Here is a 65,108-nt window from a genome sequence, read left to right as displayed (position 1 = left end):
CTATCTAGTAGCCCCATGAATTTGCATGAATTTCCCAGATGCAAACCCAAACCCAATCCCACACAGACATATGTTTCCATGACAATTAATGACTAGTAAGCACCACATGTCCCCAATCCCAGTATACCAGATTGTAATATGATTAATAATAACACCAAGTGACTACAGCTACAGCCCTGTATTCACAGTCACTGATACTGTATGTCTGTGCATGTTCACGTTTTTTTCGATTGAGGCTGCCTGAGACGGTCTGAATCAGTAATATTGTCTAATAAAAAATGTCAAGCGCCTTAGGGGGCTCGGGTGAGGCACAGACAGGTGACATATAGACTAATGAAGGAAGACAAACCGCCTACCCGTAGGCTACACATTGTGTTTATGGTGTTCTGTGTGACTCATTGAGAGTGTTGTTTGTGTTTATCAGTGCAGATGAGATGATAACCCCTGTGGTGATGCTGCTATGGGCTGTGGATCAAATACAGGTCCCTCAGATGGGATTTAGGGACTCACACCGCACAGTGCTGGCATCATATGGTGCTTTCAAGGCAACTGGGAACTTGGGGGGGGGGAAATGAGGTCAAATCATACGTCAGTGATCTTTAGGTCGTAAAGATGGAGATCTAGAAAGATGCCAGAGTTACATATTGGATTTCTCTTGAAATTCTCCATCAAAGGATGTCTGGCCAAGTGAAATTACTCATTTTTTGGTGGTTGTCGAACCAGAGCTGTTGAGGTCAGTGGTACAATGGGTGTGTGGGCGAGGAGCAATCAAGGCAATACAGTCCGAGATTGGCACAAGGATAGGGCACAGACTGGCACACAGAGACAATGCCATCACTGACAGTTTCATGAACAGGCCTGTCTGCTATGGCTCTCACAGTGAGACTGCTGTATTGACGGCTCAGAGTTGAGTCAGTTTGTTGAATGGGGTTAAGTAGGGTTATGCTTCCACTTGCCACTGCCATTTCTGCTTGAACATGTTTTCTTATGTAGGCTACACATAACCAACCATTTAAGTGCTATTTTTCTTTAGTGGCTGGCAGGTGGAAATATTACCAACCCTGTTATGTTCCAGCTGCACAGCTTGCAGAGGTGTTGGCTAGTATCCATTGCAACAATAAGCATGTAAAAAAGTTTGAGTGACACAAACAAACAAAAATCCACACATTTGTTTTCCCTTTTCACTAGTTTTTGTTTAGCACTTGATCATTTGCATAATTTTATTCACTTAAATTTCATTCTGTGACTAAAGGTGACACAGTCAGGAAGTCATAGGATTTAATTTGATAAATGTAATAATTTAATATATAATAAATAATAATACATGTCAAAAGCATTGTTCCGTAACTTGGAGTACATTACCCTTTTATAAGTAGCCAACGTCCTCTGTCCTAATATGTCAATCGCTTTTTCAAGATCTAGTTTGTGGATGAGCTGGAGGAGCATGGCGTCTTCAGTGTAAAGACGAGCAGTTGGAAAGGGAGTAAGTCCCGATGATAGTGAGGATAACAGCTCGGATGAGGGATCGGAAGACGATGGTGATTCAGGAGAGGAGGACAGTGGATCAGAAGAGGAGAGCAATGAAGAGGTCAAGGCCCAGGATAGAATAGATGCCGGAAGGGAAAAGAGGGGGAAAATTGAGTCCTTAAAGAAGGCAAGAAACAGATATAGGTTTGGAGAAATGCAGTATTATCATAAGGAGACGTATACTTGGATGAATGAGGAGGAATGGAGGGAAAAAGAGAGGCAGAGGAGGTCTAAGAGAGAGATGGAGGAAGATTGTGAGTTTGTCAGTTAAAAATGGCGGGAAAAGGGAGAAGGTTTGTTAAAGAAGAGTGGTAGGAAATGTAAGCAAAGTGAGCTGAAGGCAGTAGTAGAAATGGAAGTGAATGAGGGTGATGTATCGGAGGCGGAAGGTGTGGTGAAGAACTCGGAGCCCGAGGATTGCACAGCGGGTCAGGATAAAGATGAGTCTGTGACAGAAGGAGTGAAGTTTGTGGAAAAAATGTATCCTTGCCTTTTGGCTGATCCAATTGTGGTTTCAAGATGGGTGAAAAGAGCGTTGGGTAAAGTGGAATCGGTGAGGGTAACCAGAAGTGATCTAGTGATAATTGTTTGTGTTTCTGTTGGGCAGAGGGAGAAGGCGCTCAGCGTTAAACAAATGGGGGAAAGAACTGTGAATTGTTTCGCTCTTAAGAAAAGGGCGCCATTGAGAGAAGTGATTACTGGAGTAGCAGTGAATGTAAAAGTTGACCAACTGAAGGAGATGATTCCTGGTGTGTGTGATGCTCGTCGTTTGGTGCGACGTAAACAGGGTGGCGAGAGAGGGGAAACAGAAGAGTCATTGTCTGTTCTTGTCACGAGTTACAAAGCCAGAACCCAGAAGCAGACCAGGACAAGGTAAGTTGAAACGAAGGTGAGTGTTTATTTACAAATTCACGAGTGATACTGAATAATCCAGGGAACAGAGCGGGCGGCGTGGATGAGTTGTTGAGGGTGCAGTTGTTGGTCCAATGATGGCTCGGCAGCCGCCGACCATCAGGCAGAGGTAGGGTGAAGGTTCCGGACGAGTGACTGCAGATGGAACAAAACGGAGGTAAGTGAACAACAAACCAACAAGGTGCAAAACAACAAAACTAACGCTAGAAGCTCTAAGACTGATACTCTGATAAACCTACTGTTCATGGCTAACGATCCGGCAGGGAATGGATGTTAGGCCAGAGCCTAAGAAGGGTGATGATCAGGACCAGGTGTGCAGATTGCTGATGGGATGCAGGTGCGGAAATCAAGAGAGCTCCCCGGAGCGTTCCAGAACCCTCGGGAAACTGGAGATCCCGAGCAGAAAAACTAGTCCACAGACAGGACCCGACTCAGACTGCCGGGATCGTTACAGTTCTTTTGAGTTTTGAAGTTGAGTCTTTGCCTGAGAAAGTGAGGTTAGGATATACAGTGAGGGAAAAAAGTATTTGATCCCCTGCTGATTTTGTACTTTTGCCCACTGACAAAGACATGATCAGTCTATAATTTTAATGGTAGGTTTATTTGAACAGTGAGAGACAGAATAACAACCACAAAATCCAGAAAAACACATGTCAAAAATGTTATAAATTGATTTGCATTTTAATGAGGGAAATAAGTATTTGACCCCTCTGCAAAACATGACTTAGTACTTGGTGGCATAACCCTTGTTGGCAATCACAGAGGTCAGACGTTTCTTGTAGTTGGCCACCAGGTTTGCACACATCTCAGGAGGGATCTGGTTCCACTCCTCTTTGCAGATCTTCTCCAAGTCATTAAGGTTTCGAGGCTGACGTTTGGCAACTCGAACCTTCAGCTCCCTCCACAGATTTTCTATGGGATTAAGGTCTGGAGACTGGCTAGGCCACTCCAGGACCTTAATGTGCTTCTTCTTGAGCCACTCCTTTGTTGCCTTGGCCGTGTGTTTTGGGTCATTGTCATGCTGGAATACCCATCCACAACCCATTTTCAATGCCTTGGCTGAGGAAAGGAGGTTCTCACCAAAGATTTGACGGTACATGGCCCTGTCCATCGTCCCTTTGATGCGGTGAAGTTGTCCTGTCCCCTTAGCAGGGGACACCCCCAAAGCATAATGTTTCCACCTCCATGTTTGACGGTGGGGATGGTGTTCTTGGGGTCATAGGCAGCATTCCTCCTCCTCCAAACACGCAAGTTGAGTTGATGCCAAAGAGCTCCATTTTGGTCTCATCTGACCACAACACTTTCACCCAGTTCTCCTCTGAATCCTTCAGATGTTCATTGGCAAACTTCAGACGGCCCTATATATGTGCTTTCTTGAGCAGGGGGACCTTGCGGGCGCTGCAGGATTTCAGTCCTTCGCGGCGTAGTGTGTTACCAATTGTTTTCTTGGTGACTATGGTCCCAGCTGCCTTGAGATCATTGACAAGATCCTCCCGTGTAGTTCTGGGCTGATTCCTCACCGTTCTCATGATCATTGCAACTCCACGAGGTGAGATCTTATATGGAGCCCCAGGCAGAGGGAGATTGACAGTTCTTTTGTGTTTCTTCCATTTGCGAATAATCGCACCAACTGTTGTCACCTTCTCACCAAGCTGCTTGGCGATGGTCTTGTAGCCCATTCCAGCCTTGTGTAGGTCTACAATCTTGTCCCTGACATCCTTGGAGAGCTCTTTGGTCTTGACCATGGTGGAGAGTTTGGAATCTGATTGATTGATTGCTTCTGTGGACAGGTGTCTTTTATACAGGTAACAAGCTGAGATTAGGAGCACTCCCTTTAAGAGTGTGCTCCTAATCTCAGATCGTTACCTGTATAAAAGACACCTGGGAGCCAGAAATCTTTCTGATTGAGAGGGGGTCAAATACTTATTTCCCTCATTAAAATGCAAATCAATTTATAACATTTTTGACATGCGTTTTTCTGGATTTTTGTTGTTGTTATTCTGTCTCTCACTGTTCAAATAAACCTACCATTAAAATTATAGACTGATCATTTCTTTGTCAGTGGGCAAACGTACAAAATCAGCAGGGGATCAAATACTTTTTTCCCTCACTGTATAAGTTATCCAGTGCGAGCATATGTGCTGAATACCTTAAGATGTTACAGGTGTCAAACTTATGGGCATGTGGCAGCAGTGTGTAGGAGGGAGATTCCAAGGTGTGAGAAGTGTGCAGAAGGGCATGAAACAAAGGAGTATGAAGCAGTGGGGAAAGTGGTGGTGTGTGCTAATTGTAGGGGTGGCCATGGGGCTGGGGATCAGACATGTCCAGTGCGAGAGAAGCAGGTTGAGGTATCCAGGGTTAGAGTAGAGAAGAAGTTGTCATATGCGGAGGCAGTGAAGAAAGTAGAGGAAGATGGGTCAAGGGGGAGGGATCCTGAGAGAAATGGTGTGAGTAGTAGAGCTGTACCAGTACAGAGGGATAAACCAAAAAGTGATATATGGTTCAGCAAGATTGGATTTTTAGCGTTTATAGCAATGGTTATTAATTGTACTGCAGGGATGGAACGCAAATTGAAGAAAATTGAGGTGGTGGTGGCAGCTGCAGAGAGATATTTGGGTGTGCAAGACTTGACAGCAGAAGAGTTACAGGGAGTGTTAAGTGGTGATGTCCCATCAATTCAAGTTGAGGGCATGAGGTAGGAGTGAGTGTATTTAAACAGTGGAGAAGGGTGGGGTTAATTATTAGTTGTAGTGTTGAAGGTGTGAGTGTAGTGTTAGATGGTAGGATATTTCTTAGCTTTGGTTTATTTAATTTTTCAAGGAAAGATAAGGGAGTTGAACTCCAGTTTAGTAGGTGGCGGTAATGCAACAAATTGGATGCCAACCGCCGTTAAACCTCATTGAAGAAGAAGATCTAGTTTGAGCCTTTTGCCATTCCGTCGTCATGTAAACACGTGGGCCAAAAAAGCCATATATAGAGGTAAAAGACGCCATTGTTCGAAACAGTCCACCACTGGTAGCATTATATAAAGAAGTATCTAACATGGCGTCTACGAGCCGGTTTGTATATAATCTATTCCAAACTGTGTTCTTTGTGTTTTGCATTATTATGTTTTCATGTAGGGTACAGTTATTGAACAAAGGGTGGGGGGTGGCGATCAACACCTAGAGACGTTTGTTTCTAACGCGACTCTCCGGTGGTTTTCATCATAGCCGCCGGAATGTCCATACTAGTTCACCTTAACTAACGTTAGCCTACCAGAAAATACTATCAAATCACAGTTTGACACATTGTATAGATCGTATATCATGTTAACTTGATCGTGTTGCTCGTGTGCATCCGAGGTCGAGGACGATGTAGAACAACATGAATGATGTATATATCTTCCAAATCATGACGCACATGCGACTGTGAATGACCGATGTAACGTTTTTAAAAGGGATGGGTGATGTCGCACGGTGATGTTATCGGGCGATCTCAGCTGGCTAACTCCAATTACACTAGCTAACGTTAGTTAATATATTTTTACAGTAGCCGAGTGTCAACGCATGACACATTGACAGTGATCTAATCATTACAAGTTATTAATCCATTGATAATAGTTATAAGGACACGGCAAGTTGATTTGGTTATTTTACCAACTAACTAACTTAAAATAAATAGCTTGTTTTCGCTTGCCTAAACGAAGAGAAACCGAATGTTAACGTACCCGTGTCAAAGGAAACAGACAGGGGATTGGAAGAATACTTTTAGTGGCAGAATTTCGGCTAGTTAGCTATATGGGGTATGTGTCGGTTTTGGTATTAACGTTATAGAATCGAATTGGTGTCGAAGATAATTTCCAAAACGCAGGATGCCCATTTTATGGGTCCCGTGGTCCCACGAAGGACCGTTTCGATGCGCTTTTTGGCCACATCAGCATAATTTCGGTTGGAAATTCGTCTGGGTACAAGTAAACACACAATCTTTGTGGTGGCTTCTGCACCACTAGCTAGGTTTGCAGTACTTCCCAGTCCAGTTATATTATATTATATTATATTATATTATATTATATATATATATATATATATATATATAATGGCGGTGATTGCTTGTGAAAAGTTAAACCATTGTAACTTGTAATTTTCAGAAGTGCCTTTTTGTTTTAATAATCTTAAAGGTAGCTAACTATGTTCCTAATATTTCTCTGATCAAGGGGAAGACTGACATGTTTCATAATTTGTGCAAAATTTGAACAAAGGCCTGTAAGATTTCCCTGTCATTATCATCATTTGCCAATTCAAATCTCACAGTAAACAATCGGCTTTAACCGAAGTTCACTGAAGTGTGTAGAGTAAGTGAACTAATACCACAAACTTGACAGTAAACCAGCTTTATGGAGATAAGTACAGTCACATTCAATTCTGGGGTAACTCTCACTAGGCAGGGTCAGAGCTTAGAGGTCACTGTCGGCTGACCTCTGGGATTTCTTCTTTACTTGCAGTGGAGACGTCCTTGCCCTTCCCAAGGTGCAGTGCCCCAACCACCCAGACGCCATGCTGGTGGAAGACTACAGAGCAGGGGACATGATCTGCCCCGAGTGTGGCCTTGTAGTGGGTGAGGGATAGAGCACGCACAGCTTTGTATTACTATACTTGAGGACTTTTTACCCTAAACCGAACCCTAATTCTAACCCAACCTTAAACCTAACCCCTAAGCCTAAAATAGCCTTTTTTAGAAGTTAGGACCGGCCAAATCTTCTCACTACTCTGAATTGGCTTTGGTTTACCATTGTTGTAAACCAAGGCCAATTGTCAACAGACTGACACAAAGCCTTATCTGTAGGGAGGAGAAGTCTTTGCAGTAGGTAAATAGCGTAACATAACATAAACCGACATAGGCCTGCTGGCCCTACACTTCTATAGACACGTACTCAAAATACTAACCTCTAGTTCAGAGGGAGTGATGTGACAGTGTTTGTGCTGGTATTATGTGACTCGAGCAGTGATGTCATGTCAGACATGCCACATAGTTAGAGTGCATAATAATATGTAACAGGATACCATGAAATTCTAGAAATGACAACATCCTCTCAAAGATGCAATAGAATCAAATCTGTCCACACCTTCCTTAGACTTCCTTGGAAAGCCACGGTAGTTAGAGCAACGGATTGCATTACAAGGCTGTATCTGAACGTAACATAGCAGGTCTCCCATAATGAGTCCCATAGGAAACACTTAGCTAATCATATATAGTGGGTAAGTGGGCCGATTCAGTAATGCTAGATTGTATCCCATAGCTTTGCCATAAACAGATTAACGTCATATTAGTGCTCGATATTAGCGTGATTTATGTATGGAAAGGGTTTATGGGATTAAGGCGAAGAATCTAATCCCTGACCCTGCTAGTTTCCAGGAAGAGACGATAAACGAGAAAAAATATTGGACAAAGGAAAGTCTCACTCAGGAACTGGACAATGACGCCATCTTGTGGCCTGGTCTGGGAAGTGCAGGGTGTAATCAAATCTGTGACCGGAACAATGGGGAGATTAGCCACGTTTGGTTGAGTCCTGGTTGTATCATTAGACCAAGTGGTGGCCAGGGTCCCACTGACACGCAATACTGCTTCCTTCCCTAATATCGTATTTCCTCATCTCCTTTTGTCCACGCTCTGTCATAGCCGGCCGCGACCGGGAGACCCATGGGGCGGCGCACAATTGGCCCAGCGTCGTCCAGGGTAGGGGAGGGAATGGCCGGCAGGGATGTAGCTCAGTTGGTAGAGCATGGCGTTTGCAACGCCAGGGTTGTGGGTTCGTTTCCCACGGGGGACAAGTATGAAATAAATAAAAATATAATGTATGCACTCACTAACTGTAAGTCGCTCTGGATAAGAGCGTCTGCTAAATGACTAAAATGTAAATGTCACAAAAGGAAGGACTCACTTGGTGTAAGCATTATACTATGATGGTGAAATCAATACAGTGGGTGCTTGATGTTAATCACATTCATGTCAGTGCGCACTGCTCAAGGAGACGAAGTAGAGTAAATTACACAAGGAAAGGAAGAGGTTTGAACGTATTGTAGCGTGGCCCCATGCGGTAATGTGACTGGTTCCTCCTCAGGTGACAGGGTGATTGATGTGGGTTCAGAGTGGAGGACCTTCACCAACGAGAAAGACACCAAAGACCCGTCCAGAGTGGGCGACGCCCAGAATCCACTCCTCAACGGGGGAGACTTGACCACCATGATCAGCAAGGTAAGTACACAAAGTTATCACTTACAGGGAAAGCTGCTCTAAAACTATTTTAATGTTTGTGATCTGTGGCTAGATGTTGATGCATGACAAGAGAAGGACCACATCTAAATGTGGCCCAGGGAGCCAGACAAAGAAATGCAATGACAAGAAAATGTCTGCTCCCCTTTGTGTGTGACATGGTCATCATCAGGTACCACAAGTTCCTCTGGTCTCCATAAAATAGACTTCATTGTCATAAGATGTGTTGGTAGTAAATGGGTTATGCTAATAAAAGGATCAGACATTGCATATGTGTTAAAAAAAAAAAATTATAATAGCATTTTTGTATGGTTGTATTTCTCATGATAGTGTCTTGTTGTATTTGTATCATTCATTCCTTGTTATGTAGCTTGTATTTTCTGCTACATCTTTTGTGTGAAGCAGGGCTCCTTGAAAATGGGACTTCCCTGTGAAAAACAAAGGTTAAATAAAAAGTATTTATTACCACTATTGGTTCCAACCATTCTGTTGTCACCATAGGGAACAGGCGCGGCGAGTTTTGACGAGTTCGGCAACTCCAAATACCAGAACCGGCGGACCATGAGCAGTTCAGACCGCGCCATGCTAAACGCCTTCAAAGAGATTACCACCATGGCCGACCGGATCAACCTACCAAGGAACATCATAGTGAGTTCTGTTCTCTCTTCCATTTGTTTAGCTTTGTGGAACCTAGTAGCTAGCTAGCTAACTGCTCATTTCTACCTACAGTGCCTTGCAAAAGTATTCATCCCCCATGCCGTTTTTACTATTTTGTTGCATTACAACCTGTAATTTTTAATTGATTTTTATTTGGATTTAATGTAATGGACATACACAAAATAGTCCAAATTGGTGAAGTGAAATTACAAAAATTACTTTTTTCAAAAGATTCTAAAAAATTAATAACGCAAAAGTGGTGCGTGCATATGTATTCACCCCCTTTGCTATGAAGCCCCTAAATAAGATCTGGTGCAACCAATTACCTTCAATAATTAGTTAAATAAAGTCCACCTGTGTGCAATCTAAGTGTCACATGATCTGTCACATGATCTCAGTAAATATACACCTGTTCTGAAAGGCCCCAGAGTCTGCAACACCACTAAGCAAGGGGCACCACCAAGCAAGCGGCACCATGAAGACCAAGGAGTTCTCCAAACAGGTCAGGGCCAAAGTTGTGGAGAAGTACAGATCAGGGTTAGGTTATAAAAAAATATCAGAAACTTTGAACATCCCACGGAGCACCATTAAATCCATTATTAAAAAATTGAAAGAATATGGCACCACAACAAACCTGCCAAGAGAGGGCCTCCCACCAAAACTCACGGACCAGGCAAGGAGGGCATTAATCAGAGCAAACAAAGAGACCAAAGATAACCCTGAAGGAGCTGCAAAGCTCCACAGCAGAGATTGGAGTATTTGTCCATAGGACCACTTTAAGCCGTACACTCCACAGAGCTGGGCTTTACGGAAGAGTGGCCAGAAAAAAGCCATTGCTTAAAGAAACAAATAAGCAAACACATTTGGTGTTCGCCAAAAGGCATGTGGGAGACTCCCCAAACATATGGAAGAAGGTACTCTGGTCAGATGAGACTAAAATTGAGCTTTTTTGTCATCAAGGAAAACGCTATGTCTGGCGCAAACCCAACACCTCTCTTCACCCCGAGAACACCATGCATGGTGGTGGCAGCATCATGCTGTGGGGATGTTTTTCATCGGCAGGGACTGGGAAACTGGTCAGAATTGAAGGAATGATGGATGGCGCTAAATACAGGGAAATTCTTGAGGGAAACCTGTGTCTTCCAGAGATATGAGAATGGGACGGAGGTTCACCTTCCAGCAGGACAACGACCCTAAGCATACTGCTAAAGCAACACTCGAGTGGTTTAAGGGGAAAAATTTAAATGTCTTGGAATGGCCTAGTCAAAGCCCAGATCTCAATCCAATTGAGAATCTGTGGTATGACTTAAAGATTGCTGTACACCAGCAGAACCCATCCAACTTGAAGGAGCTGGAGCAGTTTTGCCTTGATGAATGGGCAAAAATCCCAGTGGCTAGATGTGCCAAGCTTATAGAGACATACCCCAAGAGACTTGCAGCTGCAATTGCTGCAAAAGGTGGCTCTACAAAGTATTGACTTTGGGGGGGGGGGGGATAGTTATGCACGCTCAATTTTTTTTTTTTTGTCTAGCTTCACACACAAAAATATTTTGCATCTTCAAAGTGGTAGGCATGTTGTGTAAATCAAATGATACAAACCCCCAAAAAATCCATTTTAATTCCAGGTTGTAAGGCAACAAAATAGGAAAAATGCCAAGGGGGGTGAATATAAGCCACTGTACATGGATTCATATATTTCCAAAACTCAAGTTATTTAGCAGGTTACTCTAAATATGGGGTTTTCTCTTAAAGGTGCAATACGCAGAAATCGCTCTGCCATTTCCTGGTTGCTAAAATTCGAATAGTTCGCCTAATTTCAGTTTATCTGACAAATCAAGCAATGCATAGTTTAGAGAACAAAAAACGAGACTTGAGAACAAGAAGCATAGACACAGAACAGATCTACTACTGTTCTTAGACTTGCTTTGAATGAGAATGACAGATCTATAACTCACATTTCTAAGTGAATTTGGTTGGGTTGACCAAAAAGGTACATATTGCAGCTTTAACCAAATTATAGTAATGTCTGCAGCATTTTAAGAGATTTTGCGCTGAGCTGAATGTTGTCCTGAATGTTGTCCTGCAGGACCGAACAAATAACTTATTTAAGCAAGTGTACGAACAGAAGAGCCTGAAGGGGCGGGCCAACGATGCCATCGCATCAGCCTGCCTGTACATCGCCTGCAGACAAGAGGGTGTGCCTCGGACATTTAAAGGTGAGCTCCTATAAATACGATGTTTAGAGCTCATATTAGGATGAAACAATGTTTCACACAACACCTTGGAATGAGTGTCTGTTGCTACAAATTTAAAACCAAGACTTCATGGTTATAATATATTCCTTGGTTGCGTTCATTAGGCACCAAACGGAAGAAAATTGTCAAACAAGGAGGGCTACTACCTGGACAGGTCCAATTAGAAACCCTTATTTTCATCTTGCGTTTAAAAAAATGTTCTCTGTTGCATGCCTTATTAAAATGATCCTGATGGTGTATCACTAATGACTCCCTTGTCATCCATCCCCCGCAGAGATCTGCGCCGTGTCCCGCATCTCCAAGAAGGAGATTGGCCGCTGCTTCAAGCTGATCCTCAAGGCCCTGGAGACCAGCGTGGACCTCATCACCACCGGAGACTTCATGTCCCGCTTCTGCTCCAACCTGGGCCTGCCCAAGCAGGTGCAGATGGCGGCCACCTACATCGCCCGGAAGGCAGTGGAGCTGGACCTGGTGCCTGGCAGGAGCCCCATCTCCGTGGCCGCCGCCGCCATCTACATGGCCTCCCAGGCCTCTGCCGAGAAGAAGACCCAGAAAGGTGAGGTGGGGGATTGTGGGAGATACAGTGGGGGGAAAAAAGTATTTGATCCCCTGCTGATTTTGTACGTTTGCCCACTGACAAAGACATGATCAGTCTATCATTTTAATGGTAGGTTTATTTGAACAGTGAGAGACAGAATAACAACAAAATAATCCAGAAAAACGCATGTAAAAAATGTTATAAATTGATTTGCATTTTAATGAGGGAAATAAGTATTTGACCCCTCTGCAAAACATGACTTAGTACTTGGTGGCAAAACCCTTGTTTGCTATCACAGAGGTCAGATGTTTCTTGTAGTTGGCCACCAGGTTTGCACACATCTCAGGAGGGATTTTGTTCCACTCCTTTTTGCAGATCTTCTCCAAGTCATTAAGGTTTTGAGGCTGACGTTTGGCAACTCGAACATTCAGCTCCCTCCACAGATTTTCTATGGGATTAAGGTCTGGAGACTGGCTAGGCCACTCCAGGACCTTAATGTGCTTCTTCTTGAGCCACTCCTTTGTTGCCTTGGCCGTGTGTTTTGGGTCATTGTCATGCTGGAATACCCATCTACCACCCATTTTCAATGCCCTGGCTGAGGGAAGGAGGTTCTCACCCAAGATTTGACGGTACATGGCCCAGTCCATCGTCCCTTTGATGCGGTGAAGTTGTCCTGTCCCCTTAGCAGAAAAACACCCCCAAAGCATGATGTTTCCACCTCCATATTTGACGGTGGGGATGGTGTTCTTGGGGTCATAGGCAGCATTCCTCCTCCTCCAAACACGGCGTGTTGAGTTGATGCCAAAGAGCTCGATTTTGGTCTCATCTGACCACAACACTTTCACCCAGTTCTCCTCTGAATCATTCAGATGTTCATTGGCAAACTTCAGACAGCCCTGTATATGTGCTTTCTTGAGCAGGGGGACCTTGCGGGCGCTGCAGGATTTCAGTCCTTCACGGTGTAGGTTGTTACCAATTGTTTTCTTGGTGACTATGGTCCCAGCTGCCTTGAGATCATTGACAAGATTATCCCGTGTAGTTCTGGGCTGATTCCTCACCGTTCTCATGATCATTGCAACTCCATGAGGTGAGATCTTGCATGGAGCCCCAGACCGAGGGAGATTGACAGTTCTTTTGTGTTTCTTCCATTTGCGAATAATCGTACCAACTGTTCACCTTCTCACCAAGCTGCTTGGCGATGGTCTTGTAGCCTATTCCAGCCTTGTGTAGGTCTACAGTCTTGTCCCTGACATCCTTGGAGAGCTCTTTGGTCTTGGCCATGGTGAAGAGTTTGGAATCTGATTGATTGATTGCTTCTGTGGACAGGTGTCTTTTATACAGGTAACAAACTGAGATTAGGAGCACTCCCTTTAAGAGTGTGCTCCTATTCTCAGCTCGTTGCCTGTATAAAAGACACCTGGGAGCCAGAAATCTTTCTGATTGAGAAGGGGTCAAATACTTATTTCCCTCATTAAAATGCAAATCAATTTATAACATTCTTTACATTCGTCTTTCTGGATTTCTTTGTTGTTATTGTCTCTCACTGTTCAAATAAACCTACCATTAAAATTATAGACTGATCATTTATTTGTCAGTGGGCAAACGTACAAAATCAGCAGGGGATCAAATACTTTTTTCCCTCACTGTAGTGGTGGTTGATTGTCTTTTTGAGGTGGTCATCACTTAAAGTTCTTTATTGGCTGAATCTGAACTACACTACATGACCAGAAGTATGTGGACACCTGCTCGTCGAACATCTCATTCCAAAATCATGGGCATTAATATGCAGTTGGTCCCACCTTTGCTGATATCAAAGCCTCCACTCTTCAGGGAAGGCTTTCCACTAGATGTTGGGACATTGCTGCGGGGACTTGCTTCTATTCAGCCACAAGAGCATTAGTGATATCGGGCATTGATGTTGGGCGATTAGGCCTGGCTCACAGTCGGCGTTCCAATTCATCCCAAAGGTGTTCGATGGGGTTGAGGTCAGGGCTCTGTGCAGGCCAGTCAAGTTCTTACACACTGATCTCAACAAACCATTTCTGTATGGACCTTGCTTTGTGCACAGGGGCATTGTCATGCTGAAACAGGAAAGGGCCTTCCCCAAACTGTTGCCACAAAGTTGGAAGCACAGAATCGTCTAGAATGTAATTGTATGCTGTAGCGTTAAGATTTCCCTTCACTGGAACTAAGGGGCCTAGCCCGAACCATGAAAAACAGCCCCAGACCGTTATTCCTCCTCCACCAAACTTTACAGTTGGCAGTATGCTTTCGGGCAGGTAGCGTTCTCCTGGCATCCGCCAAACCCAGATTCGTCCATCGGACTGCCAGTTGGTGAAGCGTTATTCATCACTCCAGAGAACTCGTTTCCACTGCTCCAGAGTCCAATGGCGGCAAGCTTTACACCACTCCAGCTGATGCTTAGCATTGCGCACAGTGATCTTAGGCTTGTTTGCAGCTGCTTGGCCATGGAAACCCATTTCATGAAGCTCCCAATGAACAGTTCTTGTGCTGGCTTTGCTTCCGGAGGCAGTTTGGAACTCGGTAGTGAGTATTGCAACCGAGGACAGACCATTTTTACGCGCTTCAGCACTCAGTGGTCCAGTTCTGTGAACTTGTGTGGCCTACCACTTCGCGGCTGAGCCATTGTTGCTCCTAGACGTTTCCACTTCAAAATAACAGCACTTCCAGTTGACCGGGGCAGCTCTAGCAGGGCAGAAATTTGAGGAACTGACTTGTTGGAAAGGTGGAATCCTATGACAGTGCCGTGTTGAAAGTCACTGAGCTCTTCAGTAAGGCCATTCTACTGCCAATGTTTGTCTATGGAGATTGCAATGGCTGTGTGCTCGATTCTATACACCTGTCAGCAACGGGTGTGGCTGAAATAGCCAAATCCACTAGTATGAAGGGGTGTCCACATACATTTTCACAGCACTCTATATCCAAAGTATTTGCCCCCTTTCAAATTGTATCTACTTTTGCATATTTTTGATACTGAATGTTATCAGATCTTCAACCAAAACCTAAAATTAGATAAAGGGAACCTGAGTGAACAAATAACACAACAATTACGTAATTTATTTAACAAAGTTATGCAACACCCAATGCCCCTGTGTGAAATAGTAATTGCCCCCTTACACTCAATAACTGGTTGTGCCACATTTAGCTGCAATGACTCCAACCAAACACTTCCTGTAGTTGTTGATCAGACTCTCGCCTTGCTGTGGAGGAATTTTGGCCCACTCTTCCATACAGAACTGCGACATTTGTGGGTTTTCAAGCATGAACTGCTCGTTTCAAGTCCTGCCACAACATCTCAATTGGGATTAGGTCTGGACTTTGGCTAGCCCATTCCAAAATTTATAATTTGTTGCTTTTTAGCCATTTTCATGTAGACTTGATTGTGTGTTTTGGATCATTGTCTTGCTGCATGACCCAGCTGCGCTTCAGCTTCAGCTCACAGACGGATGGCCTGATATTCTCCTGTAGAATTCTCTGATACAGAGCAGAATTCATGGTTCCTTCTATTAAGGCAAGTTGTCCAGGTCCTGAGGCAGCAAAGCATCCCCAAACCATCACACCACCACCACCATGCTTGACCTTTGGTATGATGTTCTTACTGTGGAATGCAGTGTTTGGTTTTCACCAGGCATAATGGGACCCATGTCATCTAAAAAGTTATACTTTTGAATCATCTGTCCATAGAAAATTTTTCCAAGAGTCTTGATGATCATCCAGGTGCTTCCAGGTACTTTTTGGCAAACTTGAGTCAACTTTTTGAGATGTGGCAGGACTTGAAACAAGCAGTTCATGCTTGAAAAGCAACAAATGTCGCTGAGTTAAAGCAGTTCTGCATGCAAGAGTTGGCCAACATTCCTCCACAGTGACATGAGAGACTGATCAACAACTACAGGAAGCATTTGGTTGCAGTCATTGCAGCTCAAGGTGGCACAACCAGTTATTGAGTGTAAGGGGGTCATTACTATTTCACACAGGGGCATTGGGTGTTGCATAACTTAAATAAATAAAACATTTTGTATTTGTAAACTCAGGTTCCCTTTATCTAATATTAGGTTTTGGTTGAAGATATGATAACATTCAGTATCAAAAAATTGAGAAAATATGAAAGGGGGCAAATACTTTTTCATGGCACTGTGTAGTATATTTGTGTTTGTTTAAGCTTTATAACCTGCTTCAGTAAATTTCAGGCATGAATAACAGTATAACAGTGTGATGCTCATGTGGTATTTCTGATTTGAGAGCTCACACAAACAGTTTCTGAAGGTTCGGGGACTCGTATTTCTGATAGTTCTGAGAACACAGGTGCAGCACCAATGGTCTCTGAATATTCTTAAAGCACCAGTAGTAATTTCTGCAAATCTATGCTTTTGGACAGAGATTGGAGACATCGCCGGTGTGGCGGATGTCACGATCAGACAGTCGTACAGACTCATCTACCCCCGCGCTGCCGACCTCTTTCCCCCTGACTTCAAATTCGACACCCCCGTGGACAAACTGCCCCAGCTGTGATGACCCGCTTGCCCCAACAACACTTTCTGCTGTACTGGGTTCTTTTTTTTATTGAATTGGATTTCTACGATTCTTTCCCCTTCTTTTCCCTTGTTAATTAAGCCTTCGGGCCTTTGTGAAAGCACTTTTTGCAGGAATACAGACAAGTACAGGACACACATTCCAATGCTTTTAGAATTAATTGCAAACTGTACATACAGTATTTCATTTGAGTGTGTGTGTATATATATACTGTATTTATGTCCAAGTGAGAAAATGTAATTGGTGCTTGCAATATTAGGCTGGTTTTATACTGTATACACCTACTTTTGTAGGAAATGAGCAGGTTACATTTTGTTAGCTTGTTTGCATTGTATTAAATTAAATGCTTTTCTGAAAAGCATGTTGAACATCTCATGCATTGAATAACATTAAACTTTGTACGGAATGTGTTTGCTGAGTGTATTGACTCTAATACTGCTTTTTATTTTATCATTTGAAATATTAAACTTTTGTTCTATTACTAGACATATGTTCCACTTGGGAGTACATTGATCAGTACATCTCTGCCCTTCAGACAGCCAGACAAGTTGATCAAGTTCCAGCTTGTATCGTCCCTCCTGTCAGGTGTACAGTTGTGGGCCTAGGATAGCAATTGAAGCAAGAGTTCAACACACCTTTGCATCTTTTCAAAACCAAAGTAATTTCTAAGGGTCAAAGGTCATCTGGCTGTCATTACATCAAGTATTTGGAAAGTTGAACATGACAAAGTTATACTTTAGCTGTGCCACTCGGTCTAAGGCACTGCATCTCAGTGCTTGAGGCGTCACTACAGACCCCCTGGTTCAACTGGCCGTGATTGGGAGTCCCATAGGGCCCAGCGTCGTCAAGTTTGGCCGGTGTAGGCCGTCATTGTAAATAAGATCTTGTTCTTAACTGACTTGCCTAGTTAAATAAATAAAATAAGGGTTACTTGCTCTCGATGCTTTACCTGGATTGATTAAAGGTAAATGAGTCTCTTTACTCTTCTGCCAGAGGTTTCGATCCTTCTAAGAGACGTTTTAGTTATCCACTTACCTCGACTCCAAATCCAGGTCACTCCCTGCTATTTCTCCAGAGCGCTTCAGTAAGATACACTCTGGGTCACGGCTGAACAGTGGACTGCCGTAGTACGTTAATGGACAGTTCTATTGGGCATGTTGCTCTTCACACCATTGAAGAGATTCTCAAAGCAAAGAGACCAAGACATAGCATGGCCTTGAAAGTGATGCGCTCACACCAATAGAATACAATATGCAAAGGTAGCACCACTCTATTAAAAACGTTTAATTTGTGCATTCATGATAGACGACTGCTTCTTTACACCAGGGCCAACAGTCTTGTAACTTCAATGTGGTGTACCATTCAAAAAAGCTTCTGTTTTTGCAACACGCTCAAGCAGCCATTTAAGCACGGAGAAATAACTTTGTACAATCTATTTTCATAATTACACTAAACATAGATACAAAAATAACTATTGATAAAATGAGTGCTATCAGCTTAATTGTGTGTACATACATATATAATATACCCTGCCCTCACCTGTAGTGATTCATTTACATATTGTCTGCACAAACTGCCACTGAGCCAAGTTGAAGCTCCAGGGTGAAGTTTCCCTTAGGTAAAGATCTAGGGTCAGCTTCCCTTAGGTAAAGATCTAGGGTCAGCTTCCCCTTCCCCAATCCTAACCTAGAGGCAACTTCACCCTACACATAGGTTTATTAAGTCAGTTCCATCATACATCCATAGTCCCACTGTCAGGACTGAATGGATGAGTTTTGGTAATCAGCTGTACTGTATCAGTCACTTCAGATCCACCATTTGACTAAGTCCAATCATTGCAGGCTGTGACGTCTTCTGGTTCTTGTATCTTCAGTTAAAAAGAATAATTGAGGTATCGAGGTTGGAATCAATTCCATTTCAAATCAGTCAATTCAGGTAGGGAATGGAAATTCAACAGAAATCCTAAATTCATTAATTCGCTGCATCGATTGAATTATAATGGAACGGACCCAAACTCTGTTCGAAATGCTAGAGTAATTGATTCTATCCACAAGAGCACAACATTGCTAGCTGAATGCATTGTTATCCCCCAAGAACAAAATCTGGGTCTGTATAGCTCAGGGGTCTCAGAGTAGGAGTGCTGATCTAGGATCAGGTACCCCTGTTCATGTAATCCTTTTCATTGCAAAACTGATCCTAAATCAGCACTTCTACTCTGAGACGCTTGATTCATATGGCCCCTGCTTAATGGTGCTAGGAATCCACCAGAGGGAGCCATGTCCGATATGTCTCCATATTGTGTGCTCCTTACAAATGACTTTAAAGCAGCACAGTCGCCTTTGATGTGTCTAGAACTCTTTGTTCTACCGCTTAAAACATGGTCCTTTATGCTAGTAAATGAGGGATAGTTGCAATACCATGAGGACTAACACTGGATCCACCGCTTTGCCTAATGATCATCTGTTTAAAATTAAACATTTTCTGCACTCTATTCTTTGAGTCAGCCAGCTCTTAGCTTTGCTAGCAGAAACAGGAAGGCATTCTTTAAAAACTGTGGGAGGGTTCTCCCTGCATTGTTGGGAAGGGCCCGTAACTAAGCATTTCACTGTTAGTCCACACCTGTTGTTTACGAAGCATGTGACGAATAAGTGTGTGGGTGGGGGATGAGAATGACTAGGATCAGCTATAAAGGAGCCCTTACTTTGGGTTTCAAGTCAAAAGGCAGTAGTAGTCAAAATGTGTTTTCTTTAACCTCACGTGACGGTTCAGTGATAAATGCTCAAAATACTCATACAAGGCAGACATGTCAAAACCTTACAGAGAGAAGTCATTTAGTTATGGCTTGAGAAATGACTCGTTAATACAGATGAATAATATTCTGTACATAATATTTAAAAAAAAGACTGACAATGAATAACATGTTGCCGGCGTGTCCTTTGACAGAGTTCATATGAAAACATTCTCAGTGGTCAGACAAAAGAAAACATGCGCTGGAGGCCTCCTTCCCCCTCTTCTCTCTGAATTCTCAGAAGAGAAGCAAAATAGAATCTCTTTATGTTAAAAAAGTTATTCATTTTGTTAAAAAATAAACAAGGGTGTTCAGTTGTGGAGTCGGGGGGCGTCTTTCAATGGCACAGAGTGTGCCCAAAGGCTGGAAGAGCGATGTTTTCCCCTCCCTCTCAACGTTTGTTTGGAAAAGAGGCGGATTTTAAAATGTGAGCTACAGTCAGTCAGCGCTGTGTTGTTTGGTTCACAGTGTGTGTTTGTTCAACGTGTTAGGAGGAGGGAGGGGGGCTAACACCAGTCTGCGATGTAGTCAAAGTCTGAGAACATGTCCTGCTCATTCCTGCTGAGCGCCCTGGGTTCTCTGGGCGGGGTCAGGATGGGCGCTTCTGAGGTAAATTCGTTGTCGAAGTTGCTGACGTCATTGGAGTCCTGGATGGTCGGCACGAACGGAGGCTTCACCTTCTTGGCCAGTAGTCCGTTCCAATCCATATTCTGTGGGGACAAAGGAAGGAGAAAATGGATGAAATAGTGAATTTATGTCAACTATCAAATCAAATCAAATTTTATTTGCCACATGCGCCGAATACAAAAGGTGTAGACATTACCATGAAATGCTTACTTACAGCCCTTAAGCAACAATGCATTTATTTTTAAATAAAAATGTAAAATAAAACAAAAAAGTGTTGAGAAAAAAAGAGCAGAAGTAAAATAAAATAACAGTAGGGAGGCTATATATACAGGGGGGTACCGGTGCAGAGTCAATGTGCGGGGGCACCGGCTAGTTGAGGTAATATGTACATGTGGGTAGAGTTAAAGTGACTATGCATAAATAATTAACAGAGTAGCAGCAGCGTAAAAAGATGGGGTGGGGGTGGGGGGGGGCAGTGCAAATAGTCCAGGTAGCCATGATTAGCTGTTCAGGAGTCTTATGGCTTGGGGGTAGAAGCTGTTGAGAAGCCTTTTGGACCTAGACTTGGCGCTCCGGTACCGCTTGCCGTGCGGTAGCAGAGAGAACAGTCTATGACTAGGGTGGCTGGAGTCTTTGACAATTTTGAGGGCCTTCCTCTGACACCGCCTGGTATAGAGGTCCAGGATGGCAGGAAGCTTGGCCCCAGTGATGTACTGGGCCGTACGCACTACCCTCTGTAGTGCCTTGCGGTCAGAGGCCGAGCAGTTGCCATACCAGGCGGTGATGCAACCAGTCAGGATGCTCTCGATGGTGCAGCTGTAGAACCTTTTGAGGATCTGAGGACCCATGACAAATCTTTTCAGTCTCCTGAGGGGGAATAGGCTTTGTCATGCCATCTTCACGACTGTCTTGGTGTGTTTGGACCATGATAGTTCGTTGGTGATGTGGACACCAAGGAACTTGAAGCTCTCAACCTGTTCCACTACAGCCCCGTCGATGAGAATGGGGGCGTGCTCAGTCCTCTTTTTTTTCCTGTAGTCCACAATCATCTCCTTTGTCTTGGTCACGTTGAGGGGAGGTTGTTATCCTGGCACCACACGGCCAGGTCTTTGACCTCCTCCCTATAGGCTGTCTCATCGTTGTCGGTGATCAGGCCTACCACTATTGTGTCGTCGGCAAACTATCAGGACAGACGTATTGAATCGTCTACCTTGTGAGAAAAAAAGTTAATGACAACCAAGATAATAAAGGAGACAAGTCGAATGAATATTATAAACTGGGTGGTTCGAGCTCTGAATGCTGATTGGCTGACAGCTGTGGTATATCAGACTGTATACCATGGGTATGACAAAACACTTATTTTATATTGGCCATATACCACACCTCCTCAGGCCTTATTGCTTAAGTAGCCTACATATGTAATGATGTGTCCACATTGCCTGTAATCCAGGCTGTTTTGGATAACAATATCAAAACAGATCAAATATATAAAATAAAATAAAAAATACTTTCAACTTACTCTGAAGAACAGATGTTTCTTTACTTCTTCTGCGTCTCGTTCTCCTGCCCCCAGACGTCTTTCTGGACTCCTCCTCAAAAGCTACAAACATAAAGAGCATAACAAAGCAGAATAAACATTAAAGCTGTATTTCAATAACGCCATTGTCTTTTGTTTCTTCTCAGTTCACACTTGCTGACAGCAGTCGTTTGAGGTGTTGTGTTTCAGTAGAGGTCAATCTGAAGTTACCGTAGTAGAACTTCACCAGAACCCACCCTTCTCATGATGGAGATGGCCTCTGTTGAGAGGAACCTTGGGTAGCGGACTTCATCGTTGACGATGCTGTCAAACACCTCCTCCTCATCGTCCCCAGGGAATGGAGACTGTCGGACGGGCAAAAACACAGATTTTTGCACATACAGTCAATTATTTAGATTTTTATATGGACAAGTACTGACCAGGTCAGCTATATAAACTCAGCAAAAAAAGAAACGTCCTCTCACTGTCAACTGCGTTTATTTTCCAGCAAACTTAACATGTGTAAATATTTGTATGAACATAACAAGATTCAACAACTGAGACATAAACTGAACAAGTTCCACAGACATGTGACTAACATAAATGGAATAATGTGTCCCTGAACAAAGAGGGGGTCAAAATCAAAAGTAACAGTCACTATCTTGGCCACCAGCTGCATTAAAAGTACTGCACTGCATCTCCTCCTCATGGACTGCACCAGATTTGCCAGTTCTTGCTGTGAGATGTTACCCCACTCTTCCACCAAGGCACCTGCAAGTTCCTGGACATTTCTGGGTGGAATGGCCCTAGCCCTCACCAGAGCATATGAGCGGAGTGGAGCGGTGAGAATCTCAGCTCCTCGCTCACGGAGCTGTTCACTCCTCCGCTCCCCCCGCCCAAAGCCACATCAGGCCAGTCCGCTCATTATCGCTCAGTGCTAAACGCAGTTTGCATCGCGCTCCACTCAAATGGCCCCCCCGCTCGCTCCAAAAAAATGAAAAAAATCTGCATTTATTTCACTTTTAGCTTAAACCACAGCCTTACCTTATCTCCCCGAGTTTGTTGCATACAGACTCATCTCGGATTATCCATTCTGTCTTGAAACGGGGATCTAACACTGATGGTAAAATGAGATGTTTATCAGTATAGTATATTCCATAGCGAATTGACACGTTGTTTGCCAATGTTTCTGCAAAAGCAGCGATGCCCATTGGAAGTGCAGCGTGAGTGTCATCGGTGAGCAGGGAGGATCATCCCCAGGTTCCCCAGCTCCTTCTCCATTTTGTCTGTGAGGTCTGCCCACTGACAAGGTGCGTCAGCTGCCGTACTTGATTCAGGGTGATGTTAGCAACATTAGACTTGAGTTTGTTTTGCCATATTTTTGGAACAACCGGATGAACGACTGAATCATCCGCAGCTGGCTGCTCCATCGAGTGGCGCAGGCATTTGTGGGGCGGACACCTAATTGGTCGGTTTCCTCTGTGTTCAGGGTGCTCTTGCGTACACTTTTCACCAGGTGCCCGACTTTCACCAACAGCCTATTAATGTTGTCGTGCTCGTTAACGGCGTCTTTGATCGCCAGCTGAAGCATGTGAATGGGGCATTTCAGATGTAAATTTGACACAGTAAAGTACTGATTTATCATCGTTTCTACATTAGAGTTTATCACTTCCACAAGGACTTGCGAGGGCGCAGGTGGTCCCTCATCCTCCTCTTCATGTTCTGCGCTGCTGCTGGCATCCGCGGTCACTTCACCCTCCGCCTCCTCTTCAGTGCCAGGGAGGAGGTTAAACGCCTTGATCATGTTGCTGGCACTGTCAGTGACGACCCGAATCACACGTCGTTGCACGTTCCAATATTTCAGTACAGTTCATACTTTTGGTAAATACGATCTGCGGTATGGTGCCCCTGTATGTGCTCACAGCCCAACAAAACCGTGTGCCCCCGGAACGTCCCATCAATGAAACTGGCCACGATGCCAAGGAAGCTGTGCCCTCTTCTACTGGTCCAAATGTCCGCTGACAGAACGAGCCCATCACCATTTTGCAGTAGGTCTTGCAGTTTGGCTTCCATCTCTTCCAGGGCATGTGGCATGAGAGTGTCCCGTACGGTGTTGTAGCATGGGGGGGGGGGGGGTGTAGCCCGGTTGAGCTGCGCTGGCGAAGTGTTGCATCCCTTCGCGTTCTCCTTTACTCAGCGGTTCATAGTCCATAGAAATCATTTTTAAAAATGCTACATCCAGCTCTCTTTTTCTCTCCCTTGTTATGGTTGGGCCTTTGCGTGCAGTGAAGAAACGTTTGAATTCCTCAACCCTTTTCTCTTGTTGCTGCTGCTGCTCCTCTCGCTCTATAAAATACAAATTCATGGACAACACAAATTAAATGAAACAGATGGATTCTGGGTAAGGCTTGAGCATGCTTCAGACTCGGTGTGAGCGAGCGAAATTGGAGCGGGACATAGGGCGACGCTCCGTCCTTTTAAAAATGCCGCTCTGCGCTCTGTCCAAAATCCGCCCGCTCGCGCTCCACGCTCGCTCCCGCTCCACTCCACTCACATGCTCCTCACCCTTCGATCCAACAGGTCCCAGACGTGCTCAATGGGATTGAGATCCGGGCTCTTCGCTGGCCATAGCAGAACACTGACATTCCTGTCTTGCAGAAAATCACACACAGAACGATCAGTATGGCTGGTGGCATTGTCATGCTGGAGGGTCATGTCAGGATGAGCCTGCAGGAAGGGTACCACATGAGGGAGGAGGATGTCTTCCCTGTAACGCACAGCGTTGAGATTGCCTGCAATGACAACAAGCTCAGTCCGATGATGCTGTGACACACCGCCCCAGAGTACAGGCCTCGGTGTAACACTCATTTTTTCGACGATAAACGCAAATCCGACCATCACCCCTGGTGAGACAAAACCGCGACTCATCAGTGAAGAGCACTTTTTGCCAGTCCTGACTGGTCCAGCGACGGTGGGTTTGTGCCCATAGGCGACGCTGTTGCCGGTGATGTCTGGTGAGGACCTGCCTTACAACAGGCCTACAAGCCCTCAGTCCAGCCTCTCTTAGCCTATTGCGGACAGTCTGAGCACTGATGGAGGGATTGTGCGTTCCTGGTGTAACTCGGGCAGTTGTTGTTGCCATCCTGTACCTGTCCCGCAGGTGTGATGTTCGGATGTGCCGATCCTGTGCAGGTGTTGTTACACGTGGTCTGCCACTGCGAGGACGATCAGCTGTCCGTCCTGTCTCCCTGTAGCGCTGTCTTAGGCGTCTCACAGTACGGACATTGCAATTGATTGCCCTGGCCACATCTGCAGTCCTCATGCCTCCTTGCAGCATGCCTAAGGCAGTAGAAAGGCCTCTTTAGTGTACTAAGTTTTCATAACTTTGACCTTAATTGCCTACCGTCTGTAAGCTGTTAGTATCTTAACGACCATTCCACAGGTGCATGTTCATTAATTGTTTATGGTTCATTGAACAAGCATGGGAAACAGTGTTTAAACCCTTTACAATGAAGATCTGTGAAGTTATTTTGATTTTTACCAATTATCTTTGAAAGACAAGGTCCTGAAAAAGGGACGTTTCTTTTTTTGCTGAGTTAATATATATATATATATATATATATATATATATCAAAATATATATTTTTAGAGTTGATAAAATATTGGCCAGCTTCACGAGTCATAGTATTGAGTAGGTATGCATCCATATGACAGGTGAGAACCACTAACCTCTCCAACCAGCATCTCAAAGATGAGGACCCCCAGACCCCACCAGTCCACAGCACGCGTGTAGGACGTCTCCGTCAGAACCTCTGGGGCCAGGAACTCAGGAGTACCACAGAATGTACTGGTGCGGTCCCTGAACCCCATTCCTGCCAGAATACACATAACCAAGACATGTTTAGTACAGAAACTTTACTGTCCACACAGACATGGAAATCTGACATGCACATAAGTTTCAGATCAGCATACTGTAGACCTTACAGTGCATTCGGAAATTATTCAGACCCCTTGACCCCACTTTGTTACATTACAGCCTTATTGTAAAATTCATTAAAATTGTTCCCCCCCCATCAATCTACACACAATAACCCATAATGACAAAGCAAAAACAGGTTGAGAAAATAAAAAACGGAAATATTACATTTACATAATTATTCAGACCCTTTACTCAGCGATTACAGCCTCGAGTCTTCTTGGGTATGACACTACAAGCTTGGCACACCTGTATTTGGGAAGTTTCTCCCATTCTTCTCTGCAGATCCTCTCAAGCTCTGTCAGGTTGGATGGGGAGCGTCGCTGCACAGCTATTTTCAGGTCTCTCCAGTGATGTTCAATCAGGTTCAAGTCCGGGATCTGGCTGGGCCACTCAAGGACATTCAGAGACTTGTCCCGAAGCCACTCCTCTGTTGTCTTGGCTGTGTGCTTAGGGTCGTTGTCCTGTTGGAAGGTGAACCATTGCCCAGTCTGAGGTCCTGAGCAGGTTTTCATCAAGGATCTCTCTGACAGGCCTCCCGAGTGGCGCAGAGGTCTAAGGCACTGCATTGCAGTACTAGAGGCATCACTACAGATCCGGGTTCGATCCCGGGCTGTGTCGCAGCCAGCTGCGACCGGGAGACCCATGAAGCGGCGCACAATTGGCCCAGCGTCGTCCGGGTTAGGGGAGGGTTTGGCCGGCTGGGATGTCCTTGTCCCATCGCGCTCTAGCGACTCCTTGTGGCGGCCGGGCGCATGCACGCTGACTTCGGTCGCCAGCTGTACGGTGTTTCCTCCGACACATTGGTGCGGCTGGCTTCCGGGTTAAGCGAGTAGTGTGTCAAGAAGCAGTGCGGCTTGGCGGGGTCGTGTTTCGGAGGACGCATGGCTCTCGACCTTCGCCTCTCCCAAGTCTGTACGTGAGTTGCAGTGATGGAACAAGACTGTAAAAAATAATAGAAGTATCTCTCTGTACTTTGCTCCATTCATCTTTGCCTCGATACTGACTAGTCTCCCAGTCCCTTCCCCTGAAAAACATCCCCACAGCATGATGCTTCCACCACCATGCTTCACCGTACGAATGGTGCCAGGTTTCCTCCAGATGTGACGCTTGGCATTCAGGCCAAAGAGTTCAATCTTGGTTTCATCAATCCAGAGAATCTTGTTTCTCATGGTCAGAGTATTTAGATGCCTTTTGGCAAACTCCAATCGGGCTGTCATGTCCTTTTACTGAAGAGTGGCTTCCATCTGGCCACTCTACCATAAAGGCCTGATTGGTGGAGTGCTGCAGAGATGGTTGTCCTTCTGGAAGGTTCTCCCATCTCTACAGAGAAACTCTAGAGCTCTGTCAGAGTGACCATAGGGTTCTTGGTCACCTCCCTGACCAAGGCCCTTCTCCCCCGATTGCTCAGTTTGGCCGGGCGGCCAGCTCTAGGAAGAGTCTTGGTGGTTCCAAACTTCTTCTATTTAAGAATGATGGAGGCCACTGTGTTCTTGGGGACCTTCATGGCTGCATACATTTTTTTGTACCCTTCCCCAGATCTGTGCCTCTAATCCCTATGGACAATTCCTTCGACCTCATGGCTTGGTTTTTGCTCTGACATGCACTGTCAACTGTGGGACCTTATTTAGACAGGTGTGTGCCTTTCCATATCATGTCCAATCAATTGAATTTACCACAGGTGGACGCCAATCAAGTTGTAGCAACATCTCAAGGATGATCAACGGAAACAGGATGCACCTGAGCTCAATTTCGAGTCTCATTGCAAAGGGTCTGAATACTTATGTAAGTAAGGAATGTTATTTTATTTTTATACATTTGCAAAATGATCTAAAAACCTGTTTTCGCTTTGTCATTATGAGGTATTGTGTGTAGATTGCTGAAAAAAATATGTATATTTAATCAATTTTAGAATAAGGCTGTAACGTAACAAAATGTGGAAAGAGTCAAGGGGTCTGAATACTTTCCGAATTAGACTTTTGACTAAGTCAGGGTAAGGTTATTATACATTTATTTTACATTCAATGGTGTTGGAACAGTGAGAGATGACATTAAGTTGAGGTTGTGTTGTTTTTGTCCCATTTACCCTCTTTGCACAGGCCAAAGTCAGCTATTTTTACATAGCCCTCAGTGTCCAAGAGCAGATTGTCAAGCTTCAGATCTCTGAAAGTAAAACAAAAAGAAATAAATCATGAGAATCAGCATCAATATATTATAACAGGGCATATATTCACCCAGTGAATGGAATTATGGAATCATTACCTGTACACAATCTTATGTTCATGTAAAAACTGTAATCCCAATACGACACAAGCTGCATAAAATCTACAAAAGAGAGAGAGAAAAAAAAGATTTGGTGGATTAGTTGGGAGCGGATTTCAGCAAGGAATCAGAGAAAATGAGAAGAGAATCCACTTTATGATTTAGGGTACCGCTGATTCAGGGTACCACTGATTTAGGGTACCGCTGATTCAGGGTACCACTGATTCAGGGTACCACTGAAAACAAGACACTGGATATGGAGGTGAGCACTTAAGACACTATTTCAAAGCCGGTTAACCCAGAAGATAATCTTGGTGCTCATAAAGCAAGTGAACCTTCATATTACTACTAGACAAAAATACCTTAAAGATTAAATTCACAGTAGGGGAAACAGCGCCACTATCTGCCCCATTGCCGTTTTGTTGACAAGCAGAGCTGGGGAGCATCGTGGTAAAAAGTACATATGCTGCTGTTCTGTCACAAGTGCAATGATGTCAGAGAAGGAAAAAAAAAAACTGTTGTTTGCAGTAACTTCTGTTGTAATATCACAAATGGACGTGGCAGTTTCACCATGAAGGATTCTAGCTTTAAAAAAGGGGCAATCTGCAGTTGCTACATCCATTTTTGGACTTATAAATTAATAATATGTGTCCATTGATTCTGGAAGAATATAACTTATAAATGCCTCATGAACTTAGTTCAACTGTCGTACCTCATCAGAGCCCAAAATATAAGCTTGTTTTACTCAAATGTTTGTAAACAACGTAAATGTAAACAAACACTATACAGCCTCAAAACATGGTTAAAACTATAATTTAGATATAATGGATGGTCAGTCCTTACATCCATAGCTCTGTCTATAAATTTGAGAGTGATTTCATTTCTCCAGCCCCATCCCTTAGCTTTTTAGTGAAACAGGGGCAGGAGAGGCTTTGTTATTTTTTCAACAGCTGAGTTCTGCTTTAAAGCATATAACATATTTTTGTAATTGTGTCACTCACATGGCCCTGGGCTCTGAGAAGACGTCAGAGTGGATGTGCATCATCAGGTCTCCCCCGGCAGCATACTCCATGACGAAGCACACGTGCTCCTGCGTTTGGAAGCAGGCAAAGAGGTTGACCAGGAACGGGTGGCGCACACTGTTCACCGTCTCAAAGATACGCTTCTCACACATCAGACTGGGGGGGAAGACCGAGAGACAACTACGTAAGCCACTGATACCTGATACCTGGGCAAGGCTTTTCTTAGATTACAAGAAAATAAATGTAATGCTACTTAAATCCATGTATAAATAAATTCCTGAAATTAGTGAAATTAAACAAAATCAGCCCAAACTTGTGGTTAGAAAGCTGAGCTAATATCTTAATATCTTTCCCCAGATGGAAAACAGCATCAACTGTTAAAGGAGCAATATGTAGAAATCCCTCTACCAGCGCCTGGTTTCTAAAAATCTAAAATACTCAACTAATTTCAGTTTATTTGACAAAACAACCAATGTATAGTGTAGAGCAGGGCTCTCCAACCCTGTTCCTGGAGAGCTACCGTCCTGTAGGTTTTCACTCCAACCCTAATCTAGTGCAGCTGACTCTAATAGTTAGCTGGTTGATAGTTTTAATTGGGGTTGGGTTGAACTTACGGGGGTAGCTCTCTGGGTACAGGGTTGGAGAGCCCTGTTTTAGAGAATCCTTGTACCATCTAAACACCTGTGAAATGTCTTCAATAACCAAAAATATGGTATTTTCAGCTGTTTTGAGCTGGTGTACAAAACCAAAAGTAAAAAGACGCACAAAAAAAGGACATAAAAACAGACCTACCGCTTATCAGGACTCGCTTTCTATGTGAATGACACATCTATAGCTCACCTTTCTATGTGAATGACACATCTATAGCTCACCTTTCTATGTGAATGACACATCTATAGCTCACCTTTCTATGTGAATGACACATCTATAGCTCACCTTTCTATGTGAATGACACATCTATAGCTCACCTTTCTATGTGAAAGACACATCTATAGCTCACCTTTCTATGTGAATGACACATCTATAGCTCACCTTTCTATGTGAAAGACACATCTATAGCTCACCTTTCTATGTGAAAGACACATCTATAGCTCACCTTTCTATGTGAAAGACACATCTATAGCTCACCTTTCTATGTGAATGACACATCTATAGCTCACCTTTCTATGTGAATGACACATCTATAGCTCACCTTTCTATGTGAATGACACATCTATAGCTCACCTTTCTATGTGAATGACACATCTATAGCTCACCTTTCTATGTGAATGACACATCTATAGCTCACCTTTCTATGTGAATGACACATCTATAGCTCACCTTTCTATGTGAATGACACATCTATAGCTCACCTTTCTATGTGAATGACACATCTATAGCTCACCTTTCTATGTGAATGACACATCTATAGCTCACCTTTCTATGTGAAAGACACATCTATAGCTCACCTTTCTATGTGAAAGACACATCTATAGCTCACCTTTCTATGTGAATGACACATCTATAGCTCACCTTTCTATGTGAAAGACACATCTATAGCTCACCTTTCTATGTGAATGACACATCTATAGCTCACCTTTCTATGTGAATGACACATCTATAGCTCACCTTTCTATGTGAATGACACATCTATAGCTCACCTTTCTATGTGAATTTGGTCCGTTTGCGCACAAAGCTACATATTGCGCCCATATCAATGGACTTTCTTTTTGCGCGTAGTCAACTATGAACTGAATAACACGGTTGAACAAAGGTAAACTGTTCTGCTCAGCAAACAAATTGTTAAAAAGACATCAGTATCTGGCCTACTTGGTTGAAGTGCACAGGTTGAGCCCCTTACCTGTCCACCTCATCACGAGCCACAATGTCTCCTTTCTTCAGGGCTTTGATGGCAAACATCTCTCCCATGCTTTTATACTCGGCTAACAATACCTGTATGGAGTGAGGGAAGAGAGGAGACATTTTAGGAAGGCTGGGTTGAGTTTTTCAGTAAGATCACATTTCTCTAGAGCAGGGTTTCCCAAACTCGGTCCTGGGCAGGCGCCACCGTTCTCCAGGAACAGGGTTGGAGCAAAAACCTACAGGAGGGTAGCTCTCCGGGAACAGAGTTGGAGATAAAACCTACAGGAGGGTAGCTCTCCAGGAACAAGCTTCGAGTGAACACCTACAGGAGGGTAGCTCTCCAGGAACAGGGTTAGAGTGAAAACCTACAGGAGGGTAGCTCTCCATGAACAGGGTTGGAGCAAAAACCTACAGGAGGGTAGCTCTCCAGGAACAGGGTTGGAGTGAAAACCTACATGAGGGTAGCGCTCCAGGAACAGGGTTGGAAAAGTAAACCTACAGGAGGGTAGCTCTCCAGGAACAGGGTTTGAGTGAAAACCTACAGGAGGGTAGCTCTCCAGGAACAGGGTTGGAAAAGTAAACCTACAGGAGGGTAGCTCTCCAGGAACAGGGTTGGAAAGTAAACCTACAGAAGGGTAACTCTCCAGGAACAGGGTTGGAGAGCCCTGGCATCGAGAAATGGGTTTTGGTGTGTGCCACGTACCTTTCCAAAATGACCACGGCCAAGGACTGCAACACATTTGAAGTCTCTGAGACTAAACTGAAATTGTTCTTCTTCCCTGGAAATGGAGGTAGATGTACATTAGATATCATATATTCAATGGAAAAATACAAAGACAAACTACTGGGGTCCAGTGTGGCTCAGTTGGTAGAGCATGGTGGTTGCAACACCAGGATTCTGGGTTCGATTCCCACGGAGGATCATAACGGGGGAAAAAAAAAAAACTCTGAAAATGTATCACTACTGTAAGTCGCTCTGGATAAGAGCGTCTGCTAAATGACTAAAATGTAAAAAAATAAGTATTACTTTCAATAAGATAATAACCAATCAATTAAGAGGTAAAAACATGCACTTTCTCATGGAAGTTGGGAACAATACACTGCCCCCAATAAACTAATTATAACCAATCAATCAAAAACAAACATCTGTTAAAAGTGTGTCATGAATGCATCATTTTCTCCAGAAAATGTCCTCAAACAGTTAAAACAATATTTGAGTCGCTTCAGCCTATTTGAGAGGCACAGAATTGCTGATCTTGAGCTCATAAAGAGTAATTATTTGTAAATCAGTGATTCTGCGCAGTCCAACTGCAATCATGTCCTTTATCAGTGAGCCCTACCGTATCTCCTTCTGTATGGCTGTGAGCTCCAGGTCTGGAGGCTGGATCTCCTGCTCTACTACCTTGTCTAGTCGGTCTAGGTCCGACGACTTCACCGCTATGCTGTTCCTCTTGTTCAGGAAGTCAAACGATGCCAGGGCGTCCTGCAACGGCAGAACACACTTTTTAGGAGGATGGGGCAGTGTGGGTGTGTTCAGTATGGCACAATGTAGCAAAATGTTTTGCAACGGAAAAAGTTGAGTTGGGATTCAGGCAGTACATCCCCGTTTCAAAACGTTTTCATTGAACATGACCCAGGTTTCCATTGACCGTTTTTGTATGTTTTAATTTGCTTGAACTGGGATGACCATTCCCACTATCATAACCATTATCATAACCATTATCGTATATGACTACATGTGCACTACTTCCTCTATCAGGCATCTCCATGGTAACCCAATGTCTGTACCTGTACTTCCTCCTTGTCGGGCAGTTTGTTGTCCTGTGCCAGTGGTTCTCTGATGCCAGCGGGTACAGGGTAGTGCTTGGGTCCCGGGGTGGGCTCTTTGTCAAAGTCCAGCTTGGTCACCAATGGTTCACTAATGGCACTGGAAAGAAAGGTGCCACATCTTAATGAGAGAGTCTACAGACTGTGTATGTGTGAAGATGTTAGGAAGGTCTCTGGCATTTGTGACAGTGTGTGTGTGTGTGTGTGTGTGTGTATACAAGTAACAGTGTGAATTCATGCCTGTTTTATATATACCTGGTGGGTGTTGGAGATCCCGGCAGACTGCTGGGCCCGGTCTCAGGCACCTGTGGGCTGCTACCGGTTGGTATGGCCCTCCTGACCAGGCGGCCCCAGGTGGCGATGTTGATGTTCATTTGAGGAGCACGCAGGAACGTCTTCCCTGAGGAGGGACACAGGATATAGGTCAGTGACACACTAACCTCCTTAACACCGGTCACAAAGCCAGACGGGGAACACTAATCCTCACAACACCCCTACAGACCTTATGACCGGGGGTGATCATGGAGATAATATGGGTCATGGAGACCACTATTTGACTACCCTTTATTTAGTGGAAGAGACATAATTAAACCGTCCAAAGAGGACAATAAATAATGTCCTGAAAACCAAAGCAGATACGTGATATCTCAGACTAATTTACATTTCATTTGGAATTAATGAATATGTTCCATAAAAAACATGTCAAGTTTTTCTCCTGTTGAGTATGAAGTAAATTGTATTCTGCTTTGGCCTCTATTTTTGTGTTTTCTCAGAAAATGACGAGTTACCTTGCTGCTTTGAGAATATCTTTTTTTGTCTCTGCAGTTTGGGTCGCCGCTCAATGACAGGGGTGAAAAATGTGACCTGAATAAAAATCCATAGTTTGGAGGAGACATACAGGACAACAAAGCAAACAGACTTCATCATTAGGGCAAGCAAGGAAAACATTTAAAACCGCTAGCACCGAAAACTAAAATGAGCATCTCTTATTGGACTTGTCCAGATAGTCCCCTTCAGTTCATGAACACAACCCTGGTGTAGTATCAAAGTGGGATACCTCTGCGAACAGGGTTCCCTGGGGCTCCAGGTAGAGACACATGCCATGACGCTGGTTGTCCAGGAAGTCCTCCAGTCGCAGGAACTTGACGGCACACAGCGAGCGCCAGTCTCTCCAGTACACCGAGATCTCCAGCTCACGAGACTGCAGGTCAAACAATGCACACAAGGTCAAGCGCACAAGGTCAAGCGCACACACACACACACAAGCAAAGTCAAGTATTCATAGAGCAACATTTTCGTGGTGCATTGTGATTTAATTTGGAGGCGATTATTTAACTAGAGTCTGGTGAACTGAGGAATGCATAATAGTCTTCTCCTTATAACACATATTGTTGTAGAAAACACCTACATTAAACTGGCTGCCAGATAATGAGGTTTGTGTGTGTGTGTGTGGTACCCTGTCCAGCTCCAGTGTAAACTTCTGATCCCAGGACTGGTTACTAACAGGTCTCCAGTTGGTTTGTCCCACCACTGTATTGTCCAGCTTCAGCACAGCACTGATTTCATCTGGAGAGCAACGCAAATTGAATACAATTTCCTGCCCAAAATGTACATATTACAGTTCATACATGACATTACATTTAAATGAACATGGTGTTCTCCCTTTAGGATACACTACATATAGAGTGCAGTGGTTTCTGTATATTTATAGCTCTGCTACAACCCATGCTCTCAAGCAGAAGGGATGATGGCAGGGGTAATCAGTCACTGGACAGGTTTCAGGTTTCTCCAATGTGCTTTTGTCAAGTGTGTATATGGCTGCGTCTGAAAATGGGCCCTGGTCAGAAATAGTGCAATTTCAGACAACTATGTATAAATATTTTACATCGTAAATCCTTGGATTTCTGACTGTGACAAAAAAAGTTATCAATGGATTAAGTTATTGATCGAGGGCTGATAGTAGGAGAGAATGCTGGTGTTAGGAGACTCACTGGAGAGGTCTTCACTCTTGGAGAGGTTCCGTGCGCTGGCACCTCGGTTGCGGTTTCCCCGGCTCATGAAGGAGGAGCGGGTCTCGCTGGGGCTCCAGCAAGGCAGCGGCACGGAACCGGCTTTGGAACGACCCGGAACGTTCTCCAGCAGGTCCTGGCAGCCCATGAGCCTGACGTCTAACGTGCCTGTGGGAGACGAGAGATTTTTATCATAAAGTGATAGATTTGATAAGGCCAGGCAAAGCACAGTACTACAGCAATACTGTCTTGATATATTGGTAACTGCATACTTTTTTAAAGACTGAAATCCCAAAATGCCAGTACATAAAAGGCTAGAACTTGAGATCTTTGTAAGTCAAGTTTTCGCACAAATCTTCCATTGACATGATTAACAGGTGCATATCTCAAGTTAAGATTCAGCCCTACATTCAGAGGTTTTTACAGTAGGCAACTGGTGACCACTGCTGTGGGATATGGGCGCTTTTACCTGTGAGTGCGGCGGGCTTGGCCACGGTGCTGTACTGGTTCTGGGTGGAGATGATGCTGGAGCGCGGGCTGAGGGCGGGCGAGGCCATGAGGGACAGCTCCTGCACGATGCTGCTGCTGCGAGGGTGGTTCTTGGGCAGCTCACTCAGCCTCTGCTCCAGGGAATACTTGAGCAGGTCCAGCTTCTGACTGGACTCGTTAAAGCGGGCCTGGGCCTGGGGAGAACAGCAAGGTCAAGGGTCAAAACAGGGGCATCTTCACGAAATGGGTGAAAACTCAGAAGGTACTCATTTTATTGTTTTCGACTTGTAAATATGTTTGCTCTCATACTGATCCAGGAAAAAACAAGTTTACAGACAGAAAGGGGATTTTGTATACTTTAGTTTGTCCAACAGGCACGCCCAGACATTTTGAAAGCGTTTGCTCCCATTTTGGGCATAAGTTTGTTGAGCAGTGAGTTGACTAAGGGTTTAGGAATAGCTTTCGAAAAATATTTTTTGTCTAGTTGTTTATGGGGCCAGGGTAGGAGTGTTGATCTAGGATCAGTTTAGCCTTTTAGATCCTAATTATATAGACGGGGGGACCTGAGCCTAGATCAGCACTCCTACTCAACTAGGGTTGTGGTCTGTACCTCTGAGTGTGCCCTCTTCTCCGTGACCTTGCCAGAGCCCAGGAGCTTCATGACGTTCTTGGCGCCCTCGGCCACGGCTGACTCTATCCTGGCGTGGTGACACAGCTCCTCCACCCGTAGGTCCAACGGGCTGATGATGGGCTTGGCTGGAGGAAGAGGACCTTGTTAGAGAGACTATCAGGGTGTTTGAGGAGAGGAGGTGCAAAATCCCTCATCTGGATCACACAGTGAGTAGTTATTTAGGATGGAAGGTAATTTGTGAATCCACGTGTGTGTGTGTGTGTGTGTGTGTGTGTGTGTGTGTGTGTGTGTCTCTCCATATGTGTCAAAGGGGATAACACAGGACAGGACGCCACGGCCAGAATGAGTCACAGGCAGGTGTGTGTGTGTCTCACCCATGACGTCATTGTTATCGAAGCTCAACTCGCTGGCCTGGCTGCCTTTGAGGATCTGCATCCTGATGAACTCAATCTTCGTCTTGCTGTCCTGCAGCATCTGTTGAGCAGTCGCTAGCAATTTCCGGTCCTGAGCAGAAAGTAAAGACCAAAAAAAAAACAAATCATCACCAACAGGTATATATAGGCGTCTATAATTAAGGTAACTAACTGGACGTTCTGACATTGATCAACATCTGATCTAAACAGCATTTCTTCCTGAAAATTCATGAGTATAAGAACACAAAACACCTGACCCAAATTCCGCATCATACTTCAGACAGAATGTGTGTGTCTGTGTGTGTGTGTGGGTTACCCAATCCGAACAAGGTCTCGTCAAATCATGACCTTAAGTGGAGCAAAAGTTTTCAATGAACTCATGGAAAAAGTTATTCACCTCAGGCAAAAGTAGAATGTCATTGTGTTATCGGTGACCCTCGAGTTGATGCACGCACACACATGGCCCGTGGAGTAAACTAGTCGACTCCACCCAGAATTCCTCTGGTGGCGGAGCGCGCTATGCTATGCCGTGCCGGCGTAGCGGGCAGGAAAGGCTTCCGTCTGACAGGCATTTCCTGGCTGACATCATCAGGCCATGCTATTTCCCACAGGATGGTGCCACTTTCTCCAGGCGCTCCAGCATGGGAGCGCTGACCGGGGGTTGCCAACATTCCATACCTTGATATTATACAGTGCTCACAGAGTCAGCTATGGCTGATTTTAGCAATGGGCACCTTAGCGAATAGAACTCAGCTAATACGCCATAGCTAGTAGGTAGCACTGAGGTTGCTAACATTCCATACCTTAGCGCTAACATCCCTACTGTATTAGTGCTGTATGATATTAGCTGAATTCATCCGCATTCTACACCTTAGCAACCAGTGCAGAGCTAAATAAGGCCTGCTAATACTCTGCTAATATTTGTACTGCTAATTATTGTTTATGCTGGTCAAGAGGTCAGTGGGCGTACCTTGGAAGAGCCATTGGAGTACATCTGGATCATATTCTCCGCCCCTTGTTTGACCTTCAGCTCAATGTCGTTCTGCTTCTTCAGGGCGGCCAGGCGGCTGCTGCTGGTGCACATCCTTGCTTCGCTAGCTGGGGTGTCCGGGGTCAAAGGGCACTCTAGAAACAAAGGTAGAAGATCGGAAGGGAAGATATGAAGCTTGGATATTAAAACCATTAAAGCTCTTACAATACAACAATAAAGTTTGCATGTTCATTAGCTACAACATTCAAAGACTTGTATGAAGGGAGGTCTTCGAGTTGGCCATAATGCATTTCTCATCTTGTTCAATGCAGCCATATTGATCTGGGTGTCGTTTACCATCTACAACAAAGCAATTAGTGTAAAAACAGAAGGCCTGTTGGCAGGGATGGAATTTAAGGATTTTGGACACTGGCCAGCAGACTGAAATCTTTACTAGCCCAGGTCGAAAATCTGTGCCATGGGATATTTGAAAATACTAAAATTTCACTATCCCACGGGCTAGTTGGGCACATTTTCTACCAGCCCAGTCTGAAAAGTAATTTACATCCCTGTCTGTTGGTATGAAAACTATTGAAGACGGGGAATTCTTGTTTGTACACTAGATGCTTTACTAAAATGCCCTGAAAAGTTGGGATTTCTGTTCCAAACAGCACAGAAGTTAGGGGAACCCTGTAGCAGTCTCTGGAGAAAAACAAGCATGAACTTGCTAAACACTGGATGTGACGTTCCTGTACATGCAAATATGACATGCACATTTATGGTATGACTGACAGGCCCTTGTTGCTTTAAGCCGGGGTCGTGTTCATTAGGCACAAAACAGAAGAAAATGGACGAACACGTCAAACACACCTGAAGGTGTCCAATAAGAAACGCTCAAGTTCATTTTCCATTGCAAAGCGTTTTGCTACGGTTTTGCCACCCAGGAACTCCATGCGCTTGTCCTGCCCCAGGGGCTATTGTGTCTGGTGCAGCATGCACAGCCCCCTCCTTCCCTCCAAAAACAAACGTGCTGAGCTCACTGCTTTTCGTGCCTGGGTTGAACCCCTCCTCACCACTACACCCCGAGACGAGTACTGAGCAAACGCTTGCTTCTTCACACACAGCTGGGAAAAACTCTGCCTGACTGACTTCTACTGTCTCTTACCGTCATCTTGGTGACAGTTTGAGGTAAACTGTGCTCTTACTTTGAGGGCTAGATTTAATTTCAATTTACAGTTAAATTAGAACTGAGAAATAAAAAGGTCTAATCAAAATGTGAAAATGTGAAATTGACTTGATTCCACAGCGTCACATCCCACCTGCAATGCTACACCAAAATGCAGTGGAGGCTGCTGAGGGGAGGACGGGCTCGTGGTAATGGCTGGAACGTAGCAAATGGAATGGCATCAAACACATAGAAACCATGTTTGATGTATTTGATAGCATTCCACATATTCCGCTCCAGCCATTACCACGAGCCCGTCCTCCCCAATTAAGGTGTCACCATCCTCCTGTGCTGAAATGGCACCACAGCTGACCAACATATGCCACCGCTAACTAGCTCTAGGCCTTTACCCAGTCAACAGCGCTAACCACAGTTAGCATTCAAGTATCACACACCACTTTAGCGTGAGAAGCACATCCTGTTAAACATCGGTGTCTCTGGAGACGCCTCAGAAGGTCGCCGATTCATTCAAACATAGTCTAATTATTAATTTAATCAGCCATTAACCGGGGCAGTGCATCTCTGTGGTTGATCTAAATGGGGGATATGAAGGAGAGTACGTCAGGTTGCTCTAGGCAGCACCAGTCATAAAGTCGTCTGCTAAATTAGCGTTATTGAGAGAGATTATGGGTCCGCAAGATTCCTCCGACAATATGATTGAACTGTGTTCAAGCTCAGATAGACAGAGGGTCAGCAGATGCAAATATAAACGGTGGATACTCAGCTATGTTGTGTGTGTCTGTGTGTGTGTGTGTAATGTATTGTAGTCCTAACTAACTTTCAATTATTTGTGTGTGTGTGTGTGTGTGTGTGTGTATGTATGTGTATATCCATGTGTATCCGTGTGTTTGTATGAGTGTGTGTGTGCCTGTGAGCCAGGGCTTCCCTCCAGAAGAGAGGGGTTTTGGTCGGGGTCAGGACGAGCCAAGCAGTCAAGGGCCTTCTCCTCCACACAGCCCCCGCTGGACCAGCAGACAGCTGAGCCATTGAATATGGTCCCATGTGGCTCAGTTGGTAGAGCATGGCGCTTGCAACGCCAGGGTTGTGAGTTCGTTTCCCACGGGGATCCAGCACAAAAAGTATGAACATGTATGCACTCACTACTGTAACTCGCTCTGGATAAGAGCGTCTGCTAAATGTAAAAAACTAAAATGAATATCAAGCAGGGTGATGTCACTCCTGGAGCGCTGACAGGGGAACCCTCCCCTGGCCCAACGTCTGATCCCAGGTCAGCCACACATAGGGGAGAATGCGACACATACAGTGACATCCTTATTTAACAACTGACCTAAGACTTGTTTCGTTAAGGCTGGGAGTGAAGAAAGGGGGAGGTGATCTGACATCAGTTGTGGAGGGCAGAAGTTAAGTAGACCCCCCCCGTTGCTCTAGAACTTGGCTTGAGGTCAGTTCCCAGATCCGCAACATTCCACTGGCCATGCGTCATTGAACAAAACACCTTCCTCATCAGATAAGGGTTCAATGTGTCAGGCTAAATTTGTTCCCACTTAAAGATGCATTATAAAGGTTTTGTATCATTTCAGCCAGAAGTTTTGAATGTAGCGCTCACGAGACAAAATGGGTCCCCAGAAATTGTGCAAAATTATGAACAACGTCATCCATTTTGTATGATATGTTACGTCCTAGCAAGTTTTTTAAAATAAAAAATATGTTATGAATTCCAATTTGTACAATATGTTACGAATTTATAAGTGCTTAAGATCCCGTTCAATATCTTTAAGACTACCATTACAGTGAGGGAAAAAAGTATTTGATCCCCTGCTGATTTTGTACGTTTGCCCACTGACAAAGAAATGATCAGTCTATAATTTGAATGGTAGGTTTATTTGAACAGTGAGAGACAGATTAACAACAAAAATATTCAGAAAAATGCATGTCAAAAATGTTATAAATTGATTTGCATTTTAATGAGAGAAATAAGTATTTGACCCCCTCTCAATCAGAAAGATTTCTGGCTCCCAGGTGTCTTTCATACAGGTAACGAGCTGAGATTAGGAGCTAATCTCAGCTTGTTACCTGTATAAAAGACACCTGTCCACAGAAGCAATCAATCAATCAGATTCCAAACTCTCCACCATGGCCAAGGATGTCAGGGACAAGATTGTAGACCTACACAAGGCTGGAATGGGCTATAAGACCATTGCCAAGCAGCTTGGTGAGAAGGTGACAACAGTTGGTGCGATTATTCGTAAATGGAAGAAACACAAAAGAACTGTCAATCTCCCTCAGCCTGGGGCTCCATGCAAGATCTCACCTCGTGGAGTTGCAATGATCATGAGAACGGTGAGGAATCAGCCCAGAACTACACGGGATGATCTTGTCAATGATCTCAAGGCAGCTGGGACCATAGTCACCAAGAAAACAATTGGTAACACACTACGCCGTGAAGGACTGAAATCCTGCAGCGCCCGCAAGGTCCCCCTGCTCAAGAAAGCACATATACAGGGCCGTCTGAAGTATGCCAATGAACATCTGAATGATTCAGAGGAGAACTGGGTGAAAGTGTTGTGGTCAGATGAGACCAAAATCGAGCTCTTTGGCATCAACTCAACTCGCCGTGTTTGAAGGAGGAGGAATGCTGCCTATGACCCCAAGAACACCATCCCCACCGTCAAACATGGAGGTGGAAACATTATGCTTTGGGGGGTGTTTTTCTGCTAAGGGGACAGGACAACTTCACCGCATCAAAGGGACGATGGACGGGGCCATGTACCGTCAGATCTTGGGTGAGAACCTCCTTCCCTCAGCCAGGGCATTGAAAATGGGTCGTAGATGGGTATTCCAGCATGACAATGACCCAACACACATTTTTGACATGTGTTTTTCTGGATTTTTTTGTTGTTATTCTGTCTCTCACTGTTATAGACTGATCATGTCTTTGTCAGTGGGCAAACATACAAAATCAGCAGGGGATCAAATACTTTTTTCCCCTCACTGTACATATAGAACCCCCCCATTTCCAATGTCTAGCACAGACAGACAAACCCATTCCATCTCACAATAAGGAATATGGAACGTATCAGTGTCAGCTCATAGAAGATGAGTCACCACAATAGAGCACATTCATTGTGTGTGGGTCCTATTTGTGTATTCTGTGCATTTGTCATGCATTGTGTGGACTTGTGTTGCTGCTGTCAAATGTGTAATTATGTGCTGTATCATGTATTGAGTGTCCTTGTACCAAGAAATACCACACCTGAAGTGAACTTGGGTACTGTATTCCACTTAATTCACTTTAGACTATGTGAAACAGGACAGACGAGGGGGGAAAGCGTTCAGTACATACACCTCATATCAAAAGAACAGTTTCACATAGGCTACATCCCCTAAAGTTCCCAGTTTTTTCACAAAATCCCTGTTGAAGGATTCCCGAAATCCGGAGGGAATAAGCAGCGAGTGAATCCTCCAACTGGGGATCCTCCAACCAGGGATTTCTGAAAAACCTGGGAAAGTTTCAAGAGTTTGGCAACCCTAGTTACTCCCACGCACCATGAAAAATAGCCATACCTAGCAGGTCGTCGGGGTCCTTGACCACGATGTGGGCGTTGAGCTCCTGGAGCTCCTGGTGGAGCTCCTCCACCTTCTTGTTGGACTTCTTCAGCATATTGTCCACGTAGGCCAGGCTCTTCTTGTCCGTGGTGACCTTCCGCAAGTTCTCCGCACCCTCCTTGATCTTCAGCTCTTTGCGGATCTCGCGGCGGATCTGCTCCTTGATCTCGTCCAGCTTCTGCTGCACCATGGTGTCCGACAGGTCCAGATTGTGGCCCAGGCCCAGCCGCTCCGACACCAGCTGGCCCCTGGCGTCGCCCTGGAGGACAACGGAGAAAAGAGGTGGGGGTTAGGATTCATAAGGAAATGTAGGGCTGTCCCCGACTAAAAAAAAATCTTAGTCGACCAAGAGTCGTCTGTTCTTTCAACCAATCGATTTTTTAAAATATTTTTGTATATTTATTTTTTGGGGGGGTAGATCAGCTTTAATATTGCAGATAGATTGTAACTTAGGCCTCTACTTCATGCTTATACATAACTATATACATTTTATGCACACAGTCAATAATTCTATTTTGTTTGTTTTTACTCATTTTCATGATGTCCATCTGGTATGCCATATCTTTCTAACTGTGCTCTTTCACAAAAGCTCACAATATATAACTATATACTTATTATGGACACAGCATGTCTTACACTAGTTATCTTGTTGTTATTAGTTGTTGTTATTAGTCCCATCCTTCAGCTCCATTCAACACCTCTCATCTATCTCTTAGCACCATCCATATTGGATTTCTATTTGCCATATATTTTTCAACTGTACTGTGATGTTTTACAAAAGTTCTGAACCTTTCTATTCTCATTGTTTCTACAGTTTGTGAATTGAAAATAAACATTTTTGCTAAAAGCATTATTATATTATTGATTGATTGACTATGACTTTTCAGATCACCCAGTAGTGCTATCTGCGGGGTCAGCTCCATGCAAATATTGCAATCCTTCAGCCATTCCTGGACCTGTGTCCTGAAACAAGCTACAAATGGACAGTACCAAAACAAATGATCTAATGATTCTGTCTCTTCACAGCCAAATCTGCAGAGCTGGGAATCTGCAGAGCTGTATCCCCCATACAAATAACATTCTATTGGTAGCAAGAATTTTATATAATAATTTAAATTGAAAAATTCAAAGTTTTGAATCCGGCGTCGTTTTGCGTATCAGTTCATAAACACTATGCCATGGAATCGGTACGTCAAAAATCTCTTCCTAACTATTTTGCTATCTATATGGGACGGCTGTCAATATTTTGGTCCTTAAATGAAACTGGTCAACTTTTTTATTTTATCACAATTTTCTTTAACAAATTATGTTCTTTAATGCAAGGCCGACAGACAAGTTCCTTACTTTTTCCTCCTTCCACTTTCCTCTTCCATTTTTGCGGTAATGCTGCAATTATTTGGTTGTAATTTTGGGTAGAGCAGACATTTCCATATGTTTTTGTTAACTCCACCATTCCTACCGATAATATCATTTACGAAGATTATACTTTTTTTTTAAAAAAGAACATTTTTTAAAATCAATAATTATATTTGAGTTTAACCACAATATTTGTTGCAATATTTGTTCTGTCATTTCTGGAGGATTAAATTGAAATTGCAACCAACTTTCTATGGCTTGTTTTAGAAATAGTGATATTTGGGAGATTATTTCCTTTTCAAATACCTGAAAGTGAGGGGTTGTAATCTGAATAAAGGGAAAAAGTCCCTTCTTGAACATTGGGTGAGACAATCTTACTAGTTTGCTAGAGAACCAGTTCGGATTTAAGTATAATTTTTGTATGACTGAAGCATTTAGTGATAGGTCTAATGCTTGAATATTTAATAATTTCTGTCCTCCGAATTCATATTCATTATATAAATAGGCCCTTTTAATTTTGTCTGGCTTGCCGTTCCAAATAAAATTGAATATTTTTTTCTCATAGAATTAAAAAAACAGTTCGCTAGGCGTAGGCAAGACCATAAGCAAATAGGTAAACTGGGATAATACTAAAGAGTTAATCAGGGTGATTTTTCCACAAATTGACAGGTATTTACCTTTCCATGGTAGCAAGATCTTATCTATTTTTGCTAACTTTCTATTAAAATGTATTGGAGTGAGATCATTTATTTCATTAGGGATATGTATTCCGAGTATATCCACATCACCATCAGACCATTTTATTGGTAAACTACATAATGTAAAATTTTTATTTGTTAGTGATCCAATATGTAATATAGTACATTTATCATAATTTGGTTGTAATCCAGAGAGGTTAGAAAATGTATCTAGATCCTCTATGAGGCTGTGGAGGGATTCAAGTTGTGGATTTAAAAGAAAACATGAATCATCAGCGTACAATGACACCTTTGTTTTTAAGCCCTGGATTTCTAATCCCTTGATATTATTGTTGGATCTGATTTTAATAGCTAACATCTTGATGGCAATAGTAAATAGATATGCCGATAGAGGACAATCTTGTTTCACTCCTCTTGACAGTTTAAAACTTTCTGAGAAATCGCCATTATTTACTATTTTACACCTAGTGTTACTATACATGATTTTAACCCAATTTATAAGAGATTGTCCAAAATTGAAATGCTCCAGGCATTTATATATAAACCCCAGTCGTACTTTATCAAATGCCTACTCGAAGTCTGCTATGAATAGTAGGCCTGGTTTCCCAGATTTTTCATAGTGTTCTATTATTTCCAGTACTTGCCTTATATTATCTCCAATGTATTGCCCATGTAAAAAACCTGTCTGTTTAGAATGAATAATGTCCGACAATACCTTTTTAATTCTATGCTCTATACATTTTGCAATAATTTTTGCATCACAACACTGAAGTGTAAGGGGCCGCCAATTTTTTAAATGGACTGGATCTTTATATTTTCCACTTGTATCCTGTTTCAGTAATAATGAAATCATACCTTCTTGAGTGTCTGATAATCTACCGTTTACATAGGAGTGGTTAAAACATTCTAATAACGGTCCTCTGAGTATATCAAAAAAGGTTTGGTATACCTCGACTGGTATGCCATCCAACCCTGGAGTTTTCCCGGACTTAAAGTCTTTAATTGTATCCAGAAGTTCCTCCTCTGTAATTTCACCAATCGATTGGTTGAAATGTTTAAACGTGTATTTTTATATAAACTCAGCAAAAAAAAGAAATGTCCAGGACCCTGTCTTTCAAAGATAATTGGTAAAAATCCAAATAACTTCACAAATCTTCATTGTAAAAGGTTTAAACACTGTTTCCCATGCTTGTTCAATGAACCATAAACAATTAATGAACATGCAACTGTGGAAAGGTCGTTAAGACACTAACAGCTTTACAGACGGTAGGCAATTAAGGTCACAGTTATGAAAACTTAGTACACTAAAGAGGCCTTTCTACTGACTCTGAAAAACACCAAAAGAAAAATGCCCAGGGTCCCTGCTCATCTGTGTGAACGTGCCGTAGGCATGCTGCAAGGAGGCATGAGGACTGCAGATGTGGCGAGGGCAATAAATTGCAATGTCTGTACTGTGAGATGCCGAAGAAAGCGCTACAGGGAGACAGGACGGACAGCTGTCCTCGCAGTGGCAGACCACGTGTAACAACACCTGCACAGGATCGGTACATCTGAACATTACACCTACGGGACAGGTACAGGATGGCAACAACAACTGCCCGAGTTACACCAGGAATGCACAATCCTTCCATCAGTGTTCAGACTGTCCGCAATAGGCTGAGAGAGGCTGGACTGAGGGCTTGTAGGCCTGTTGTAAGGCAGGTCCTCACCAGACATCACCGGCAACAATGTCGCCTATGGGCACAAAACCCACCGTCGCTGGACCAGACAGGACTGGCAAAAAGTGCTCTTCACTGATGAGTCGCGGTTTTGTCTCACCAGGGGTGATAGTCGGATTTGCGTTTATCGTGAAAGGAATGAGCGTTACACCGAGGCCTGTACTCTGGAGCATGATTGATTTGGAGGTGGAGGGTCCGTCATGGTCTGGCATGGTCATAGGACTGAGCATGTTGTCATTGCAGGCAATCTCAACGCTGTGCGTTACAGGGAAGACATCCTCCTCCCTCATGTGGTAACCTTCCTGCAGGCTCATCCTGACATGACCCTCCTGCATGACAATGCCACCAGCCATACTGATCGTTCTGTGCGTGATTTCCTGCAAGACAGGAATGTCAGTGTTCTGCCATGGCCAGCGAAGAGCCCGGATCTCAATCCCATTGAGCACGACTGGGACCTGTTGGATCGGAGGGTGAGGGCTAGGGCCATTCCCTCCAGAAATGTCAAGGGAACTTGCAGGTGCCTTGGTGGAAGAGTGGGGTAACATCTCACAGCAAGAACTGGCAAATCTGGTGCAGTCCATGAGGAGGAGATGCAGTGCAGTACTTAATGCCACACCAGATACTGACTGTTATTTTTGATTTTGACCCCCCCTTTGTTCAGGGACACATTATTCCATTTCTGTTAGTCACATGTCTGTGGAACTTGTTCAGTTTATGTCTCAGTTGTTGAATCTTGTTATGTTCATACAAATATTTACACATGTTAAGTTTGCTGAAAATAAACGCAGTTGACAGTGAGAGGACGTTTCTTTTTTTGCTGAGTTACATATACACACACACACACACACACACACACACACACACACACACACACACACACATATATATATATATATATACATACACACACATACATACATACATACATATACATACATACATACATCCTATGTGTTTTAATCAAATCAACTATGTTCACTGAGCTTGTCTCATGCTTTAAGCACACTGTTTGATTAAATTATTAAGACACACAAATGACTAGAGGGAGTCCGACCAGCAATTGATTTGATTGTGCCGGGCAGGGCTCAAACTTGCTGCGCTGTGTAAAAAAAAAAGAGACAGCGAGTGACTGTGTGACTAGCAGCTGTTGTCTCTCTCTCCTCCCTGCTGCAGCGACTACCACAGAAAATCATGCTGTCCTTGCTGCTGAAGCTCCAACATAATAATACTCCTGAGTGGCGCAGTGGTCTAAGGCACTGCATCGCAGTGCTAACTGTGCCACTAGAGATCCTGGTTCGAATCCAGGCTCTGTCGCAGCCGGCCGCGACCGGGAGACTCATGGGCGGTGCACAATTGGCCCAGCGTCGTCCAGGGTAGGGGAGGGAATGGCCGGCAGGGATGTAGCTCAGTTGATAGAGCATGGCGTTTGCAATGCCAGGTTTGTGGGTTCGTTTCCCACGGGGGGCCAGTATAAAAAAATATGTATTCACTAACTAAGTCGCTCTGGATAAGAGCGTCTGCTAAATGACTAAAATGTAAATGTAAATGATTACAGTAATTTCTGACTGAAAAGTTCTGTTACCAAAATCCCTAATTTGTTTAGGAAAAACATTCCCTCAACCCTTGCTCTCTTTACGTGAAACATGTATGCATTGCATGCACGTGAACAATAGGGCCTGACCTCTAGCATATCATAATCACATCAATAAACTGGTTATAACAAACTCTGAACATCGTAACAGCAAAATGGATGCAGAGGACCTGACAAATAAACTCGAAACGGGGGAATGTTTACTGGTTGCTCATGAGGTAAAGGGGAGGTCAGATATGTGGAATAAATGTGACTAGTTGTGGAAAATACTGGAGATCAAGAAAAAGAAGGTAAGGAGCAAGCGCTGCGTCATATTATGTGTGCTAAACAGGTGCTGTTAGATTACAATATACTTTTTCTGACCGTTTGGAACAATGTAAACAACACTAAATACATTCTAAGAGTACCAGACAGTCCGTTGTAAAAAATGTTTTAAAGCCTTTATTACAGCAAAGACTAACAGTCGCATTCATTCGTGAATGCAAATTCCAAAATGGAACGGTTTATTTATTGTTTAAGTTAATTATTCAAGGCTCACTTTATTTTAAAACTAAAACGCTTGATTGCATTTCAAAATCATGAATGACTCGTATGATTGATACAGTAGCCTATATAAGTATTGAAATATAGGCCTAAGTAAGTTACGGTATTAGGACTAAACAGGATGCGCTCTTAGGCCTACAGCTCGATGGTGGTTATACAAGGCTGCTATACTAAGCCTACTAATGATAATGACATTACTTATTATAATGATGATCATAATAATAACAACAACAATAAGGAGATCAAGAAAAAGCGTTATTATTATTATTATCATGAATATAATTTCGGACAATTTGGAAGTGTAAACACGAAATAAATTATAAATAATACCAGAGGCGCTGTTCTAACAAAGTAAAGATTAAAAACAGCCACATTTGTGAAATTGTTTACTTGACATGTGGTTGCCTGAGGCTTGGTGCTCACTGAATCACTAGGCTATTAAACAAACACTCAAACCGGCAACAGAAGCAGGATCTGTCTTATTTCCGTAGATATATATGGATGATTTATAAAGCCAGGCACTTTAATAGTTAGGCTATTGATTATAGACCTAATTAAGTTGGGGTTTCCTCTCCTCACTTTTCTTAGACAATAAGGCAAGGGCTGTTTTCTCGTCTCCTCATTCTGCTGCTGCCTCCGCCGCATTGTTCTCAACACCAATATGCTGGTTAACTTTGCTATTATGCACATAGCGACGTGGTCTATGAAAAGGCGCCAATTCAACAGCACACTGATGTGTTTCAGAACAGCCAACAGTGACCACTATCCAATGCGGTAGAAAGCGCATTTGTTATAAAATAATATTTGTATTCGTGTTGCACCATTGTTCTTATGTAATATATACAATTTCAGTTGCACGTCTTAGAGTGATTGACTGTACCATCCCCATGGCCACCACATTGGATTAGTCCACTCAGACAGGCGCGAATCAGACAGGTGTCTTGTACACACAAACATACATACATACATACATACATACATGCATAGTACCAGTCAAAAGTCTGGACACACCTACTCATTCAAGGGTTTTTCTTTATTTTTACTATTTTCTACATCGTAGAACAATAGTGAAGACATCGAAACTATGAAATAACACATATGGAATCATGTATAACCAAGGGAAATGGGTGGCTATTTGAAGAATCTCAAATATAAAATAATTTGATTTGTTTAACACTTTTTTGGTTACTACATGATTCCATATGTGTTATTTCATAGTTTTGATGTCTTCACTATTATTCTACAATGTAGAAAATAGTAAAAATAAAGAAAAACCCTTGAATGAGTAGGTGTGTCCAAACTTTTGACTGGTACTGTGTATATTTTATTTTTGCTAGTGCTCGACTAAAGAAATCTGGGTCGACCAACAGCCTATCGACCAAACAATCGACCAGTCAACTAAATGGGGTCAGCCCTAAGGAACTGTCATGCAGAATACTATATAAAGGATCTGGAGGGCAAAAAGGTTATACCACATTTAGCGAAGCACCAGATAAGGACCCTTTGTATCACGATCACCCTTTATGCAGGCTAGTTAGTATGACTTTGCTAACAAATTATTTAAGCATCTATAAAGTGTTTAGGAATACTTTATTAATGCTTTATAAAAGTTGTAGTTTGTATACAGAGGGACCCATTTAATTGTTTCAGCCTGTAGCACCATCTGAGGCGCAACAGGAAGCCTGTTAGACCTACAAATATCTCTGTAAACGCTACTTTCAATTATAATTTCTCAAGAATAACTTGATACAAATACAGGCTTATGTCACACTTTTTAGCACACTTTTCTTTCTTTTAACTTTAGGGAAAATAGAATAGGCCTATAATGGACAATTTCATTCCATTACACTCGGGATGAACCCATTGCTAGAACTTCTGTATAATATTTATTTCAAATTGTAGCCTAAAACATAAATATAAAAGTATGCTCCCCCTGACATAGTGAAACCATAAAAAGCTTAAGGCACTTGAACTGAGCTTAGCCTACTCCTCCATTCATAGACAAGGCACAATGAACCCACAACACCAGACCATCTATCTACACCCCATGTTGCATTCAACCAACACAGTGACATAATCCACACATGGGTGTTTTACAATTCCTACAGTGGCTACCGGCTACACAAATCTAAGTTCCTTACCATCACATGATCCATTTCCATCAGCCTTGTCTCCATTGCATCGTCCACGCATTTTTTAAACTTCTGCTTTGTTCTTCCTCTCATAACAAAAAAACAAAAGTAAAGTTCACCCTTTTCTAAAAACAGTTTGGCCTAAACCGTCTGAGGAAGGGGCAGTCAAATCCTGTTTAGCCTCTCGCTCTGTGAGGTCACATGAGACGAGAAAAGGACCTAATCTCACGCCGGGGAGCGAGTGGCGTCTTAAAATAAACTTTGGTTTAAAAAATGGCCTCCCCCGTGGAGCGACGTGTGGGGGAGTAAGAGGAGACTTTTCAGTTGTGTCAGGCTAAATTTGTTCCCACTTAAAGATGCATTATAAAAGGTTTTGTATCATTTCAGCCAGTAGTTTTGAATGTAGCGCTCACGAGACAAAATGGGTCCCCGAAAATTGAAAAGCCTCCTCTCTTAGCAGCTCCATGTAAATGGCTACTTCTAAGGTTGAGATTGGGAGCCTTGGAAAGAGTTTGTAACGCAACACTGTACACATCTTTTAGTAGTTAATTAATCAGTATTTGGCCAATTAAAGAATCGAATTCACTACTTCGGTGACGCAAGCAACCGCCATGTTTCAACCAACTGAGCCAATGGAATAACATATGGTGCTTTGGAGCTGTTGTATTTGAGTCAAAGTAGCCTACATTTATTTTTCCCTAACTGCTATGCTCTTATTGACCCCGTCATAGAGTAAAACAACTAGGCTTAGTGTGTGTTTGAGATTAGACTGCACGGTGGTTCCCTGTTCTGGGTGGCTAAACCTCCTCTAGTTTAAACTCCACCATATCCTCCTATATAGGTGCTTTACAGAGGAAGTATGCATCAGCCTATACAGTGAGGGAAAAAAGTATTTGATCCCCTGCTGATGTTGTACGTTTGCCCACTGACAAAGAAATGATCAGTCTATAATTTTAATGGTAGGTTTATTTGAACAGTGAGAGACAGAAAACACAAAAAAAATCAAGAAAAACGCATGTAAAATTTTTTATAAATTGATTTGCATTTTAATGAGGGAAATAAGTATTCGACCCCCTCTCAATCAGAAAGATTTCTGGCTCCCAGGTGTCTTTTATACAGGTAACGATCTGAGATTAGGAGAACACTCTTAAAGGGAGTGCTCCTAATCTCAGTTTGTTACCTGTATAAAAGACACCTGTCCACAGAAGCAATCAATCAATCAGATTCCAAACTCTCCATCATGGCCAAGACCAAAGAGCTCTCCAAGAATGTCAGGGACAAGATTGTAGACCTACACAAGGCTGGAATGGGCTACAAGACCATCGCCAAGCAGCTTGGTGAGAAGGTGACAACAGTTGGTGCGATTATTCACAAATGGAAGAAACACAAAAGACTGTCAATCTCCCTCGGCCTGGGGCTCCATGCAAGATCTCACCTTGTGGAGTTACAATGATCATGAGAACGGTGAGGAATCAGCCCAGAAAAACACGGGAGGATCTTGTCAATGATGTCAAGGCAGCTGGGACCATAGTCACCAAGACAACAATTGGTAACACACTACGCCGTGAAGGATTGAAATCCTGCAGCGCCCGCAAGGTCCCCCTGCTCAAGAAAGCACATATACAGGCCCGTCTGAAGTTTGCCAATGAACATCTGAATGATTCAGAGGAGAACTGGGTGAAAGTGTTGTGGTCAGATGAGACCAAAATCGAGCTCTTTGGCATCAATTCAACTCACCTTGTTTGGAGGAACACCATCCCCACCGTCAAACATGGAGGTGGAAACATTATGCTTTGGGGGTGTTTTTCTGCTAAGGGGACAGGACAACTTCACCGCATCAAAGGGACGATGGACGGGGCCATGTACCGTCAAATCTTGGGTGAGAACCTCCTTCCCTCAGCCAGGGCATTGAAAATGGGTCGTGGATGGGTATTCTAGCATGACAATGACCCAAAACACACAGCCAAGGCAACAAAGGATTGGCTCAAGAAGAAGCACATTAAGGTCCTGGAGTGGCCTAGCCAGTCTCCAGACCTTAATCTCATAGAAAATCTGTGGAGGGAGCTGAAGGTTCGAGTTGCCAAACGTCAGCCTCGAAACCTTAATGACTTGTAGAAGATCTGCAAATAGGAGTGGGACAAAATCCCTCCTGAGATGTGTGCAAACCTGGTGGCCAACTACAAGAAACGTCTAACCTTTGTGATTGCCAACAAGGGTTTTGCCACCAAGTACTAAGTCATGTTTTGCAGAGGGGTCAAATACTTATTTCCCTCATTAAAATGCAAATCAATTCATAACATTTTTGACATGCGTTTTTCTGGATTTATTTGTTGTTATTCTGTCTCTCACTGTTCAAATAAACCTACCATTAAAATTATAGACTGATCATTTCTTTGTCAGTGGGCAAACATACAAAATCAGCAGGGGATCAAATACTTTTTTCCCTCACTGTATGTAGCTGATTAGAGAAAATATTGCACACAGTGGAGGGTGGAGAAATTGTAGGACAGGCTCATTGAAATGGCTGGAATGGAATTAATATAAAGATGTCAAACAATTGGTTTCTTACATTCATTCCATTCCAGCCATTACCATGAGCCAGTCCTCCGTTTTAATGTCACACCATTAAACCAACACTTTTTTCCCCTCACTGTAGGCCTGCGTCTCAGTCCAGAGGGAGAGAGGCTCCGCCTCCCTGTATGACTCACAGGTAAAATGGAGGTCACAACTGCTGGAAGAGGTAAAAAGTCAGCTCAACCCAATTGGTTTCTGTAGCTGTGTTTGACTACCAGTGTGAAGAGCTCCTGAGTGGCGCAGTGGTCTAAGGCACTGCATCGCAGTGCTAACTGTGCCACTAGAGATCCTGGTTCGAATCCAGGCTCTGTCGCAGCCGGCCGCGACCGGGAGACTCATGGGCGGCGCACAATTGGCCCAGCGTCGTCCAGGGTAGGGGAGGGAATGGCCGGCAGGGATGTAGCTCAGTTGATAGAGCATGGCGTTTGCAACGCCAGGGTTGTGGGTTCGATTCCCACGGGGGGCCAGTATAAAAAAATATATATATGTAATCACTAACTGAAAGTCGCTCTGGATAAGAGCGTCTGCTAAATGACTAAAATGTAAATGTAAGACAATACAAAGCCATGGACCAGCCTTATTTTCCACTCTAAGCAACAATATAGCTATGAAAATCTAACTGACCGAGGAGAAGATTGAACTTGGACAGGCTTGCATAGAAGTTTGAATCAACGCAAACGATAAAAGCTTGTGTCCTTTTCCTTAACTTAGTTTAACCTATTTCTCATGCACCTACAAGAATCTAACCAAAGCAAACATTAGGGCATGAACTTCCACTGTAAGCAGGCTAAATAGTCTTAAGCTCAAACTCCAACAAAAGCTCAATTCAATTCGAGGGACAATGGAAAAGTCGGACAGGCAAACATTAACTTATGCTAAAAGCCTGACTTAAGAAACCAAGACGATTTAGGTTTAAGGTAGAGCGCAATGATACCTGCTTTTTTTAAAGCCTGACTTAAACCTTAAACACCAATTCAACCTAAACAACACCAATTCCTATCCAAAACCGTCTTTATTACATTTGGTTTGGTAGCTGCATTTATACCAGAAATGGCACATAGGATAGAACACGCTCACCTCCAGGCCAGACTAATGCATTTAAAAGACTGCAACACTTGTAAATTACATAGATGACAGGTGTAAACTGAACATAAATATAAAAGCAACATGTAAAGTGTTGGTCCCATGTTTCACGAGCTGAAATAAAAGATCCCAGAAATGTTCCATATGCACAAAAAGCTTATTTCTCTCAAATTTTGTGCAGAAATGTGTTTACATCCCTGTTAGTGAGCATTTCTCCTTTGCCAAGATAATCCATCCACCTGACAGGTGTGGCACATCAAGAAGCTGATTAAACAGCATGATCACTACACAGGTGCACCTTGTGCTGGGGACAATAAAAGGCCACTAAAATGTGCAGTTTTGTCACACAACACAATTCCATGTCTCAAGTTGAGGGAGCGTGCAGTTGGCATGCTGACTGCAGGATTGTCCACCAGAGCTGTTGCCAGAGAATTGAATGTTAGTTGGTAGAGCATGGCGCTTGCAACGCCAGGGTTGTGGGTTCAATTCCCACGGGGGGCCAGTATGAAAATGTATGCACTCACTAACTGTAAGTCGCTCTGGATAAGAGCGTCTGCTAAGAGACAAAAAAATAAATAAAATAAAATAAGCCACCTCCAATGTCATTTTAGAGAATTTGGCAGTAAGTCCAACGGGCCTCACAACCGCAGACCATGTGTAACCATGCCAGCCCAGGACATAAACATCCGGCTTCTTCACCTGCGGGATTGTCTGAGGAGGCGGAGGTAGGTGCTGAGCAGTATTCTGTCTGTAAGAAAAACTAATTCTGATTGGCTGGACCTGGCTCCCCAGTGGGTGGGCCTATGCCCTCCAAGGCACACCCATGGCTGCACCCCTGCCCAGTCATGTGAAACCCATAGATTAGGGCCTAATTTATTTATTTCAAAATCGACTGATTTCCTTTTATGAACTGTCATTCAGTAAAATCTTTGAAATTGTTGCATGTTGCGTTTATATTTTTGTTCAGTATAACTACAACCCTGGTCAGTTTAACTTGATGTGTCACTCTTACATCACAGGACAAGGGCAGTGATACCTGGGAACAGTGTATGGTTTGCCTGTCTTTCTTGGCAGGGTTACAACACAACGCACACAAACTACTGATGACCAAAAGGTTATGGGCGATAGTTAATGGGCAATAACACCACTTCGTCACTCCTGTACATGCACTAGTCCTTTGTCTAGTCGTCGACAGCAATATAATCAACTTGACAAATACCAGATATAGTCTTCCCCTCACTGTCCAAACAATCTCAGCCGTCACCCATCTAACAACACAAGAGTCTTGTGAAACAATGTCTGCAAATAGACAAGGCTGAATTCATGGGTCAGGCTGAGTGGGTACAAATACGGTTCCAAACAGTGACCTACCTCTAATCTAATCACTGAAAGAGCAAACAAATGCAATATGTTCACAGGATAGTGTCCTCGAATACAGAAGTTAGATAAAAAATGTTTGCTATATGTTTCGTAGTATACAAAGTTATTAAATTGCATGGTCAGATCACATCATTATGCGTCCAGGCTACATTGTTGTTCATGGACATTTTTTCTCTCTCCCCAATATAAAAAGTGCCAGATTTGACAGCTGACGTCATCCCAGTGTCGGCAGTCAGTGGTGACTACAAACTTTTTCCGGAGTCATTTGTTGCGGTTCAGAGGTGGGGAAAAAAGATGAACAAAGAACCATGCAACTTTCCAACTTTTTTTTCACAAGACGTGATGTTTCAAAATATTGCAATATGATTAGCTACAGTTACCAGTTTAAAATTCAATCATGTATCAGGGAATGCTCAACCTTCTGGAATTGAAATGTTTTACACTTGCATGTCTTGGAACATTATTTTCTAATAACTTAGTACAAGTCTTGGCGCCTAGTAAAACATGTTTTTCTTTTAATAGACACCTTTGGGCTTTACCACGCGCCCACTTGCCTGGGTCACTATTTACAAAGGACCTTAAAATGGAAATGGAAAATGTTGTTCCATGTATTCGAAACTACGCTATTTTTCTTACAAAACGCTCAAAAACATTTTACTATCATAGTCGATATTCAATTGATTTTATGACATTAAAATAATATACAACAGATTAATTCAGTAGTTCAGAAGGTGGAAGCTCAAGTGCAAAATAACACAAAACTTTGGATATTTTGCTAATTGTTTTCCAGGCCTCAATCTATAATTCCCAGACAATCCTTCGGAAGAGGGGGACGAAATACCTAAAAAATGTATTAAACTCAAAATATTTGAATCCACTGCAAATGGTCTATAGAATAAAGTTATTTACCAACTTGGAAAGCGCACTTTACAACAACTTTACTAATTTATTGCAACAGTTGTCAACGTTTCATACCTGCACGGAATCGGCGGCCATCTTGGCTTTCGACTTTGAATCAAACTCTACGGAGACAGGGGAGGTAGAACTCCAAAAACAGCCTTGTTTTAAGTTTCCCTCTCGTGTGTCAAAAATAACCTATTCGGTGACCAAACCATCGGTCATATTGGAAATACTTGACTTTCCATGGCTTTCCTTGAGTCCTTGCACCTTTTTTCACTGAGGCAAGAAAAGTTATTCTGTAGTCCACATATATGAAGCAGCAACATAAATAAATATGTCCCACTGCTTTCACTTTGGGAGCGAGAGGCTGTGGTTTGTGTGGAAATGCATCAGCGTCCGCCCATTGGAGCTATGCACTCACTCAACCCAGAGCCCATTCTCGCGGCCAGATTCTATTCACACTCTCTCACGTGATCGTAAACTTCTCACGCGCACGAGCCTCGCACTCTCCTGTAAGAAATAATGTTTACACAATATAATAGCGTCTGAAAATTCTAGAAGTGCAATAAAATGATGAAGATTATGAGCTGGCCACTACTTGTTCCAGGTTATCCTATAGGTGAAACTTCATTGACATCATCATCATTCATCATAAAAATTCACAAATAAATAAATAATAATACATAAAAAGTGGCAGTAGTATAGTATATAGTGGTAGCCTAATACACTGTTGTACAGTAGTAGCAGTTGTAGAGAATGACTATCACGATTGTCTTCAGCAACTGGACAGATTCGATTACAAACTAAAATAACTGTCAACAGACTGCACTACATACCAATGGCATCATGAGCAGGCAGGCCTTCTACAGAAATGGCTGCAACAATATAGAAATAAGCATGTCCATGTGTAACGCTCTGGACATGTGCGCCCTGTTCGATAATATCTGCCCTAACCCTGTGTGAGACATGGGGATGTTTGTCTGGCCATATGTAAGCCAAGGCTGTGCTGAACTCTCACTTAGGAGAGACATACAGTACCATGCATAGGTTTCAATAGAAAGTGGGAGAGAGTGTTTCGTTGAGTGTGCCCATTGCCCATTATCAACTTTTCTGAACACAACCCTAAGCTTCTGATAACCCGAAACGATATGATCTTGTCAAACCAGCAATACTAGTTCATGGGTTTGATATGGCAATAGGTTGGTTTCCTGCCTCCTTTAAAGTCAAGTCACCACTGTGTCATCACCAGTGTGGAAGTAGGTAAGAAAGTTGTAGTTACATCAGACCTCTCTGTCTCATATATGACACTGTAGACTAGAGCCTTCATTACAGGTCCTGGATCTATTTGGGTCATTTTACAGATGATGAGAGAGAGCACTATTTCATCTATTTAAGATCAGTCTGGGAAGGAGTACAAATGGAGAAAGGCATAATGCCACTCAACAGGGGTGTTTTCATACCACCGACTCTGTTGCAAAACGTTTCATAAACGGAAGCAAGCAGAACGAAACGGGGAGGGACTGACCTGAATTTGTCCAATAGAAACTCCAAACAGTTGCAAAACGTTCCGTTGTGAAACAGAATCGGTGGAATGAATACACCCTAGGGCATTACTTGTTGAGACAGCTATGGGAAAAACAGACAAGTAACTCTTAGAAGTAAAGATGCTATCTAGAACCCTAAAGGTTCCAGGCAGAACCTTTCCACCAAACAAAGAACCCTCAAAAGAACCCTTTACGAACGAAAAATGTTCTACAAGAACAACAAAAATTCTGGGAATTCCATCAGGCCTAATTGTGGTTTGGACAGAGGGCAGGGAAACCCTTTTTATTGGGTCACATTGGCAAAGGAAGCTGTTGTAGACTATCTAATGATGGGATTAATGGGCGATTGGTTCAGTAACTAATGACTAGCATGAGATTACCTGGGCTTGGCTGGGTAGAGTTTAGTGGCACGCTGCTTCAACCATAGAAAAAGTATTAATTCTATGGCTTCAACAGTGTGCACCAGCAGCCCTGGGACTTAGCCTTTTCTATCTATGTAGACTTGTTGGTGCCATTCTTTTCCCCAGTTTGGAAACCCCTCTGTCATTAAGTCTCGATTATGGATTTGAACCATGGATTGCATGGTTTAAATCCCCCACCACCACCCTGATAGTTAAATATTTTTATTTTACATATTTGGACATATACAGTGCATTCGTAAAGTATTCAGACCCTTTGACTTTTTCCACATTGTTACGTTATAGCCTTATTATAAATTGGATTACATTTTCCCCTCAATCTAAACACAATACCCCATAATGACAAAGCGAAAACAGGTTTATTTTAATGTTTTGCAAATGTATTACAAATAAAAAACAGAAATACCTTATTTACATAAATATTCAGACCATTTGCTTTGAGACTCGAAATTGAGCTCAGGTGCATCCTGTTTCCATTGATCATCCTTGAGAGGTTTCTACAACTTGATTGGAGTCCACCTGTGGTAAATTCAATTGATTGGACATGATTTAGAAAGGTACACACCTGTCTATATAAGGTCCCACAGTTGACAGTGTATGTCACAGCAAAAACCAAGCCATGAGGTTGAAGGAATTGTCCGTAGAGCTCCGAGACATGATTGTGTCGAGGCACAGATCTGGGGAAGGGTACCAAAACATTTCTGCAGCATTGAAGGTACCCAAGAAGAGTGGCCTCCATCATTCTTAAATGGAAGACGTTTGGAACCACCAAGACTTCCTAGAGCTGGCCGCCTGGCCAAACTGAGCAATCAGGGGACGAGGGCCTTGGTCAGGGAGGTGACCAAGAACCCGACGGTCACTCTGACAGAGCTCCAGAGTTCCTCTGTGGAGATGGGAGAATGTTCCAGAAGGACAACCATCTCTGCAGCACTCCACCAATCTGGCCTTTATGGTAGAGTGGCCAGACAAAAGCCACTCCTCAGTAAAAGGCACATGACAGCTCGCTTGGAGTTTGCCAAAAGGCACCTAAAGGACTCTCACACCATGAGAAACAAGATTTTCTGGTCTGATGAAACCAAGATTGAACTCTTTGGCCTGAATGCCAAGCGTCACGTCTGGAGGAAACCTGGCACCATCCCTACGGTGAAGCATGGTGTTGGCAGCATCATGCTGTGGGGATGTTTTTCAGTGGCAGGGACTGGGAGACTAGTCAGGATCAAGGGAAAGATGAACAGAACACAGAGAGATCCTTGATGAAAACCTGCTCCAGAGCGCTCAGGACCTCAGACTGGGGCGAAGGTTCACCTTCCAACAGGACGACGACACTAAGCACACAGCCAAGACAATGCAGGAGTGGCTTCGGGACAAGTCTCTGAATGTCCTTGAGTGGCCCAGCCAGAGCACGGACTTGAACCCGAGCGAACATCTCTGGAGAGACCCAAAAATAGCTGTGCAGCGACGCTCCCCATCCAACCTGACAGAGGTTGAGAGGACCTGCAGAGAAGAATGGGACAAACTCCCCAAATACAGGTGGTGCCAAGCTTGTAGCATCGTACCCAAGAAGACTCGAGGCTGTAATCGCTGCCAAAGGTTCTTCAACAAAGTACTGAGTAAAGGGTCTGAATACTTATGTAAATGTCATTTCAGTTTTTTATTTATTTTGAATTTGCAAATATTTCTAAACCTGTTTTGCTTTGTCATTATGGGGTATTGCGTGTAGATTGATGAGGAGAAAAAAAAACGATTTAATCAATTTTAGAATAAGGCTGTAACGTAACAATATGTGGAAAAAGTCAAGGGGTCTGAATACTTTCCGAATGCACTGTAGATATTTGATCTTCATTTCAACACTATTGACAGCTAAAGGTAACCTAATTTTTAAAAAGCACACAGAACAATTACATTTATTATATAATCTATTCTACAAAAATCAACAGAAATACAATTTCCTTGTGCAGAAAAAATACGTACACCCCTATCATGAAATAACTTAATGTAGGCATTTATTGTTACTATCTATCAGTCTCTTCCTTCGACTGGGAGGAATTTGTGCCCACTGTTCCTTACAGAATTGCTTCAACTGTGTGATGTTTGAGGTCTTTATTGCATGTACAGCCCGCTTCTAGTCCCCCCACAGCATTTCTATAGGATTAAAGATCTGGGCTTTGACTCGGCCATTCCATAACCCTCCATTTCTTATTTTTGAGCCATTCTGTTGAGGATTTGCTCGAGTGTTTTGGATCAATTGTCCTGTTACAAGATCCATTTTCGGTTCAGCTTCAGCCTTTTGACAGATGTCCTCATATCTCCTCAAGTATTCTCTTGTACAATGTGAATTGATGGTTGACTCAATGATGGCAAGCTGGCAGGCCCTGAAGCAGCAAAGCTGCCCTAAACCATAATGCCCCCTCCACCATGCTTCACGGTTGGTATAAGGATCTTCTGTTCAAAGGCAATGTTTTGCTTTCGCCAAACATGACGTCTGGCATTGCAGCCAAACAACTCCACCGTTGACTCGTCTGTCCAGAGCACATTGTTCCAGCAGTCTTGTTCTTCACTCAGGTGTGGTCTGGCAAACTTCAGTCATCCATTTATATTCTTTTTTTGAGAGCAGAGGCTTCTTCCTTCCTGACCTCCCACGTAGGCCAAGTTTGTGCAGTCTCTTTCTGACAGTTGACTCATGCACTTCGACATTGATTGGTGCAAGATGCCTGTAGATCCCTTGATGTTACCCTGGGGTTCTTAGAGACTTCTTTGAGCATCTTTCAGTCAGCTCTTGGGCTGATAGATTGCCAGTGGTCTGGAATTTTCTCCATTTGTAGATTATCCGTTGGACAGTGGAATGATCGACTTCAAATTGCTTGGAATTGGTTCTGTAACCCCTCCCAGACTATAGGCATCAACAATCTTTCTTCGGAGGGCCTCAGAGAGCTCTTTTGATCTTGGGCTATAACACACCTGTATGGTTAAGACCAAACCACACCAAGTTTCTGATCTTTATATACCCTCCAAGTTACTCTCTGATGGTGTTATAATCATTAGCACCTGTTTTGGTGCACCAGATTCTAATTTTAGCCATTCATGGGATGATAAAGTAGAGGTGTACTAACTTTTTCCACACAAATGTCATTTCTGTTTATTTTAATTTCATCAATGATTGCAAAGTGTAATTTTTCACTGTTAAATGTTTGATTAGGTTACCTCTATTTGTCAATAGTTTGAAATGAACGTTAACTATCCATATGTCCAACTATATCAAAGATGTACTTTTTCACAGCACTGTACATACACAATTGCATGCATACTCCATAACACTGTTGCCAGTGATGGTATAGGGAGGGTTGGATCTGGTCTACACTCGAACAATAAAAGTATTGCCCTGGGGCAGTCATACGACCTCAACCTATGCAACAAAGACTTGGACGTTTGAGGCTAAAGCTGCTTTTTTTGGAAGGGGAAAGCACCTAGCCTGATCCATCTCTTTTAACTTACAGTATCCAAGTGTTCATTTGCTGTTTCCATCACACACACACCACATCACCATGGACTGGATAATGTCTCCCGTAGACGTCTTCACTCCAGGCAGAGTGAAGACACGATAGCCAAAGAACTCCCTCTACAGTATGCAGAGAGAACAGCAGCCCTAAACAACATTTTCATCTATCAATGTACTAATCAAGAATGCCATAAAAAGCACACAGTCATGGTCATTTCAGTTTTTAAATGTGTGTATATATATATATATATATATATATATATATTTGACATTAAAAACATGAGAACGACAGAATAACTAAAACATGGTGAGGTTGACATTCCAGCAGATAAATCTGCAACAGAGAGCGGGAGAGAATGTTTTGGGGGTGTTTAGAGAGGAATACACATTATGCTATGTAACCAAAACTACAAGACTAGCCTCTCTGTTTAACAAACCTTAAAGGGGCGCCTCACCTCTTTTGAACCTCACATATTCATTATCTCTATCACCATACAGTACCAGCGTCTGTGAAATCAGCGTGTTTCTACATTCTGTAGTCAAAAAAGATGACTAAGAAAATTACTCCTGATGATGTCACATGGTGGAGTGCCTCTTTAATGACATGAGAACACAAGCAATGTGTCTGACATGATCTCAATGTTTGGTTTTTACTGCCTGCCTACCATCCCCTCCCAACATTACAACTCACCTCAGGGAGTCGACCTCTCTTTTATAGTCCCCTGTGAACAAAATCCCTTTGCTTTTAGTACTTCTGCTGCCTCAATGTCTGGGCTAGGGCTTGATTAGCTGGGAAAGTCACTTCTTCACATCATTTTTGTAGGCTGTTCTAGTGCTCCAGCACTGCAGTCACTGTGGCTGGGCTGAGTCACAGAGATGATCTGATCAGTGTCTGTATTAATAGGCCATCAATAGAAGAACCGAATTTGGCATTAGCAGTGTCAGCAGTTAGCAGTGCACACATTGGTTAGGTTATAGTCTTACATAATAACCATACAAATTTAATGAAAATGGTTTGCAAGTTATGATCAAAATTAAGGGTAATAGCAAAATAATAATAATAAGAAAAGAAAATTCGGTCATCAAATAATGTGTCAACTTCACACTTTGTTTGAAGAAATTCAGCAAGTTCATGAATTTACAGCAGCAAAACAATGGGAGCACTTTGGGTTTAACAGTGGCCCAATGATAGCAAACATGATGACAGATTATGACAGTAAAAGCACAAAAATTAAATGGTCTCTCACCAATATAGAGAAAATAACAAAAGCTGAGAGAAAAATGTACAAATGGCTCTTTAACTAAATGTGTTATATCAAAGCTGAAATAAGTGAATAATAGCACGTCCTCTTGATATGGAATAACTGTTTGATCCAGATTGAAATTAGTATTATGTACAGCAGCTGAATGGTCGGTTGTCTGTCTTCTTCCATAGTTTAATTACAACATGTGTAAACACTTCACATTCCACCTAGCAATAATCCAACTGGGTGAAAGAGTCAGAATACAACTAAATAAGTAGAGTAGAAAACACAGAAGAGTAGTACCAGTCATGAACAGGGTGCATCTGTCACTCAAGTCTATGGAGGTCACAGGATTCAGATTTTGGAAAAACGTCTGCAGTTCATATAGGTAAACTCCAAGATAACATAGTAGTCAACTTTTAAGTTATTAGTGAGAGGGTTACGTCATTTCAACATAAAAAAAAAACACCCTCTTGACGTATAAAAGTGGGTGGACAATGTTCCCATAGACAACGCTAGTGAAGCAGAATAAACAACAACACAACCAAACAGAACACGGCCAATAAAAACCATGTGATCAGAAGGAAGAGAACATGGGCAGCTGCCAAGTAGACTCGTCTCCTGTCATGTGTCCGTCGAGCATACCACTCCTGTGACCTTTCACCTGCAAGTAGAAACGGAGTCCTGGACCTGGGATGGTGATGGGAACATGACCTATTGGCACTATCTCGCACCAGGAAGAGGTAGCTTCCTGGTTCTGTCGGCTACTATGGAGACGAGGAGGAGGAGTCAGTTAGTTAAGCGGGCGACATTCCGAAACTGCTGACTAACGTCCAAATAACGTCCAACACCGACAGTTCCACAGACCCACTGATGATATTAGTCTTCCTCCTCTTCTCCTCTGTCCAGTGTATGTAACTACGGGATGAAGCATAGATGAATGGTTCATCTTCCATGTGCATTAGTTAGTTCGTTTTGGGGTAGATCTTCTCGTAGAAGAAGTTCTGAGCCAGCAGGTAGAGTTCCCCGTCCTTCTCCCGGACGGCGTGAGCCCGGACAAACTGGAACTGCTCCAGGGCAAACTCATAGAACTCGTTCTCCATCTTCCAGATGGCCGACTGCTGCAGCTTGGCGATGGACTCCTTGGTGGGCGGCTTCTTTTCACTCGTCTTCCTCAGGTGGGATTTCTTCCCTGTGGGGGAAGGGGAATAGCTCATCACTACCAATATAGGTCAACCCTTGCATTTTAGTTTTTAGTTAAAAATGGTAGGTAAAAAATATCTAATGTAATGTAGAGGCACTTGTATATTATTTAGAGCTGTTAAAAGGTGATAATTGGTCTCAAAGGGGAATAACAAGTGAAATTGTTGTTTTGTTTGCACATCACCTCTCATGTGGCAAAGGTACATCTACGTGCACGTTCAGAAATAGGTACGTAATCATTCTACATACCATTTACAGAGACTCAAAATACATATTCCTCTATTTGAGTAGGCTGACACAACAATAAAAAAATAGCTTTAAATAGATAGAGAAAACAAATGAATCAATGACAAATCAATTTCTGCTTAGTGATAAATAAAGTAATGAATAAAGTCATAATCTAAAACGTCATCGCAGGAGGCATGGGGGTGTCTCTGGTAGAGTACCTGTTTTGTAGAGCTCTGTGGCGCCCCTGAAGAAGCGTGGCAGCGCCGCCTCCAGCATCATAACAAAGTCCTCTAGCTCCTCTGTCACACCCACCAACAGGTACTCATTGACCAGGTTATACTTGGCCTGCTCCAGGGCCCAGTGACTGCCCACGTTCCTACAAGAGATGTCAATCAATCATGTAATCAATCAAATGCATTTATAAAGTTCTTTTTACATCAGCTGTACATCAGATGTTGTTTAGATCAAGCAAAATAGGCTAGTCTCACATTCTCAACAGATGAGAGACAGAGAGAGAGAGAGAGACAGAGACAGAGAGAGAGAGACAGAGAGAGAGAGACAGAGAGACAGAGAGACAGAGAGAGAGAGAGAGAGAGAGAGAGAGAGAAAAAGAAAATGAACGCCTCTAGAAAAGAAAGACATGCAATATAGCGTGTCTAATGAAGGTAAGTTAGATGTTAAAGGGGTTCACGTTTGGTGTCCTACTGTCAATATACCAGCCCATTAAGAAGTGTGTAATGGGGTTATAGGTTAAGAATGCTTGGTGTGGATGTAACGTAAGGAGTGGTACATACCAGCACTCTGAGTAGTGACCACAGAAGAAGGGGATCTGCAGCCACAGCTTTTCCGGGGCGCAGTCTGAGCCTGACGCCGACACACACTCATCAAAGGTCTGAAACACACATCAACGACAATCAAAGACAGTATTACCTATGGAAGCGTGTTCTACTGTTAAAATACATTGTATATAATGCTGCTAATAAATAAAATTGCATAATTCTTTCCTCAGTGGAACCTTAAAGTAACTATCTGGGACTGGGAATCTGCATTAGTTTGCTGGGATCTCTTTCTCTCCCAGATTGTAGCTTCATTGTAGGCAGCAATGCCCATTTTATTTACAATCATTTAAACTATATTTTACAG

General features: G+C 43.2%; 3 protein-coding genes across 4 annotated transcripts in view; 1 reads left to right on the top strand and 2 right to left on the bottom strand.

The window, feature by feature from the left end:
• Positions 1 to 5,397: 5,397 nt before the first annotated feature.
• On the top strand, positions 5,398 to 17,102 carry LOC121580727 (transcription initiation factor IIB-like). Its single transcript, XM_041895741.2, has 7 exons — positions 5,398 to 5,498; positions 6,923 to 7,035; positions 8,540 to 8,673; positions 9,193 to 9,339; positions 11,435 to 11,564; positions 11,878 to 12,159; positions 16,538 to 17,102. The coding sequence occupies exons 1-7, from the start codon at positions 5,482 to 5,484 to the stop codon at positions 16,669 to 16,671; spliced, it is 957 nt and encodes a 318-aa protein (XP_041751675.2). The 5' UTR covers positions 5,398 to 5,481; the 3' UTR covers positions 16,672 to 17,102.
• Positions 17,103 to 17,961: 859 nt separating this feature from the next.
• LOC121580726 (serine/threonine-protein kinase N2) lies at positions 17,962 to 56,241 on the bottom strand. 2 transcript variants are annotated; one of them, XM_041895740.2, is made up of 22 exons: positions 55,907 to 56,241; positions 41,815 to 42,115; positions 37,065 to 37,219; positions 36,056 to 36,185; positions 35,661 to 35,806; positions 35,031 to 35,244; positions 34,544 to 34,729; positions 34,009 to 34,118; positions 33,610 to 33,753; positions 33,341 to 33,416; positions 32,808 to 32,952; positions 32,514 to 32,652; positions 32,066 to 32,208; positions 31,429 to 31,504; positions 30,724 to 30,815; positions 28,863 to 29,039; positions 27,862 to 27,924; positions 27,686 to 27,762; positions 25,353 to 25,495; positions 21,881 to 21,988; positions 21,627 to 21,707; positions 17,962 to 20,190 (listed from the first exon to the last, which is right to left on the bottom strand). In XM_041895740.2, exons 1-22 carry the CDS (start codon positions 55,925 to 55,927, stop codon positions 19,987 to 19,989), a joined length of 2,931 nt encoding a protein of 976 aa, XP_041751674.1. In that variant the 5' UTR covers positions 55,928 to 56,241; the 3' UTR covers positions 17,962 to 19,986. The 2 variants fall into 2 exon arrangements, with proteins under 2 accessions (XP_041751674.1, XP_041751673.1); XM_041895739.2 differs by lacking the exon at positions 55,907 to 56,241 and adding an exon at positions 49,904 to 50,073.
• Positions 56,242 to 61,847: 5,606 nt separating this feature from the next.
• The window catches only part of LOC121580725 (heparan sulfate 2-O-sulfotransferase 1), a 30,873-nt gene continuing 27,612 nt past the window's right edge, over positions 61,848 to 65,108 (bottom strand). Inside the window, exons 5-7 of the mRNA XM_041895737.2 lie at positions 64,760 to 64,857; positions 64,184 to 64,341; positions 61,848 to 63,726 (exon numbers count right to left, since the gene is read on the bottom strand). Of these exons, the coding sequence (XP_041751671.2) occupies positions 63,500 to 63,726; positions 64,184 to 64,341; positions 64,760 to 64,857 (483 nt within the window). The 3' untranslated portion in view covers positions 61,848 to 63,499. The remainder of the gene's footprint in view (positions 63,727 to 64,183; positions 64,342 to 64,759; positions 64,858 to 65,108) is intronic.

This window comes from Coregonus clupeaformis, chromosome 14, assembly GCF_020615455.1.
Source record: "Coregonus clupeaformis isolate EN_2021a chromosome 14, ASM2061545v1, whole genome shotgun sequence".
In the NCBI taxonomy this organism is placed as follows: domain Eukaryota; kingdom Metazoa; phylum Chordata; class Actinopteri; order Salmoniformes; family Salmonidae; genus Coregonus; species Coregonus clupeaformis.
This window is presented reverse-complemented; position numbering and strand designations above follow the sequence as displayed.

What these genes read in the sequence shown, in the direction of transcription:
- LOC121580726 (XM_041895739.2), bottom strand. Translation starts at nt 49,987, where the DNA reads ATGAGAGGAAGAACAAAGCAGAAGTTTAAAAAATGCGTGGACGATGCA. An exon ending in GGACCCCGACGACCTGCTAG is followed by an intron (nt 37,220 to 41,814) that starts GTATGGCTATTT and finishes CTTTGTTTCTAG; the next exon opens with AGTGCCCTTTGACCCCGGAC. An exon ending in GCCATACAGAAGGAGATACG is followed by an intron (nt 31,505 to 32,065) that starts GTAGGGCTCACT and finishes CTCCATTTCCAG; the next exon opens with GGAAGAAGAACAATTTCAGT.
- LOC121580727 (XM_041895741.2), top strand. An exon ending in TGACCACCATGATCAGCAAG is followed by an intron (nt 8,674 to 9,192) that starts GTAAGTACACAA and finishes TTGTCACCATAG; the next exon opens with GGAACAGGCGCGGCGAGTTT. An exon ending in CGAGAAGAAGACCCAGAAAG is followed by an intron (nt 12,160 to 16,537) that starts GTGAGGTGGGGG and finishes GCTTTTGGACAG; the next exon opens with AGATTGGAGACATCGCCGGT.